The sequence below is a fragment of the Vigna angularis genome, chromosome 1 (genome assembly GCF_016808095.1).
Source record: "Vigna angularis cultivar LongXiaoDou No.4 chromosome 1, ASM1680809v1, whole genome shotgun sequence".
NCBI lineage: Eukaryota > Viridiplantae > Streptophyta > Magnoliopsida > Fabales > Fabaceae > Vigna > Vigna angularis.
In genome coordinates, this window is record NC_068970.1 from 28815192 (window position 1) to 28887280 (window position 72089).

At 32.6% G+C, this 72089-nt stretch overlaps 4 protein-coding genes across 8 annotated transcripts; 1 reads left to right on the forward strand and 3 right to left on the reverse strand.

Annotated features, from left to right (window-relative positions):
* The first annotated feature begins 787 nt into the window (after window positions 1-787).
* Window positions 788-22654, forward strand: LOC108342857 (uncharacterized). 4 transcript variants are annotated; one of them, XM_017580718.2, is made up of 26 exons: window positions 789-1264; window positions 1883-1995; window positions 2109-2235; window positions 2857-2955; window positions 3032-3100; window positions 3216-3350; window positions 3424-3492; window positions 5136-5191; window positions 5292-5451; window positions 6306-6470; window positions 6854-6938; window positions 7352-7585; window positions 7680-7774; window positions 7891-7933; window positions 8472-8623; window positions 16652-16762; window positions 17495-17563; window positions 17666-17809; window positions 18280-18354; window positions 18441-18617; window positions 18737-18822; window positions 19337-19391; window positions 21393-21518; window positions 21648-21761; window positions 21896-22012; window positions 22127-22654. In XM_017580718.2, the coding sequence occupies exons 1-26, from the start codon at window positions 1148-1150 to the stop codon at window positions 22190-22192; spliced, it is 2859 nt and encodes a 952-aa protein (XP_017436207.1). In that variant the 5' UTR covers window positions 789-1147; the 3' UTR covers window positions 22193-22654. The 4 variants fall into 4 exon arrangements, with proteins under 4 accessions (XP_052731565.1, XP_017436207.1, XP_017436208.1 ...); XM_052875605.1 differs by lacking the exon at window positions 18280-18354 and having other exon boundaries at window positions 788-1264; window positions 17666-17820; window positions 18491-18617; XM_017580719.2 differs by lacking the exon at window positions 3424-3492.
* Window positions 22655-25226: 2572 nt separating this feature from the next.
* Window positions 25227-32234, reverse strand: LOC108343397 (SEC12-like protein 2). Of its 2 annotated transcripts, none has more exons than XM_052880428.1 (11): window positions 31764-32234; window positions 31319-31419; window positions 30009-30162; window positions 29592-29683; window positions 29332-29431; window positions 27218-27293; window positions 27016-27136; window positions 26754-26870; window positions 26276-26343; window positions 25595-25676; window positions 25227-25371 (listed from the first exon to the last, which is right to left on the reverse strand). In XM_052880428.1, the coding sequence occupies exons 1-10, from the start codon at window positions 32082-32084 to the stop codon at window positions 25597-25599; spliced, it is 1230 nt and encodes a 409-aa protein (XP_052736388.1). In that variant the 5' UTR covers window positions 32085-32234; the 3' UTR covers window positions 25227-25371; window positions 25595-25596. The 2 variants fall into 2 exon arrangements, with proteins under 2 accessions (XP_052736388.1, XP_017437140.1); XM_017581651.2 differs by having other exon boundaries at window positions 25595-25679; window positions 31764-32233.
* A 3200-nt stretch (window positions 32235-35434) lies between these two features.
* Window positions 35435-40624, reverse strand: LOC108341373 (probable sulfate transporter 3.3). Its single transcript, XM_017579061.2, has 13 exons — window positions 40092-40624; window positions 39822-39870; window positions 39509-39716; window positions 39244-39415; window positions 39093-39158; window positions 37672-37785; window positions 37459-37575; window positions 37252-37378; window positions 36863-37149; window positions 36447-36637; window positions 36269-36348; window positions 36098-36174; window positions 35435-36008 (listed from the first exon to the last, which is right to left on the reverse strand). Exons 1-13 carry the CDS (start codon window positions 40410-40412, stop codon window positions 35826-35828), a joined length of 1992 nt encoding a protein of 663 aa, XP_017434550.1. The 5' UTR covers window positions 40413-40624; the 3' UTR covers window positions 35435-35825.
* A 17570-nt stretch (window positions 40625-58194) lies between these two features.
* Window positions 58195-66588, reverse strand: LOC108340961 (probable sulfate transporter 3.3). The gene is made up of 13 exons (XM_017578549.2): window positions 66178-66588; window positions 65908-65956; window positions 65609-65816; window positions 65354-65525; window positions 65150-65215; window positions 60211-60324; window positions 59999-60115; window positions 59745-59871; window positions 59364-59650; window positions 58962-59152; window positions 58787-58866; window positions 58629-58705; window positions 58195-58546 (listed from the first exon to the last, which is right to left on the reverse strand). The coding sequence occupies exons 1-13, from the start codon at window positions 66469-66471 to the stop codon at window positions 58367-58369; spliced, it is 1962 nt and encodes a 653-aa protein (XP_017434038.1). The 5' UTR covers window positions 66472-66588; the 3' UTR covers window positions 58195-58366.
* Window positions 66589-72089: the final 5501 nt, after the last annotated feature.

A 72089-nucleotide genomic window follows, 5' to 3' on the forward strand; every position in this document is an offset into this window, starting at 1 on the left:
GACCATTCCGAAACAAACTTCAACCTTATTATTACGGAATTATATTTGCGGCAGTGTTATGGATTTTTCATCAACACCTTCCAAAATGATTTTTCCAGAATGCTACATTACTCGTTCGGAAATACGAATATGGAAACATATTTCCCATCTTTTACACCTATTTTGGATCATATTTTCCAGAAGCATATGTCCGATTTTCGATGACCTCAACTTCACCATTTTACCCATCTATGCATTAGGAAAAAACTCATTCCATATCTCAATGTACCTACCGCAACCTGTCTGAGTTCCACAAATCACCAACAACCACACCAAACCACTGTCTCTAAGATGGAGACAATTTCCAAATAAAACAGCTGAGGGTCAATTTGAAATTCCAGTAAATGGATGGACTGCACATAGAAATTAGTGGGGTGCAGGAAGTAATTATTTTAATTTTATTATGCTACCATAAAAATCTTTCTTTGAATAAGAGAAATAAATAGAAAGAGCGTTTTAAGCATTTATCCAAGAGGTTAATCTTAAAATTTATAGCATCAATTAAATTAAGTATTCAAAAATTTGTAATTTTTTTTACAAATTAAATAACATTATAAAACTTACAAAGTTCAAGTAAAATAAAAAAAATTCTGTTATTTATTTTTCTTTACATCCTTTTCTTTAGCAAAGGGACCGTGAAAGAAAATATAATGCAGAGGACGACAAAGACAAGAATCAGAAAAAAAAAACAAAGGAAGCATGTTGTTGAGACGCGAGGGAAGCAAGAACATAAAACTGAATTTTTCAGCAAGTGCAGTGAAAAAAAAAAAGAATAAAAAAAAGCGTGCACGAAGGGAAAGACGTGTAGTAGAAGGTGAGTGAGAACTTGGTGGTGCAAGGCTCATACACCCCACTCTCACACGAAAACTGAAATTCCAAATTAGTTGTATATTTTTATTTTTCCGGCACCAACCGAAAAACAATAACTATAAAAATAAGAATTCGTATTCTCCTTTTGGGAGAGATTCCATCGCAATACACACTCCACCAAACCAAACATTGATTCCTCTCTCTCTCTCTCTCTGACACAAACGCACATACACAAGCAACAAAACAAGGTGTCGAAGGAAAGAGATAGTGTTGTTGATTGATCGAGAAGAGAACGAAAATGGATGATGAAGTTGTTCAGCGAGTGTTCCATGAAGGAGGACGCGATTACTTCCAACAACAGCCTTCGACTTCTTCGTCTTCGTCTTCCATCCTCCAATCTCTCCCTCTCCATGTGGTATATGTAGCATGCAGCAATCTTATCTTCTCCTTTTTCTTATCTTGCTTTCTCCATTTTCTCTCTCATATTATAGCTTTTGTTCGAAATTGTTTGCAATTTGGATTAACCGAGTTTGGTGTATGTATATTTGTCCCTTGAAATTTATATTTTCCCTCCCTGACACAATTTTAGGGTTCGAAACTTAATTTTTAGGCTGTGTTTTTTTTAATCACGTGATAGTTTTAGTATCAGCAAGCACTCATAACTACTGAAAATTAGAACTGGTATCATTTTTACATAATCACTCCACTTCACTGTCATCTTATTTTAGACGAGAGGGAAAGAGACAGAGTTTTTGCTTATTATTGTGACGAAATTTATATTTTGAATGGTATTGGTGTTAATGTATGTTGAACTTTTACATGTCGGTGAAGACTCCTCAACGTGGAGTGGTAAATTGATTTTCATGATGGTTATCAGTTTACTGTTATCATTTGTTTATTTATTTGTTTGTAGAATTTTGAAGTTTGTATGGTATTGCTATTCATGTATGTTGAAGCTTTTTTGCGTGCTCAATTTTTCATGATTCATGAGATTTGTGGTAAGTGTTGCTAATACGTGGATGAAATGGTGCAGTCTTTTGATCATGGATATTATTTGTTGGTAAAATCTATTCAAGAACTCCGAGAGAAAAAGGATGGCCTTGTTACTGTTGGCATTGGTGGTCCAAGTGGATCTGGTAAAACAAGGTAAGGTGTTGATAGTGTTGTCAATGCATTATTTTGAATACGTTTTGCTAGAGTATGTATGCTCTGCTGCCTTAGTTTTCCTCATTTGTTTTTTCAATTTCGTGGTTCTGAAGCTTAGCAGAAAAGGTGGCATCTGTTATTGGTTGTACCGTTATATCAATGGGGAATTACCGTCATGGGGATGATGAAGGGAATGATGTGGATTCTATAGATTTTGATACGCTGATCAAGAATCTTGAGGTTTGAATTTGCTTCTGTTACTTTACCATGACTTAAATGCTGATCTGGCTATCCCTTATATACTTGAGAAAAGTATAAAGAGAGAAAATATATTTCAGAGTGCTTTTTCAAGACTCTCTGAGGTTCTCACATTTATATGTATAATTTGTAGATTAATTTGAGATACAATGAGAGAGAAAACTGTAGAAAACAAGTAAAGACACCTCTAGGACCCTAGGTACAGATAGGTACAACGAAAAACAACATTTAAGTAAGCCTATTCTAACAGGTCCTGATGTGTTTACAAGGCCGATCTTATGTTGGCTTTAAATGCTTTACTTTTTGGCCTTTTGTAGCTTCAGATGTTGCTGAAATTCAGCAGTCCTATGATCTGATTCTGACTGAAACAAAGAACACCAAAAGATGAAAACAAAAAATAAAGATTGTTGGTTAAGTAATTATTTACATGTTTTTCTTTTTGGAATGAAACAAACTAGATCATGTGTCAGTATAACATGTACTGTCCAGGACTAGCATATGGTTTTAGTAAGCAATCCAAACGAGTCTTGTTTGTTGCTTTTGTCTATTTTTTTTTTCCTTTTTATTTCATGGTTTGTCAATGAGCTTCTCTGTTTTAATTAGGATTTGACTAAAGGCAAGGATACATTAATCCCAAAGTTTGACTATCAGAAAAAGAAGCGTGTGGGCTATAAAGCAATAAAGAGCGCTTCATCTGGGGTGGTAAGCTATGCTAATTGAAGTTTTGGAGGAGTTCCGTGTTTCACCATTTTATTCCTTTCTATACAATTGGTTTCAGGTAATAGTTGATGGCACATATGCATTGCATGCAAAACTGCGGTCTTTACTGGACATTCGAGTTGCTGTGGTAAATTGTTTTTTTTTTGTTTTCTTAATATTGCAATGACTTTGTTCCCATCATTATGTTATCAATTGCTCAGAAGTTTCAAAATAATACAGAGCATGCATTTCTTATAAATCAGGTTGGTGGTGTTCATTTTAGCTTGCTTTCTAAAGTTCGCTATGACATTGGAGATTCTTGTTCACTGGATTACCTCATAGATAGCATTTTTCCACTGTTTAGGAAACACATTGAGCCAGATCTTCATCATGCACAGGTTGGTCCTGTTTTTATTCTCTACTCTAAATTTCACCGCAAATCTTTTAATTTCCTCTGCCCTTCTTTGGCAGATCAGAATTAATAACAGCTTTGTCTCATCATTCAGAGAGGCAATATACAAGGTTAAATGCATAAGTGAGGTGTGTCTGTGACCTTTACATTAGTACTAATTATTGTATTCCTATAAGTGAATTTTATTTTCCATTAGTTGTCTATTACTAAAGGTACAAACAAGTCTGTCTAGCTAAGTTGAGCACTTGAAGCTCAAGTGTGGTTTGTTCATGCTTAATTCATTTAAATGAGCTAAATTAAAATTTGAGCATGACCTGTTTAAATAATATGAAATTTTAAGCTTTACTCTTTCATGGCTTGAATATTTTTTTCCCTTTGAAATTTCTTCTTGAATTAGTTTTAAAGTTTAAAGATGAATGAAGAGGATAGTTTTTTTTTTTTTTTTTTTTTTGAAATTTTAACACAATAACAAAAGTAACTTTATCTTACTTGGTGAGGTCAGCTAAATGAAATTCCTTTTAATTATTTTCTCCAATGTCCATACTCTCTTGTTTCCTATACTTTTCACAACATTAGAAACCATGCAGTCTACTCGTTTCACTTGTGCATCTGGTGATCTTCCTTGCACATGTCCAAAACATCTGAATTGATTTCCTGTCATCTTTTGTTTATAGATAACACATTAATATTCCCCTAACTACATTAATTACATATATCTTGTACTTTCTAGTGTGACGATGCATCTTTCTTAACATTCTCATTTATGCTACTGGTACTGTTCTCTCTTCCCTTTAAAGCCAAACATTCACAGTCTGAGTGTAATTGGTTATTTGGTAGTACAATAATATACCCTTTGAGCATGATGTTATTTTTTTATCAAAAGTAACTTTTTCTTCCTTCTTCATTTTAACTACGCAACACTATACATAAGTCAGAGTTCTTAAAACCAATTGGCGTTAATTGAAGTTTTTCAACACATGACATCCATGTGCACACGCACACCCACATGCACAAGTTGCACCCCAAGATTTATGTAGGCAATGTGGGACTTTCCAACACTCCCTCCATAGATGTTTTCTAGAATAGATGAGCCTACCAGAATAGGTGATTGACCAAAATGAACTATAGGCTTTGATATAATGTTAAATTTCATCTCAACCAATTAGCATTAAGTGAAGTTTTCCAACAAATACATATGCTACACCCTACCCCTCCATAGGTGTTTGCCCAATAGATGAGCCTACCAGAATAGGTTATTTACCATGATGAGGCATAGGCTCTGATATCAAGTCAGATTTCATTTCAAAACCAATTGACATCAACCAGAGTTGTCCAACAAATATACAAGCTACAGCCCAAGATTTGAGGCAGGGGGTGTGAGACTTCTCAACAGTATATCTTAGAACGGTCATCCTTTGGCTGCTAAATGTATGCTATGCATTCTTTGGCTCTCCATTTTCTGTTATTAGATTATCTGCTATGCTTTTCTTGTTTTTTCACTGGTTATTTTGTCACAAACTCATAATTTTGCATGTTAGATTATTAGAGATTGGTAGAAAAAGGGAATGTTTAACTTAGAGTTCCCTGATAATGGTTAATATAAAGCAAGCATGGATATGTCTGCATGTCCTTTTATTGTTAATATAATCTCTTGTCTCAATTTAGAATAACTTTTGCAAATATCTTTTCAGTCTTATTTTTCTAGTATTTGTGTGTCTACGTCTGTGTTTGACATAAAGACTATGTTTTTGACTTAAAAGTTTTGTGACAGTCTACAGATGGACATTCAGGTTCCGCTTTTCAAGGAAATGATGCCCAAACAGACAAGTTAGTATTTTGATTGTGGAAAGAATGAGTTTGATTGTAACTAGTTAATTTTGTATGTAGAATTTAAAATTTTTTCACTGGAAATTTGCCTTGTTTTCAGTTTTATTGAAATGTACCTTAGACCACCTTCATCTAGCGAAGAAGCAAGGATAAATGATTGGATCAAAGTGCGGCAGTCTGGAATTAGATATTATCTATCACTTGGTGACCAGAGGATTGTCGACAAGAATTTCATTATCAGGCCTAAAGCTGAATTTGAGGTATGGATATTTTCCGTTTCCTTTCTAAGGAAAACAAGCTATTAGCAAGATCAGTGGGATGATCTCATATTCCCATTAGGTAATATATTACCTAATTACTGTATATTTAAGCCTGCTTATTTGAATAGAAATGTGCATTAACTAGAAGGCCTATGCTTTTGTCCCTGTCCGTGCTTAAAAAAAATTTGAGGTATCTGCAATTTGTAAATGTGCCCTTCAAGCTCGATAGGCAACATTAAAACAGTTAGTAGTTGACATGTTGTTAGGATCCAATATTTGAATGGGAAAGAAAAGAAAGATTTTATTAAGAGGAACAGAACAAGAAATAGGGGAGAAGTCTCGTTCAAGGATTTCCTCTTTAGAAATGATTTCTCCTTTCAAAAGGAGCCAATGCTCAATCTACAAATGAACATATATCCAACACCCTTTCCCTTTACTTCCTCCTATATATTTAACTCATTAACTCCCCCTTTCCCATGACTTAGATGCTGCCCCTTTCAATAATGCTAGGAAGTTGGAACTTTAATCCTTCCTAGAGAGCACTATTTAGAATTTAAATTTTGGATAGCTTCTTCGTTTTGTGCCAACATATCAATGTTATGGTTGCAGTTTGAATGATGAGGAAAAGACAAAACATAGTGGTATACTGTTTCAGTATTACAAGATATATTTGTTTTCTCAGGTTGAAGTTACAAGATATACATGATACTAATTCATCCTGATTAGCAAAGATAATTGCTGACACTTCTTTTGACATTTTATTCCTTTAAACTTATTATCCATCACGAGAAAAATGAACCTACTCCTTTTTAGCTAATTTTTGTTTGCTTTTTATGATTTTAATGTTGAAACAGGTTGGTCGAATGACATTGGGTGGGCTGTTGGCTCTTGGGTATACTGTTGTGGTTAGTTATAAGCGTGCATCGGCAATTGTCAATAATGGCAAGGTTAACATCTCTTTTGAGACCATTGATGTTCTTGGTGAGACATTTATGGTGATGAGAGGAACTAATAGAAAGGTAGTTTTTTCTGATCCCACTAGACATGTTCTAATTAAAATGCAATCGTATTGAGGACTCACCAGTCACCATGTATTTTATGTAAAGCATCTTATTGTAGATTTCATTATACTTACTGTTGTTTCTTTGTTTGATCAAGGTCTAGCCATAGGAGTATAAATAAGGGTTAATCCTCTTTATCACATTTAAAATACCTTGTTTTCTCATTTTTAAGGATTTTTTGTTTTTACAATTTCTTATATGAAAGGCTTCCCATGGTTTCTTCCATTTTATATTAAATAGCATTTTTGTTTGTTTTAACTTTCTGCTCAGTCTGATTAAGCCTTGTCTGGTTGATAATATGGTGAGTTACTTATCTGAAAAATGGAAAAAAAAAATCTCAGACTGTCGGAACAGAAGCATCAAGGATGGGTATTGATGGACCTTGGATTACCAAATCATATCTGGAAATGATTCTGGAGAGAAAAGGTAGGGAGTGGGATGCTCTCTCTTTAATATAGTTTATGCACATTTAATTAATTCAGTTGTTTTTCTTACAAGTGATGATAAAAGCTGCAACATGAAAAATATTGTGGTTTGAAGAGTGTGAGGACAACATTGGGCCAATTATCTAGACTAGTGCAAAGACAGAAACATCTGTACACATATTTAATCTTTTTTAAAACAGTTCAATATAAATTAATTTGACAAGAGGCTATGATAGAAGCAAATATTGTGCAGTGAGTAAATAGGTCCAATAAAATGTGGAGACCAGAAAGGGAAATTCGCTTTGTTGTAGTTATAGATTTACATTATAGATATATTATAGTTATAGATTACAAATTAGAGAAAAGGTCTTATGTTGCATTTAGTTGTATTCAACTTCTGACTTTCATTTGCAGGTGTACCTCGTCTTAGTACTCCACCACTTGTGTCTAATACTACTGTGGCTGCTAGTCAAGAAACAGCAATCATTGCCCCAAAGCCAATCCGTGTTACTCCTAGTGTTGTTACTGGGTTTGAGGATTTACCCCAGCCATGGACTCGATCGCCAACAAAATCTAAAATGGAACCTGTTGTGGCTGCATGGCATTTCATATCTTCAGATTCCTCCCAGCCTGACAATTCAGTTCTAGGTATTTTTCCTTGAATTGGAGAATGCAAATAATTTTGTACATGTTTATGTAAAATTTCCTTTATATCAAGACTTCTCTCATGAAGCAACCACAGATCCTTCATCTTTCAGGGATAGTATTAGGCTTGCTCCAATGCCTGATTCATTTGACTTGGACAGGGGATTGCTTTTGGCTGTTCAAGCAATACAAGTAAGGAGCAAAAGGCTTGGAAATTTCTTCTGTGTGTTTTGAAGATTACAATTCCACAGGACATTCATATTTATGTGTTTGATGGAATCCTATTTGCTTATTTATCCTTTTTCCAGGCATTGTTGGAGAATAAAGGTGTCCCGGTCATAGTTGGAATTGGTAATATGGACATTTCTTGATACAGCGTCCTCCTTCCTTTGTCTGTAGTTTTTTCCTATCCCCATTAGCGCACAAATATTTAAGAGGAATAAGACTTCACCCTGATATAATTTATATTAGGAGGCATTTAAAGATAAATGACACTCACTTTGGCTATTATCGTTTTTGAAATACCAGGTTGGTTCTTCACATGCTTGCTGATAAAGCTGGAAACTAATTGAGCTGAATCAAAATATTGCTATCTCAAACTTTCTTAAAAGGAAATGGAGTCCATTAACTTGACTCAAGTGCAGATCACCTCAAGCCCATTACCCACCCCATTTTCATTAGCCAAAATTGATCCTTTTCTTAATTAAATATTTTAGTCCAATGATTTCAGCTTGAATGTGCATGTAAAAATCATATTGAGATTTTTCTTTTGGTTACTGCTGTACTGAATAATTCTGAATCAATTTTGCTTCATCTCAGTCTCAGCATGCATTTTTAACAACGGTAGTTCTAATAGAATCACTTATCCTTAAGAAGTTATGCATTTCAGGAGGTCCAAGTGGGTCTGGGAAGACTAGTTTGGCTCATAAAATGGCAAATATAATTGGTTGTGAAGTAGTTTCCCTGGAAAGCTATTATAAACAAGTAAAGGACTTTAAATATGACGACTTCAGCGCACTTGATTTATCTTTGCTATCGAAGGTAAGGTAATTAAACAGTTTAGATGCAATTGATTAGGTCACTCTGCATGATATTGATTGATGTCACACCTTCACACACATTACTTTTTCTGAATAAAAATGGTTTTATTTCTTCTGAGGAATCAATTTTTACCATGACATGTTAATTTAGTGTCACTATTTTTAGTTCCATCAATTACCCTATTTCATGGTTTGAAGTAATGAACAACTTAATATGAAGCATTTGCTTTAGAAGATGTAAACCTTTGCATGGTTGGGGACAAACTCTGGTTAGACTTGATCTAGTTAAGAGCTTTGTGTGTATAATTTGACAGAGTCTGCACGTCCTATTAATTGCTCCAAAACTTGTCCTGTCAATTGCCCAAAATTCTTATTCCTTAATCTGAATGATGTGACAATCCAACTCAGTAACACAATGCCGTTAATTAAAAATCAGTAGAAGTTAACGATTTGAAGCAAAGGAAAGACTTCTTTTAAAAAAGTTTATTTTTTGATTTTGTATAATTTTCCCACAGTTTATTTTATATTTGTAAGTTTGTAACCTTATATAAATATTTGACTGATACTTAGTGCTATTTGGAGTTATTAAGTTTCATAGAAGTTTCAGAGAATTGAAACTTGATTTTACTGCTGGGGAGAAATATTTATTATAACAACATTAATTGTTGTGATATAGTTAAGAAAGGAAACTAACTCCCAACAGACTTCAAACAACCACCACTAATAGCTTTCAGTTAGATAGATGAACAGCTAACTGACTTCAAAACTGAAAATACAGCGATTCTAAGAAAAACTACATGGAGTAAAACTCTATACTGTAGTAAGAGTACCGCATCACTTGAGATAAGCATTTTAGCTGTGACTTCCTTGATGGTTGCATTATACTGATAAAAATTGTGGCATTAGAAAGGATCAGCTAATTGTAGGATAGAAATTATGGTCCGTGTATGCTATCATTGTTGTTCTACTGTAGTTATAGCAGTGAAGCTTTATCCCACTAGAAGAGAGCAACTATATGGATGAAAATTTACACTGTTCTATTAAAAATAAAATTTCTAATAAATTTTATTACTGTGGAAATGTTATTGTGGTCCAAGGTCAAGAATGACAAGTGTTATATAAAAGCTCCATTTTTCACTACAAAGCACAAGAATGACACATACTTTATAATATATAGCACAAAATTGGATCGATATCAGTACACGGAAAAATAAAAAGACACAAGACATGGGAACACGACACACACTGTGCGAATGTGTGTATGTATATGACAACAAGATTATATGTTGATATGGTAATAACTAAGTCTCAATTACTAAGGTATCACATTTCATCATTTGGCATCTGTTTGTGGTATTGAAATCAAAATAAAACTCCTTTAAACTAATAAAAAAAGTCATAAAACAACGGAGAAGCAGTGGAAGGGAAATAAAATAGAATAATTCAATTGGAGTGCAGCGAGAGAGGATAAAAATGAAAGTTGATTACATGAGTGGAGAGAAAAGGCGTCACAATAAGCACTGCAATTGTCACCCCAAAGCACTGTTTGGCTGAGTGGAATTGCTCACTACTTGCCAGCATGGAATGGTGTGAATTATTCTGGGTTTTCTCTTGCGTGAAGGTTAAGAGGGAAGAGAGAATGTTTCTCTCTTTTCTTTCTTTTTGTAACATGATTTATTTTTTTTTAGTAAAAACTAAATGAGGGACTGTGCCATCACTGGTGTGTCCAGGTGACTGGGCAATGCTGAGTTTTGGGGGGCTGTGTTGGGCACTACCGACATGCCAGGTTTGCATCCTACTAGGTCCTCACACATGGAACCGCCCTTTCTGGGCACATTTGAGCTTCACAGTTTATACTTCATGGACACAAGGATATGACAAATGTGAAGCTTATATGATGCAACCCAGTTATTATGCATTGTATTAAATTAAAATAACATGGAAAAAAATCTTAAATTAAAAGAGAGAATTCATGTTTTAAAACTTAGCATGATTTGATGTAGACACAATAAAATGCCACATGTTATCTAATTATTATGATATTCCAATATTTGTTGGTATATAAGTTCAATCATTATAAGTTAAATTTTATCAACGAAGTTAGGAAACTCTAACATGAATGTGTAGCTAGGGGTTTCTAATAGGAACTTGTCTGACAATGGATATGATTATTATTTTACATTGTTTCTGTTAGACCTCTACTTGTGTATAGTAGGAGAAAGACAGTTACATAACTTAACTGTCTAGGTAGTTAGGGGGTTAGGGGAGTCGGTTGAGGAAACCTTGTATATAAGAGAGATTAGTTGTAAGTAGAGGGCAGTTAGTAAATTCTTTTGTTGTAATCAGGAACTTGTTAGTCCTGACAGGGGGAGGTTAGGCTCTCATCTTTCGGTAACCATTACCTGCATATTGAATAAAGGAGATTGTTTCCCGTTCCACTGTGGGTTGTTTGTGAGTTTAGAGACGTGTTTCTCATAGGTTCTTGATAGAGAACCTATCATTTGGTCCGACCTGCCGGATCAAGAAGGAGAGGAATCAGTGATGGGAAGTCAGACGGAAGGAAGATTGGACAATTTGGAGATTACGGTGGAGGGAATCAAGGATGAGACAGCGGCGATCAGGCGCGATATACAGCAACTGATGAGGGTCATGGGTGGAGGTCACAATAATCAAGGAGGTGGCTCTGAAGGCAGTGGCAGCTCTGTGAACGAGAATCAAGAAAGGCGCGACAGTGGGGGAATTCCCCAAAATTGGCGGAAAAGGGTCGAATTACCATCGTTTGAAGGAGTGGAACCCCATAGTTGGATCAACCGGGCTGAACGGTTCTTCGACATCCAGAAGGTGGCCGAAGAAGATAAGGTGGATCTAGCCTACATTAGCATGGAGGGGAGCGCCAGCTACTGGTTCAAGTATTGGAGGGAAAAAACCAAGAACTGTTCGTGGTTGGGACTAAAGGCGGGATTGATTAATCGTTTTGGAGGTGGGTTCAGGGGAACCGTGTATGAACAATTAGCAACGCTGAGACAGGAGGGCGTGGCAGAGGATTATATTAGGAGCTTTGAGATGTTGTTGGGTCAGACTCAGGGGTTATCGGACGAATTGATTTTGGGTTTCTTCCTTGCTGGGTTACGCGAAGACATAAAGGGTCAAGTACGAATTCAAGACCCGCAGGACTTGATGGCTGCGATCAGGGTCGCGAGGGATGTGGAAGACGCGATCCAACGAGCGCGCGGTGTAGTGTGGAACGGAGGAAAGGTGAACTCGATGCACGTACGAGCCGCTTCGACGATTGTGAGGGGAGACGGGGAACGTAACGGCGTAAACAGGATCAGCGGGGCAGAAGGAGGAGGCGCGACTCGACGGGAGGTGTCGTCGTTGGGCAGCCACACCAGGGCGGGTGGTAACGCTGTAACCGGAGGTGAAGGGAGAGGAAGAGTGGTAAGAAACTTACCTTACTCGGAGTTCTTGAAAAGGAGGGCAGAAGGCCGATGTTTTCAGTGCGGGGGTGCTTTCGCTCCCGGCCACCGGTGTGCCGAGAGGAGCTTGAGAGTTTTACTGTTGGCGGAGGACGAGGAGGAAGAGTCGACTGAGCACTCAGCGGAGGAGGCGCAAACCATGGAGCTGTCGGCGTGTTCGGCAGAGGGCCTGACACCTCCAAAAACCATGAAGCTGACAGGCGTGATCGGAGAAAGGAAGGTGGTGGTCCTCATTGATAGCGGGGCCAGCCACAATTTCGTCAGCCGGAGGGCGGTGGAGGAATTGAAGCTACCGGTGACCGAGACGTCTTCATACACCGTGAGCTTAGGTGATGGCCATCGCCGCACGACGAGTGGGCGTTGCGAGAGAGTGAGGATACGTTTGGGGAACACCACTGTCGAGGAGGATTTTTACGTGTTTGAGCTTGGAGGAGTAGATGTCATATTGGGTATCGCTTGGTTGGCCAAATTGGGAGAGGTCGTTTTGAACTGGAGGGAGATGTCCATGAGATATGTAGTGGGTGGTGATAAAGTGGAGATAAAAGGGGAACCAGCTTTATGCCGCCAACTGGTGGAACCTAAAGCCTTGATGAAGATGCTGGATGCTGACTCATGGATATTAATATGGGAGCTGGAGGTAGTGGAGCAGGGGATTAGCGGTGAGGTGACAGGTGATTTGACTGCGCAGCAGGAAAGGGAACTCAGAGCAGTGTTGCAGTTCCACTCACGTGTGTTCTTGGAGAGAGAAGGACTGCCTCCCAGACGTAATTTGGAGCACAGAATTCTGCTGAAAGAAGGAGAAAGCCCCATAAATGTTAGGCCATACCGATACCCCTATCTCTTGAAGGATGAAATAGAAAAACAAGTCGAGGACATGCTGAGAGCGGGCATTATCAGACCCAGTCAAAGTCCATATTCCAGCCCTGTTATTCTGGTGAAGAAGAAGGATGGAAGTTGGAGATTTTGTGTCGATTATCGAGCTTTGAACAAGGCTACGGTACCGGACAAATTTCCGATACCCGTCATTGAAGAACTGCTGGATGAACTTAAGGGGGCCAAGTACTTCTCAAAGCTGGACCTGAAAGCGGGCTATCATCAGATACGAATGGGGGCAGAGGATATCCAGAAAACGGCCTTCCGAACGCATCAAGGCCACTTCGAGTTCCTGGTCATGCCTTTTGGGCTGACAAACGCTCCGGCAACATTTCAAAGCGCCATGAACGAGTTGATGGTGCCTTATCTGAGGAAGTGGGTATTAGTTTTTTTTGACGATATACTCGTCTACAGTTCCACGTGGGCAGAACATGTTGAACATTTAAAGTTGGTGCTGCAACGATTGGAGGAGAACTGTTGGGTCGCGAATCAAAAAAAATGCGAGTTTGGAAGGGTGCAGATTCAATACTTGGGTCATCAAATTTCGGCGAAAGGTGTAGAGATGGACCAAGGGAAGATCAAAGCCGTGGTGGAATGGGATGAACCGAAAAATTTGAAGGCTCTAAGGGGATTTTTGGGCTTGACTGGATATTACCGAAGGTTCGTGCGGGGATACGGGGAAATGGCTAAACCGTTAACAGAACTATTGCAGAAGGGGAAGTTTGAATGGTCCGAGAAGGCTGGGAAAGCCATGGATGCACTGAAGGTGGCGATGACAACTGCGCCAGTTCTAATACTTCCTGACTTTACTCAGGAGTTTCACTTGGAGTGTGACGCGTCTGGCGGTGGGGTAGGAGCTGTGCTGATGCAGAACCGAAAGCCTATTGCGTTCTTTAGTAAGGCTTTGTCGGAACAGACTTTGAGCAAGTCCATCTACGAGAAAGAACTAATGGCGTTGGTGATGGCCATCCAGCATTGGAGGCCGTATTTGTTGGGTAGAAGATTTGTGGTACATACAGATCAGCGCAGTCTAAAATACCTGCTGGCACAGCGGATAACGACTTGCAGTCAGCAGAATTGGATAGCCAAGCTTCTGGGCTATGATTTTGAGATAGTGTACAAAACGGGAAGTTCCAATAAAGTCGCTGACGCACTCTCACGTAAGGGCGAAGGGGGTATGGGTGAGATGGAGCTACAAATTTTGTCAAAACCTTATTGGCATGACTTCCACGACATATTGAAGGAGGTGGAGGAGGATGCAGCACTTCAAAAGATCATTGAAGATGTCAGGAGGGACCCAGGATCACATGCATCTTATACCTTGGAATGGGACCGACTACACTACAAAGGGAGGTTAGTTTTGGCGGCAAACTCCACCTGGATTCCGAAGTTATTGGCCGAATTCCATGTGTCCAGTACTGGGGGGCATTCGGGAGTGTTTCGAACCTATAGAAGGGTAGCCCAGTCACTATACTGGTTGGGGATGAAGAAGATGGTAACGGAATTTGTTGCAGCATGCGTTATTTGCCAGCAACATAAGTATATGGCTGCATCGCCTCAAGGGTTACTCCAACCTCTGCCGGTTCCGCAGGCGATCTGGGAAGAGATTAGTCTTGATTTCATTGTTAAGTTGTCCAAATCTCAAGGTTTTGATGCCATCCTGGTAGTGGTGGATAGGCTAAGTAAGTATGGCCACTTCATAGCTTTAAAGCACCCATATTCTGCTCGCACGGTAGCGGAGGTCTTCACCCACGAGATAGTCCGTTTACACGGGATTCCGATGTCAATAGTAAGTGACAGAGATCCTCTCTTCCTTAGCATTTTTTGGAAGGAGCTCTTTAAAATGCATGGCACTCAGCTCAAAATGAGCACGGCTTATCATCCAGAAACGGATGGCCAAACAGAAGTGGTAAACAGGATTCTTGAAGGATATCTACGGTGTTTCTGTTCTAAACAACCGAAGGGTTGGAAGTCGATTCTGCCATGGGCAGAATACTGGTATAACACCAGTTATCAGGCTGCAGCAAAATGTTCCCCTTTTGAAGTGGTATATGGGCGCTCTCCGCCAACTTTGAACAGGTTTATTCCGGGAGAGACAGCTGTTGAGGCGGTGGCCCAGGATTTGATGACCAGGGATGAGGCATTGAGACAATTGAAGGATCATTTAAAAAGGGCTCAAGAGGTGATGGTTAATCAGGCCAATAAAAAAAAGGAGGGAAGTGGAGGTTAAGGTGGGAGACTGGGTCTACTTGAAGATCAGACCCCACAGGCAAGCTTCTGTGACAACACGATTACATTCCAAGCTCGCAGCACGTTATTTTGGGCCCTTTCAGGTGTTACAGCAGGTGGGGAAGGTTGCCTTCCGTTTGCAGCTACCAGAATCGGCCAGGATCCATCCTGTTTTTCACGTTTCACAGCTGAAGAAAGCTGTGGGGGAGAAGAGGATAGAGAGTGAATTACCCCCAGAATTACAGGCAGATGGGCCCATGTTTTGGCCGATAAAGGTGTTGGATAGGAGGCAGAGGCAGAATGGGGAAGAGGCCATACCACAGGTGTTGATCGAGTGGCAAGAAGGGGGTCGAGAAGGAGCTACTTGGGAAGATGTAGCAACTATTCAAGAGCAGTATCCTGACTTCAACCTTGGGGACAAGGTTGTTTCAGAGGAGGGTGATATTGTTAGACCTCTACTTGTGTATAGTAGGAGAAAGACAGTTACATAACTTAACTGTCTAGGTAGTTAGGGGGTTAGGGGAGTCGGTTGAGGAAACCTTGTATATAAGAGAGATTAGTTGTAAGTAGAGGGCAGTTAGTAAATTCTTTTGTTGTAATCAGGAACTTGTTAGTCCTGACAGGGGGAGGTTAGGCTCTCATCTTTCGGTAACCATTACCTGCATATTGAATAAAGGAGATTGTTTCCCGTTCCACTGTGGGTTGTTTGTGAGTTTAGAGACGTGTTTCTCATAGGTTCTTGTTAGAGAACCTATCAGTTTCTGTTGCTTTCTTGTTTGCCATACAGTAATAAATTTTCTTCAAAAGTAACTACAAAGAATCTTTATACAAGTATATTTAGATAAATTTCTTTACAAACACTTGAAATTAAGAATATTTGAAGTTAAAATGAAATATAAATCAAACTTCTACCCAAATATAATATCAACTTGCATAACTTTTGTTTTATCGTATAGAAATGGTCAATCAATTTACTTTCTTATTTTCTTCTCCTACAATCTATAGACAAATTTATTCATATGGAGCCTGAGTGAAGCTAGTTTTTGGATGAAAAGGAATTTTGGAGAACTATCAAAAACCAAAACTATAATAAATTCATTTAGTAATTAAAGTGTCATTCTCGTGCAGAGTCTCGACTTGTCACTGTCCAAAAACTTTATGGACGTCCCTTTTGTGATTCCTGCTGCAAAGTTTGTTGGTAGTAGTTATTTGTTTCCTAATTGTGTCTTGAAATGTAACTGTTTAGCATTGGTTTTTGGCATTATTGTAAAATTCTTTTGCTTTCTCCATTTGTTGTTCAAATAAGATTGTGGTAATATCTATATTCACCAGGAAAAAGGTTGATGGTAATATCTCTTTGCCTTAAATGCTTGGTTAGTCTAAGCTTGTGGATATTTTCAGACAAATTACTAATGGATTATTAAACTTTCTCGTTCTCGGTTCCCTTGCAGAACATTGATGACATAAGAAATGGCCAAAGAACAAAAGTACCTATATTTGATTTGGAAAGTGGTGCTCGGAATGGTTTCAAGGATCTTGAGGTTTCTGAAGATTGTGGAGTGGTCAGTTATTAAATAGCGCCCGAAGTGCCTAAGATTTTGTCTCTGTACTGACTTTTCTTGTGAGATTTAATAATATAGCCTAAAGTTGAAAAGTGATTTCTTAATTGCACTTTTGTTTTCATGAAAATATATCTTAGTAGATTTTGAATTTAGTGCTCCTTGAAAGCTTAAAGTTAGGACAAAATGAAAGCTTGCATAAACCTTTTGCTGATATATATTTGAAGTAGAACACTGGAAAGCAAAAATTTAACTCCACATCACTTGGTCAGAAAAGTTTATGCCAATAGCTGCTAAGGAGTTTCCACATGGTGTTAGCGTTTAACCCTTCATAGTTTGCCAGGCTTTTGGGCTTGTTCTAAAAGTGCCTCCGTAGAATGAAATCACTATTGATCTGGAAAATGAAGTCATTTACCATAATACTGACTACAGTACAGTGTGCTTTCTGCTTCTTTTACATCCCACATCGAACTGGGGTAGGGGATATAGCAATTGATTTGCCCACCATTTACACTTTATATACAATGTTGTCTCCCCCCACTACCCACTTTTACTTGTTTCTTATTTTTTTCAGAAATCAAGGACACCAGGAAAATGTATGCATGATAACTTGACATTATATATACTTTATCTGTATGCTGAAATCCTGATATAGTTTGCTAGTCCTGTTATGGTAGTTCTTTATGTAATTGTTTCAATGTGGTTCTTGAGAGTCCATTTGTTAATTTTGACCAGATTATATTTGAAGGCGTCTTTGCTTTGCATCCTGATATCCGAATATCACTTGACTTGTGGATTGCTGTTGTAAGAATGAGTCCTCAATGAAGGCCTTTTCTGTTTCATTTATTTTCTAGTTTATTGTGGGGTTAAGAAGGCCTCGTACTTTGATTTTCTTATTTGGAACAGGTTGGAGGTGTTCATTCACATTTGATTTCACGAGTTCAAAGGGATAAGAGTAGAGTGGGATGCTTTATTTCTCAAAATGAGATCATGATGACAGTGTTTCCCATGTTCCAGCAGCTTATTGAACCTCATCTTGTTCATGCACATGTTAGTGGATAGTATGCTTTCCCCCCTATATTGTAAAACTTCTTTGGAATTAATGGTTAAATCATTATCGTTTCAATGTCAACTAACAAGCTTTTATATTTTAAAAGCCTTGATGATTTTAGATTTTTCAGTTTAACCATCAATGATTCCATGTAAACAAGTACACTTCCTTGCCTTTTACAATGCTCTCTAACTATGCCTACTTTATAATTTGTACTTCTGCTAATTTTGTGAAAAACTTCGGCTTCATCCATGATGACTGACCTGTCTTCTTATGTGTATATGTGAATAACAATGTTGGTTGGTTATTTTAATTGATATTTGCAGTCCACTCTTTCTATTTGCTGCACTCACCAGTCACCCTTTTGTTGTAATAGCATCTCAGTTTTCCTTTTATTATGATTAGCAATTGTTTCTTTTTGGATAATAGATGAATCTATATCACATTATCATTTAATGTTGTCTTGCAGCTTAAAATTCGAAATGATTTTGACCCTGTGCTTTCTCCTGAGAGTTCATTATTTGTATTAAAGAGTAACAAAAAAGTAAGTTTTAACTCTAAACACACACACACATATTGTGACAAGGTTTTGTTCAACATGTTTACTGAAAGTATAGTAATAAATTACAGGTAGCATATCAAGATATTGTTGCAATTCTTGATTCAGCAAAATTTTGCAGTTCGGTGCAGAAATTTATTGACATCTATATTAGGCTTCCTGGGATCCCTTCTAATGGACAGTTGAGGGACAGTGATTGTATTCGAGTCAGAATATGTGAAGGCAGATTTGCGTTGCTGATACGAGAGGTTGGGAACATTATTTGCTTGTTGATGATAGCTTAACATAATTATACACATAGTGGATAGTGTGGCACTTTCATGATTTATTTTACTAAACAAATTTTGTTATCTTGTTCATGTGCCAGCCCATCAAAGAAGGGAACTTTATTATTCAGCCCAAAGTGGATTTTGATATTAGCATTAGTACGGTTGCTGGCCTTCTTAATCTTGGGTAAGCCAAAATTCAATAATGCAAAAGTATATTATATACAAATTTCCAATAAATGAATGACTCATGTTTGATGATTAAGTTTTTGTGTTAATAGAGTGAGAATTGTTTGCTAGTAGAATGTAGATTTTTATTGATGTTGTCCTGATTCTATGTTTCTATTTTAAAAGGAAGGGTACCTCATATTGACTACAATTAAGACCAAATTATAAATATAAGTAGGGTGTAAACCTCTCCTTATAAACTGATTTTGTAAGGTTGAGTTAGGTTTAAAGTCCACTTCTTTAGATTTCAAATTACTTGATATTGTAATATGTAACAAATAGAAAATAGTGCCTATGAATAGTTATGATACTGCCCTCCTGTACTAATCTTGTATATACATCCTTTTTGATGTGGTAGAACACAATTCTTCGATACTACTTTTCACTCCATCACTTGTTTCTGTTTAGGTATCCGACAGTTAGTATATTTATTTACCATCGATGATTTATTGATCAATAGCATTTTCTGTCAGGTATCAAGCAGTAGCTTATATTGAAGCGTCTGCATTCATCTATCAGGATGGAAAGGTCAGTTGATTTATCTTAAGAGTTACATTGATAGGTTTTCATACCTATAATGAGATGTTTTAGAAACTGCAGATCTTTATTCCAACAACATACCAGGTTTCCTCCAATGTGGAGAAACCAAACACATACAATTTCTTGTTATTCGAGAGAACCAGTGATAGGTTCTTAGGTCAAGAAGGACCAAGAACTATCAATACGCAACAGTAAATCACACACCCAACACCAAAAAGAAGAAAAGAATTGTATATTTCTTCTGTATAGAATTCCCAACTGTACAAGCCTCCAAAAGGGGGATAAATCCCACCTCCACAGGATATGATTGTCCTGTCTATGTCTATACAATGAAACAATCGCTAACAGAGTTATACAACCCTTAAGTTATACAAACCCTTATATAGGTTGCTCTCACCCCCCCAACCCCAACCCCCCCCCCCCCCCCCCCCCCCGTTTGTAGCTCCGCGGGTAGTTCCTTCTCCGCGGGTAGTTCCTTCTCTATTTGTTGTGTCCCCACCACCAACTTCAATTGTGACACATGAAAAACCGAATGTATCCTTGCTGTTTCCGGTAGCTTCAGCTTAAATGTCACATAACCCACTTGTTTCAACACCTCGAATGGCCCATAGAATCTAGCTGATAGCTTAGGATGTATTCTCGTTGGTATAGACGATTGCAGTCTGATCTTTAGATAGACCTTACTCAGAGTAGTTAACTAACAGTCTAACTAACTACCCCCCTGCATTACAACAAATGCATCCCCCCTTACTCAGAGTAGTTAACTAACACATTAACAGTCTATGTTCTCTTCCTTCTCTCATAGACTCTTAGTATCCTACCAACCAGACTCTCCACTCTTCCTATTCTTTTCAGAATGTACAAAAACAATGAAAAACTGCTAAAAACAACTGCCTACAGAGACTTTATAAAAGTCTGAGACAATAAAATCTACCCACAGACAGTCTGTTTGTCCCTTTAATTTTTCCTAATATAAACATTTCCCTTGAAACTATCATACATTTGACTTAAAATACTTGTTTCCATTAATTATTTGATAGAATTTACAGTGCTGAGATGAACCTATTCCTGATTTCCTTTTCTCCCAAACTTGACTGAATTTTGTTATTGTTTATGTTCACAAGAACTTGAGATCAGATTTATATTATAATTATTTATTCTTTAATTGTTATTGGTATTTAATAGCTCTGCAAGGAGTAAGCATTGTGAAGTCAATCAGGCAACTGAAGATTTTGTCAATTTATCCAAGTATATATGAACATCATTCTCTTACAATAGAACTGGGTTTTAATGTAAAATTTATCCTTGGAAAACAATAGAGATACAAGATTCAGAGGGACAGTCCTATTACTTCAGAATGGTTAATAGCAGTTAGACCTCTATTTTATAAATGCTATGACTGAACAATGGCCCTTATTTTCCCTTCACTTTTGGGGGTTTCCTAGTTGTTCAGCAAGTTAGCAGTACTATTATATTATATTTCTTAGCATAAATTATAAAAAATATTCACCAAGCTCTAACTACTTGATGGTGAGAACTTATTGATTTTAATTTAAAAATTGACAAATGTTCTTAGTTTATAACTAAGTGTTCCTGTTAAAAATGTTGGGAAGGAGAGAGTACAAACCAAGAAAGTGTATTATTTTCTAGATTGTTGATTGCATAAAATTCCCTTTACATATAGCTGGGTACAAGGAGGTAACAGACTAGCTAAAATTCTAACAAACTATACAGCTATCAGATAATGACCGGTGTAAACTAATTACAACAGTAGCCTATTGCACTCTGTACTGGACCTGTGTAATATATGCGTGCATACATCCATATAATAAATGAGCATGATGCAACTATAAAAGTAACTTTGTGGTTAGCTATGTTGCTGTATGGGTTCTTTTACTTCTGTTTTCCGTCCTAAAGTTTGCTGCTTATGCATATTGGAATAATTTATGGTTATTCTGTCTTACATTACTTTTTCTTATATCGGGGTAGATTTTAATTGAGGTTGATAACCTTCAAGATGTACCTGGCCCATACATTCAGATAAAGGGTGTTAATAAAGATGCAGTAGCCGCAGCTGGTTCAATGCTTAAATTGGATACTTCATATACGACTAAGGTATTAAATTTCTTGCTTTATTGTAATTAATCTTTTGTGTCAGGTGCATCTTGCTGGTCCTGGATAAATTATGTCATGGAGGTCTAAATAATGGTTTCTTTCTATTGTTCTAATTTTTTACTTTGGTAGAGTTATCTTGAAATAATTTTGGAAAGACTACCAGCGATTGAAAGAACTTCTGGTGGGATTCATTCTCAACAATCAGCAAGGCTGCTAGAGATTGTTGAATTTATTCAATCTCAGGTAGGCCTTTACTCAACAGGTTTTGGTCTTATTTATTTATGGCTTCAACTACTAACCATCTGATTTAAGTATTTTAAGCATGAAATATCACTTTTAGGCATTATAATATAGCGGTATTATGTTGACACAAACAGGGGAGTAGCTCTGCTTCAGAATCCTCATCAGGTAGAGTAGTCTCTCCTATTGAAGGAGTTATTGAGGAGATGCAATTAAGGATTAGAAGGCTTGAAAAGTGGCTAGCGATAAATACGGTACTCCCAGAAGCTCTATTTCAAACTGTTTTCTGAATTTGTTTTTTTCTTTGAATTCACTGTACTTATCATGTTTTATTTTAATTATTTTGTTTACTTTTATACTGTGGACAGGTTCTATGGACATTTCTGATGTCTGCCCTTGTTGGTTATTCACTGTATCAAAGGAGGCGTCAATAATGGCCTTGTGGAAATTTTCTGCATCATGCACTCACGTGTGTATATGGGGCCCAATTTTTTGAAGTGGCTAGTCTATAAACTAACTATTGCCATTAACCCATCGATTTTAGGTTACATTTTATCAAAGGTTAATTGTTGATTAATCCATACGTACATGATTTGGTGACCAAAATGAGGGATTTATGGAGCCCCCACCCACTTCCTGCTATTCAACCAAGAGAATTATGATGACCACAAGCAAGAGAATCGTCTGGCATTCAGCAAATGGCTTTACTGGTATTAGCAGACACGTGACAGATTGTGGACTGTTCGATGTCTGCTGGAAAAGTATCCAGGTATCTGGGCTGTAGAACTGCGAATGCTCATTAGATCAAATATAAGAATTTTTAAAACTTAAATTTACTTGTAAAAATATTTTATATGATTTCTTACCAAAGTTATGGGATTTTTCTTAAGAAGTTAGGTAGGTTTTTTTTTTAAGAAAAAAAAATCGGAGTTCTGATATATTTAATAATCAGACTTTGTTTTCATATTGAGAAGGCCTATTAAAAAAACAACTTTAAGAAGAGCTACTCCTCATTTTCGTCTTCTCTTTTATCTTGAATCTAATTGTTAAAATGCTATATATTATAATCATTAGATTAAGAGAAAAATTCAGTGTTACTTCTAGAGTAAATTGATCTTTATCATATTCATATATATATATATATATATATATATATATATATATATATATATATATATATATATATATATATATATATATGAAGGAATTTTATTTTTGTTTACAATATAGAGTTACTCAAAAAGTCACTATCTTTTATCTCATACTCTTCGACTGGTTAAATGAGAATTAATATTTGTTTACAATAATGAAAAATCATACCTAATATAGCACATGCAAGTAAGGATTCCCTCTAAAATATAATATGAAAATATCAATTAATACACTATCCTTTCATTCTTTTTAAATATTAGTTTATATTGTATTTCATCAAATAAAAGTAAATGATTTAGAATTATGAAGATCTCATGAGTGACTATATAACTGGTGGAGAGGACCTCAATCTGCCATGCACATGTTTTACCACTATCTTTTTATTCTTATATTTTTATATTAATGATAAGGCAAGTTGTCTTTACAGTAGGTGATGGATCCATCATAAACCCTAAATTATATTACACTCTGTTTCTCGATACACAGATGCCTCACTGCACACACGGTGCCACACACAACTTCTCATGGAAAATTGTAGAGGATATGCAAAAATTAAAACTTTTCATTCATATTCCAAAACATTTGAAAGCACCTCTTCTATACAACAGTCTCTTTTAAAGATATATTTAAAAAAAAAAAAAGCCAAGTTCTAAAAGCAGGTTATAACATAAATCCTATAGAAGACCGTCATTGTAAGCCTACATTTAAAGTAATAAAAATCACTTGTTAATCACAAAATATTTTATATGGTTAAAATCCTTTTACAATTTTCATATATTAAAATCTCAATTTGATCATTAGATTTTAAGTAATTTTAATTAGGTTTTTTTTTAAATGTGTAACAAATAAGTTATTTTCGTTAGGTTTTTTTTTTAAATGTGTAACAAATAAGTTATTTTTGTTAATTAGTTATTTAGTGAAAAGATGGGATGAGTTGTAATATTTAGTGAAAGATGTGTTATTTGGTTGAATAATTTTAATAGTTGACGTGTGCACTCCTCTTCTTTTAAGTGATTGGTTTATTGGATCCTTGAAAGGTCCTTGGATCATGAGAGTTTCTAGCTTGTGAAAAATCAAAACCTGAAATTATACAGGAGGGCACAACAGAATCATGAGTAGTGGTCTGAATAAGACAATAAGATCATCTAGGTTCCACAAACAACAACATAAGGAATGGTGTTTTGAGTTAGAAAGATTGTTACACTATGAACTAGATCAAATAATGTTATTAATGACTAAGACTAGAATAGTGTAACACAATCTTTAACTGGCGCAACATACAGTTATTGAACCTTACCAACTGGCAATTTAATAATCATCAAGTTAATTTTTAAATCACTTCATGTCTATCTAAGATGCAGAAATTTAGGAATCAGCAATGGACCAGTTGTCACAAGTAATATGAGATATTTCAAAAGTGGAAAACCTTGTCTTGTTAACTATGTCGGTGAATTATGTGAATTTTATTGTATTTATATAGATAATGTTTGTGAGTTCTACTAAGTTAGGAAGGGTTTCACAAAAAAAAATAGACTCCCATTTTTGTTTAGGAGGAGTGTCAAAATTCAACAAAATCAAAACCATTACCCATTTACGTGATTTAAATTTATTACAATTTTTTTAGAAAAGAAACTCAATTTAAACTACTTAAAATTTAAAAATCAAATAGAAATTTCAATAAAAATACGAAGACTATAAAATTTTTAACTTATTTTATATTAGTTAGAAAGATTTCATATTTATTAATATGTAAAAATAAATAAATAAAATGACACAAAAAGATAAACAAAAGATTTAATAACAGAATTTAATTAAAAATTATAAAAATTTTGAACACAAAAAAATAGTAAAAATTCGATGAAAAATAATCAAATTTGTGGAGACTTAATTAAGAAAAAAAAATTATAATGAAACTGTTAAATATTTATATTTGACAACGTTATTCATGAGTGATTACAAGAACGATTTTTTCATAAATAGTTTACATTATTAATAAATCAATAAAAATACATTTATTTACTGTGAATTAAGAATATAAAAATGACAATTACTCTTTATTCTTTCTTTGCGTTCTTCATACTACTTTTACTTTACGAAATTGTGAATATCGGATAAACGAACTTTGTTTAACGTACTCGCAAGGAAAATTGTACCACCGTCAGCATCATAATTTTAAACCACGTAAGAGACAAGTAAATAATTTACCAACAATAACATATAGATAAGAAAATATATGTTTTCATCAAAATTAGAAGTTTGCAGTAAAAACTCAGCCTTGAAGTCTTGTATAATGGTTGAACCATTTGACAGAACTGGTAATATGTAATCACACACCTTATGGCAAATATTTATTAGTTTATGGACTATTGACTACACCCGTGCCTTTGGGGTATTTCTCACTGAAAAGCTACATAACAAATAACATCAAAATAGCGAGCAAGTAATGAATAACTGCTCAATTCTACAAGGACGAATTGCACAACACATGTAAGGTAACGATACAACCCATGTTACAAGGCATTTTAGAGAGAGGGTAGTCCAAGAATAACGTTTCATGAAGATGCCAATACAAAAAAAAGAAAAAAGTATCAGAAAACCCCTCAAAATGAAAATGCATCAGAACTGAGCAGTGGCATTCACAAAGATGCTAAATGTTTCATATTGAAATAAGCAAAATCTTGAACCTTCATTTTTCAAGTCCTTGCTGGAGAAAGTAAGCAGCAATAGCAAGTAGGATGATAAATACTGCAATCCACAAGCTCAGCCCTCCTTGAAACAAGAGAAAAAGTGAGTTGAGTGCAAAATTAACCTTTTACTTGATAACATGATCAAATACAACATTCATTTAGTAAAATCAATTATATATTTTACTGAACGATGAGTCGTCTCTAATTTCATTTGTATCATTATTTTGTAAATTACTTTTTTTCAGGTGTGCGGTTGGTCAAATTTGGAAGTTGTTACCTTCGACTCTTTAGCCAAATCCTGAAAGTTTTGGATAAGCTATTTGAACAGAACTTTCAATACACAATTGAAACATGGAAAGGGGGACCTACGGAACGTGAATGATAAATATTCAACCAACCACGCTACAACATTATATTAGATTACTTATTTTTCCACTTTAAGCTAATATGACCCAATTTCACTTTGCAGGAATTGAAAATTTAGACTGGTCAGATGTTTAAACACGTGCTTTCGATACTTGAGAGTCTAATACCGAGTGTTATTGACAATACAGCATTATAGCCACGCACAAAAGGACTATACACTATGTACAAAGAGTTCTTCAAAAACAAGTATGTATGTGTACAGCAAGAACATGCAGAGTTAATCTGAGAACAAACTATGAAATATACACGTACCATTTGTCTTCTTCTCTTCAATTATTGTTACCCTTGCACTTGAATCCATGGATACCGAAGCCAAAGCCCTAAATACAGAAGCACAAATATGACTACCCTTAAACATGGCATAAGACAGCAAAGGGTAAATGACCATTTTGATATTTCAATGTGGGTGGTCACTGAAAAAACAAAAATTATGATTTAGCCTTGAATGTGTAAAATTTACAACAATTGTGTTTTGTCATTAAGTTGTAATGTTTAAGGATCAATTTGACCCTGAGTGATATTTTTTGAATGTCAATTTGGCATTAAGTTGTAAACTTCAAGAATCAATTTGTTAATATAACTGTCACACTTTTTTATACATTTTGAGATTAAATAAGAACAGTCCGCCTTTGAGGAACTAAATTGTTACCAGTTTACCTATTTAGGAACCAAAATCATCATTATCGAACATAAAATTTCTACGGAAAATTATATAATACATAGTTCAAACCTTGAATCAGGGGAGAATGCTAAAGCAGTTACAATGCCAAGGTGAGCCTTTTTTATCATTGTCTGAATTCGCATATTTGTTGAATTTACAATTACAATGTCTCCTGAAGGTGTTCCACTGCATGGAAATCCACCAAAACAGAAGAAATAAGTTTTTGTCAAAGTGCACCTCGAGGTCTGAAAACCACAAAAGTCAAGGCACATTTTCTTCAAGTAGCTTAAGAAAAGATGGGGGTGCCATCTTAAGTAGTAGAAAAATGTACCATGCAAGAATCTTTCCATCAGCTGAGACATTAAATGCAGAGATTGCATCACGAATAATATGCTTTGAGCCCATCCTTTCCCATGTTTGTGTATTCCAGGTAAGGATGCTTCCACCTTTATCTATAGACAACAATAAAAACTTCGTTAAGTTAAAAGATACAAAAGACAGATAAGATAACTTTTCTCTGAAAAATTATTTACCTGTCATGGCAGCAATATACAAGACTTGAGTCTTGTCATTTGTTTGAGAAAATCTGCAAGAGCTAAAAGTTTCACGCTACATAAATTCAACAAAATATGATTAGAATACATAGTTATTGACAAAGCAATCACCAAACCAAATATGAGAATAATAGGGGCACATGTTTAACCCTGGTGTTAGAAGCCTTAATTATGGTCACAAAAACTGCATTAGTTGCAGTCTATGTGGAGGTTTCCTTCATAGTAGTCTTAAGGAAAATATTTAGTTACATATCTACAAGAGATATAAGTTAAATAGAGTTCATACAATTTGAACAGTCTTCACGTTACCCATTGATTTTGTGGGTTTGAGTTAAATCCTAAATCCAAATGCAAAAATGATAGCAAAATCTATCTTAAAATTCATTGTTGGGCAACCTTCACTGCCATGCTTGCTGCCCTTCTACCTTGCCTTAGTTGCAACCTATTTAGACATTTTCTTAATTGTGGTATCAAGGGTAGTCTTTAGTCTAACAATCCTCAAAAACTAACTTTTAAAGTGAGAATTGTCCAAGCTTTAATTTAAGTCATATCTCTCATTAATGTGGGACTACACACCACCCTTGAGGCCAACAACTGAGGTGGGCTACGGGTAACTACCATTAAGGTGAAGCTAGGCAATATAGAATTTTCCCCACCAGATGTTAAATGCTAGATTTACTTGATACAACATGGTAGTTATGACTTTAAGATTATAACTAATTTCTACTTCAGATAAAGGTAACCTATTTGCCAATAATGACTAGAATGAGATCAAGACATATGGGAGTTATGATACATGGTGAACAAAGTTTCAAGAATAGCTATTATTTGGGATTTCTAGTTACTCCTAGAATATATGCTGTTGCCTTTAAAATATTGGATCCTAACCTCCTATTTTTTGTCTCCTTAATTTTTCCCATTAGTAGCTCTCTACAAGGAAATCAATTCATCTTGTTTTCTTTGAGGTTGCTTTAGGATCCACTGAGCCTATTATCACAAAACTAGTAAATTCAGACCAAAAGTAATCTGCTCATTACATCTGTCAAACTGAAAACCTCCCATAAACACAGGTCTCGTCACTGAGTAAGTCAGAATTATTAATGATCATTCATAATAGATCACATCAGCACAAAGCCGTTGGTTGACAGTGATGCTCTGAGTAAGTCAGAATTATTAATGATCATTCATAATAGATCACATCAGCACAAAGCCGTTGGTTGACAGTGATGCTCTCTGACCACTGGTTCAACATGAACCAACCTAAATCACATAAAAAGAACATTTTATTATAAAAAATATATTAAACTGGGCCAAGAGATATATTACTGAGAGGGAAGGGCACATGTAATCTTATGCTATGCTATGAAACAAATGTCTTTAGTTGTTCCCCCCCTACTCTAAGTAATAGATGAATAATCATGTAGGTCCTGGATAATAATTGATATAGGAAAATTGTAAGCAAATGAGTATTATACAATATATAACAGCTATAAAGGTTTTAACACGAATGTATGAAAAAAATATTATGTATCTGATAGGATATAGGGTGATAGGTTATAATGGGTTTAGGATAGAAGGAAGAGAAAATAAGAGGACAGTTAGGAGGGAAGAGTTATTTGACAGTTAGTTAGTTAGTGGGAAGGGGAAGAGAAACTTTATAAATAGGGAGTGGGTTCTGTACAGGGGAATTTATTGAGTGAATTTGTTGTAAAGACATGATTTTAGCCTATAGAGGGAGGTTATGCTCCCAACCATTCTTTGTAAAGAGAGTTCTTTTACTGTGAATAATAGAAAAACTCATTCTTTCATTATTGTTTTTACCTACTGTTAGTGTTCTTAGTTAGGTTTCAAACCCAGGAACCTAACAGTATCATCCAGAGTCTAGACAAATAAAAATTAAATATAACTTTTACTAGTTAATTGTGATTTATAAAATTTTCATATCTCTAAATATTATGTTAGTAATAGTATGGAGCAAATCCATGACATAACCAAATTTCATCAATTATCAAGAAGAGAAAAATTAAAAAAAGGCACATAAAGCTATCAAGCCCATGCAAAGTTTATCCAGTAAGATTTAATCAATTGCTCACATTTTCATTTGGTAGAGTAGATAAGACCATTGATGAAGAAACGTCCCAAACTCTGCAGGGGCCACCACTTCCCAAAGAGGCAAGTAATTTACCATCAGAACTGCCATACATGTAAAACCAAAACGTAAGGCACAATCCTTTTACAATAATGGGGATTAAAGAGATCATTGTCATCTGTCATTTTTCCTTTATGAATTATAAGTAAATGAGTGAAAGAGTAACACATCTGTGAAATGCTGATGATTATATGCACATCAAACCTGAAATGTAAATCCTTCACAGAAGAATGAGCATTAGACTCGTTGAGAATAACTTCCATGCTAGGCCACTTGAAAACCCTTATATTTCCATCCTGTACTGCACCAAATTACAATATCATACCGCATTTCATTCCTTGATCAAAAAAGAAATTATCTACTAGTTAATGCTTATTTTTCAGAAGAATGAAAGCATTGTAATTCTGCAATGAAGAAACTTTAAAGCATATATATGGCACGCAACCACTGTCCAATAAAACAAGTTTCTCATCATTTAATATCAATTAGGAAAAAGTGAAAAACAAAGACAACATATCACCTCATACAATGAATTGAAAAAATTGGAGAAGCATCAGGAAAGGTTACATTTTTAGATTTTGACAGCTTTTGAAATAAAGTAAATATAAAGGAAATCCATACCTCCCCACCAGCAGCTAGTGCAGTACCCTCCTTGTTGAATGCTAATGCTAATTGCTGTCCAACATCCTCCAACTGCGTGAGCACTTTATCTGACATCTTCAGACTCAACTTATGAATTTCAGAGCTCTTGTTTTGATAATCCCAGTCAAACCATCTATATAAATGAGGCATAATGCTGATCATAGTGTTCTATAGCTAGATGAAATTATAGAACAAAATGAAATCAAAGCTTCTTCTTGGTCTAAAATATCAGTTCAGCATGTAGATTATGGAGTGACAAAAATACCTTTACTTTCCTCTTTCTACTTTATTCTTGTGTAAACTTTATTAAATGAATCACTACTTTCATTTAGTTGGTGGAAACACTAGGGAAATATTTGGACAATTTACAATGGCATACACCAAACATCGAGCTACCAATCCCCTAAATTAAAAAAATGAAAAGAAAATGATAATTTTCTAGATATTTTTGTACATTGACGTAACAATGTGCTTTTGTTATTTGCCTTTATTTTGTTCTGAAGTAAACAAATGTCCACAAAAAAGAAAACGAACTATACAACAGAAACTCCCAAAACTACCAAAACTGGGCAGTTATTTCCATGAAAACTGTTGTCCGGAAAATATGGCATATTCACATGCTAATTTTGTCAATCAAACTTTGCACTGATACTAACAAGAGAAAAATTCAAGTTGTCAAAGATTCTCTTGCATCATTTCTATGGTCTTAGACAGAACTACTAATATACCATACTGTCTACTGGGTTTATCACCTTCCAGTTCAATATTCTGTAATATACAATAACAGATAATGTATATAAGTAAAAATTTCTTCAATCTATTCGAAACTAAGTCCTTACATAGTTTGATGAACATGAGTTACTTTCACACCTTAGTCAAGTCCGAATTCATTGAGACTATGAATAATCCTCATCCTAGTTGGTCAAGGTAAAAAAGGTTATATGATATACATAATTAAACTATATAGGGTGCACACAGTTCCTCGACATTCTAGACAAGTCTTAATACTTCAGCATGTAAAGCTCACAATTTTGAAATTGTGATTGTATTTCCTACCCAGTATTTCACACAACTTGGTTGGGAGGACGAAAATGAAAATTTATTTGCACATGGTAAAGTATAGATGAAACATGCTTTCATTTTCCAATTGATCAACCAAGCATTACTTCTACATCATGTATGCTCGAACTAGTCCAGGTTCGCTCATCCAAAACATTTGACACACAGATTTACACCTAGAAATGAATTCTATAAAGATATTAAGAAAAGAGGTGATGAGAAGCAAAGACCTGCAAACCTTTGGCGTTTCCATTGCACAAATAAGGCCATCACCCTGGGATTGAAGTGCCATCCTATAAGGCAATTCGGAATCAGTTCCTAACTTAAACACCTGAAATATTGATAAGGTTACTCAAACAAGAGAGTTTAGTATTATAAACACATGAACATCATCATTCTACTATCTTAGACAAACAAAAAAAATTTAATGCATCATTTGCTCTCAATTCTAACAAATCTACTTCTTCAAAACAATGCACAGAATATCAAAATCAAGCAACTAGAAAAGATTCCTCACATTCTAACAAAAATACATAGCAGTAATCCACATTGCATCACACGAAGAAGATCCTAATCCAAACCAGATCCAATTCCTCTAGTTTCGAAATTTTCGCCACAAAAATCAAATTCATAAGAATTGGGTAATCGAGCGAGAAGCAAAAGGAAAATTCGTACCGGTTGGCTGGAGAGAGAATTGGATGCAATATCGAAGTGCGCAATCACCAAAGCATTAGGAATACCACTGCGACCTGCTCCACCGCCACCGGTGAACAGCAGGTAGTTACCGGTGACCGACGCAGGCTCCGACTCCGCCTTAGTCGCGGGCTCTGACTCCGGTTCGGTGGAGAGCGCAGAGTTATGATCGGAGTCGGAGGAATCATCGGCAGTTTGAATTTGGCGCGATTTGATAAGATGTTGAGGAATCCAAGCAACGGAGTAGAATGGAACGCCGTATTTCTTCAAGTTGGGAGGGTCTGGGATTTGTCTTTTCCCCATTCTCTCTCTCTCTCTCTCTCAACTTTTTTGTTTTGGCGTGAATTTGATTCAGCTGCGTCGCGGTGCTTGTTTTGTCAAAGCGTTTTCTGCTATCCTCGATAACACGGTAGACCTTTTTCAATCTTTCAAACGCCCATCAATAATCAAAGCAAACAATAATCAACTCCCTTTTGCTAAAAAAAAATACGAGAGGAAAGTGATTTAGAAAATAAAAGAGAAATAGGTGAAAGAAAAGATAGTGAAAATAGATTTTTTTTATGGAAAAGATATGAAAAAATAGCATAAATAAAGATAATTTAATTGAAAGGATTAAAAATATTTAATTTGTCTTATCTCCTCTATGTAGATGTTAGGTAATGAACCTGTTTACTTGTCGATGATTCATGATTTATTGTTTACTTGTCGATGATTCATGATTTATTGTTTACATGTCGATGATTAATATTAAACATGATTTATTGGTTAACTTTCAAAATGATTAGTCAATCCAAAAGCAATTTTTAACACAAATCAACCAAATAATTATGTTAAGACATAATTGGATTCTAATTAAGTTCATGTAAAAGTCCATTACAAATAATATAAATAGGAGGTCTATGTAAGATAGTTGGATTACATTTATTACTACATTCAATACCCTTGCACTCGTCACCTACGGACTTAGCGTTAGAGTGTCTTCTACAAGTACCACCCGAGCAGTTTAAGACGAATAGAATATACTTAAGAACAAATAAGTTGAAGACAAAAGTGACTAGAGGACTAAGCCTTCAAGTAGTTAAGAGTGTCCAACTGGTCCTATAGAAACATTTTAGCATCCATCGTGGGACGAGTGTGAATTTCTTTAATTCCCATGGTGACCACGAGACACATGACGAGCAACATAGTAGTAGAAGAGGCATCAAAGGAGCAACAAATGGACCCTATAGTAATGATGAAAGAAATGAGGAGAGGAATGGATGAAATGAAAAGGAAGTATGAGGAGGAATTGAAAACCTTGTGTCAAGAATGTACTTATAAGGAATACAGAGTGAGAGAGCTTATACTTTCTATCCTAACTCAACCCGAGCTAAACAAACAACCACAATGAACCAGACCAAACAATTCAAGAAAGCAACATCGGTGGAAGTAACTATCATGACCTATTTGTCACGGTCATGATGAACATATTGAGAATGTACTCATTCAATACTAATATCATGGGAGACTATCTTACCTAACAATTGAAGAATGTTAGTGTTTAAGAAGTATGATGGATCTACCAACTTGGATCATGTTTGTCACCCAAATGGCACTGTACACAACAAATGATGTCATATGATGTAAAGTTTTTTTCACTTCTCTAAAAGGTGTAGTGTTAGGATGGTTTATGCGCCTCTCAAAAATGTCTTCAAAATTGAAAATAAAAACTATAAAGACAAAACGCAAGAATGTAGTAAAAGAAAAAAAAAAGTAAAGTAACTTATTGGAAATGAAATTATTGAAACAATAAATAAAAAAAAATATAAGGTGACAAAGTATAAAGATAATTAGATCAGCAAATCATATTTAAATTGACTGTGTGATTTTATTTCATGGGTTGCGTCTAATGAATTATGTCTAAAATTTATAAAATCAATTGAACGAACATATATAGTCATGAATGCTTAAAACCTTTGGTGAGTATATACATATTTCTCACCTTGTTTGTTTAAATTAAGTATGAAAACGAAAATGAGACGTAGGTGAGTATATACATATTTCTCACCTCCATACATTTTCTTATAATTGTTGATGTCCACATTCTAGTTTTAAATTAATAAAATACTCAATTTATTAGATAATCTAAAAACTTGTTTTCATTATTCTTTTTTATACTTAGTTTTCTTTCATTGAAGAAACTCTTATTTCTTTCTTTTTTTTTTCACATAATTATTCATTCTCTTTCTCAACTAACTATTGTTCAACTTATTAAATATTCACAAATTCTTTCACACTCCTAAGGTTCTTCTTCTCCTATCACATCATTGACTATACTTTTTTTTTTATTTCATTTAAATTATTAAAACCCTTAATTTTATAAATAAAATAATTACTAAAATGTAAACTTAATTATTTTTATTCTTTTTTTAATATTTGTATTCATTGTTTATTCTTTTTATAAGAATACATTCACTCATTTTGAAAGATTTAAAAATAAAACCTAAGAACACAACCATAATCCATAGTAAATTTAATCTGTAGGCTTCCAAGTGGAGCACAAACTGAGATCAGACTACCTATTTTTTCAATGAAACCATGGTGGCATTTCTACTACTTATTTGTGAAGGTTCAAATTATGATATATATTAGTTCTTTCCACAACTCCACTATGAACTTTCTATTCACTGTTCAACATAGTTGCATATATACATCAATGCAAACCTTGGAAAGCTGCTACAATTTGCGACTTAAGTAACATATGTAGCAAATTCTTGACAAACGTGGTTATCAAAGATACATAACAAACATAACCTTAATACTATCAAAAGACAAAAACAACAATGCTTCCTTTTCAAGCAAAAACTATATTTTTAATCTTTTGGCATGTCATGCACATGTAGCTTTCTGTATCTGTATGTTCTCACAATTCTTGTTCACGTGCACCAGAAAAGGATACACATAATGTAACTCAAGTTAAAACTAATCATTGGTAAAAAATCAAAATTTCCAAATATCTTTTTATTCATTGAAAATTCTCAAATAATTACACACATTGAGTAATTTAATTTCTTAATAAAAATTATTACTGTCCTGGTCTAAGTATCTCAGAGGATAAAAAAAAGAAAGTATATTTAAATTGTACGACTATTGGATGTATTCAGACTTCAAAACAAATAATACCTTGATGTAGAAATTGATACTAAATATGTTATCTCAGGTTACTTGAGATCGAAATAATTACAAATATATTTTATTTTTCAACATATTAAATGAGTTTATTATTTATTTAATATTTATTTAAGAAAGAAGAAATATTTACAGCTACATCAGTGTAAGATATTCCAATCTTTGACTTCAGGTATATTTCATTAATTGTATTTATTAAATTATAATAGAATGTTGCAATTTCACAGAAGTAGAACAACTGACAGAGAAGGTTTCAGTTGAGTTCATGTACATGATTGCATTCAATTTTAGTTTTTATAAGTCGCTCCTTTATTCTCATCCAGAACACACTCTTATTTATGTATGCAAATGATTATATACCTTTCTATTGCTTTTTTTGGAACCAGCTGTTAGAACATATATCTTAAACTCAATTAAAGCTTGTGTGCAGTTCAATTTAGCTTTCCTAAACAATTTTATTTCAGAAGCGAATGTTATTTACATTGATTGAGTAGCATTGTGGATTACGTAGTACACTCTTTTGGGGTTTTATCTTTATATAAATCAGATATTCTTAAGAGATTTTGTTGAGTCAGAACATGGAAATCAACTTGAATGTCTAAATCAGCTTGTGTGTTGCTACATTTCTTATGTCTAAGTTCACAGCCAATAACTTGTTACCACTTCAATTCACTGTCAAGGGCTGCTTGAGTTTGAAGAGAATCTAGGAAACAACAGGGTTTCAATTTCATGAGATCATAAATAGTTGAACCAACTTTTCTAAATAGTTGCATCAGTTAGTCCATACCAACTCTATTCACTGTGCCACAACCCTGCTGCTGCTTCTTTTTTTAAACTTTTTTTCTGCTATCTTAAGTTCAAATCAGTAGTACTCAGTCACAATGGTATATTCCACCTTGCGTCTTGCACGGTTGGTGTTTGTCTCGTCATTGTTGATGAAAGTGAAGCTACAGCCTCTCCAACTGTTAAGAAAAGGTATTCTGCTCGAATGAAGTCATTAGCATCATCTGATTTTTGCAGCTTATCTATCACCTCAGCCAGAGGATTCACCAACACAATCTGTCACAATTCATTACTCACAGTTGAGGTTAAATTCCTATCTATGAACTTGTGTAATGATTAAGTTTGCCAGAGTTTAGCGTACTTACCGAAACACCCTTCATTGTCAATGCGTTTTTCAAGTCCTTGAAAAGTGAGACTCCACTTGTGTCTATGGTACTCACAGCTGAAAATCCCAAAGATCATATCATTGATGCATATAATTTATTAGTTATGTATATCCCATTTTGCATACAAAGAATTGTAATTAACTCAGTTACCTGACATGTCAAGAATGAGAAATTGAAGGCAGACGTTTTCTTTGATCGTATCTTGTTCTTCTTCTACCCACCGATATATTCTAAGAATAAGTGCAAATGGTTAAATAACAGTGAGAACAATGACCAATGCAGCTGAGAAGTTTCACAAAGTCTATAAATCTGTAGATATGAAATCAACCTCTCGTTGAGATATGTGATGTTTGCAAAGTTGATCGGAGCCTTTATTCTTAAAATAAGAAAACCAGGTACTCTTATGGCTTCCTTATAATGATGAAGATTTCTATATATGTTTGTCGCAGGTATGTTCCCCAACATTACTATTTTAGGCCTTGTAATTTGCAGGAGTATCCTTAAAACTGATAATGCGACCTGATCAACAAGATCGTATTTCTGTTGTCAATCACATGATTAATCTAAGAGCTGCTAGAATGTTAAATCAAGAAATAAGAGCTCGTAATATTTATTCCCAACTTGCAAAGAAGGGTACCGAAAGTTTCCACAGATCACATACTGATTGATCTGGATTTTATCATTGAACAGTCTAAATTCTAAAAATGCAGAACTGTAGAGAAATTGCAGAAACAATGAGCTTACTGAAACAGCTAGGCCGATTTGGACAGAGATAAAAATGACACCAAAGAAGGCTGCCAACATCACAACGAAATCGAATTTGTCTACCTTCCAAATGAGATAAGCAGAAGGAATATCAATGAGGCCAATTACAGCTGATATTATGATTGCACCCAATATAACATTTGGCGTGTATTGGAACAAAGGCATCAGAAACAACAGTGTCACTAAGACTGTCACAGACATTACTACGTTGGACATTGCTGTTCTAGCACCTGCGTTGTGATTGATAGCTGAGCGAGAGAAAGATCCTGAAGTTCATAGTTTAAAGGGGTTAATATAATTGATTTTGACACCTTCATACATGGGCTTCACTAATTTACAAGGCTTTTTTTTAGGCTACGAACTCCAACCTGTTGTAACATAGCAGGATGTTGTGGAGCCAACCACATTCATGAATCCTATTGCCATCATTTCCTTATTTCCATCCACTTTGTAGTTTCTCATGGTAGCAAATGTTCTTCCCACTGCAATTCCTTCCTGTTTCAAAATAAATCCAATCCATATTACTGATGTGGGATATCGAAGAAAACGGTATTTGTTAGAAGAATGAAACTTACTGTGAGGGATAAAATGCCAGTAATAAGGCCAGTTTTGATGGCCAGAGGCAGATGATCTCCTCGAAAGAGTAGCTTATCTGCTGAAGGAGGATTTACTCCTCTTGGCAATTTTCCAATCTAGCAATCACAGCAGCATGTAACAGAACATTGGTTTAGAATGATGGTAAGATGTAGCTCTTAAAATTCATTGATAGTGATTACAGAAGCAATTACCACACTGATGCCATGACGTTGAGCCTTTATTGCAAAAGACAGGGCAGTAGAAATTATGACAGACACAAGAGGAGCACCAGCTGAGACCCAGAATAACTCTGGTTTCTTTATGCTCTGCACATGTTTATTTTGGTACGAGTCAGTAGCATATACTACCCTTACCCTATTTTACGCGCACTATATACAAATTCTTATATTTCATAAAAATAAAGTAAAAGTTTCAAATTTTATAAAAATAAAACGCAAAGAATTTTCTTAGAACTGAAGTAAAAAAGAATTAACTTTAAAGAAAATAAAATATATTTAAGAGAGAATAACACTTTTTTCTCACATCGTTTTTCTAAAATACAAAATGTCATACAAAAAATACAATACAGCTAAATCGACCGCTCATGATAACTGGTCTATTGGCAAAATATATAATATAATATAAAAACATACTTAACATTTTAATATTTTCAAATCCATAAATATGTGATGAATCGATAAATTTTCTATTTTTAAATATTAAATTATTTAACTATAATCAATATTTGAATTAGAATTATATAACATGTTTATATCACCCAATATAACCATTCAAATTATAGTTTTTTTTATTTAATTTTAATATTTACTCTCTCTCACAAACACACACACACATACATATATATATATATATATATATATATATATATATATATATATATATATATATATATATATATATATATGGTATTAAATTAATTTCCTCTTAAATTTTTTTAGTTTATGATGATTCCATTGAGAAAATAAAGGAATAATAGAAATGAAAATAAGAAATTGTTAAATTTTAAGGTGTTGTTCGTGTAATTGCAGATAGAAAATGAGAGAAGAATAAAATAGTTTAGTGGTACTAATTACGCGAATTGTCCTATACTAACATTTATTCAAATTTTTTTTTAGGACCGTATTACTTTTCCATCAAACAAATATTTATACACATTTTGTATATACTATTTTATCCTTCGATTTCTTTTTTTTTTTCTTTACAAATATAGAAATAAAAATTAACTTTTTTTTTAATGATATCAATACATCTAAAAGTAAGTTGAAAGTCGTACATATAAAAAAAACATTTTTCTTAAACTTATATTTTTTAATTTGTAATAACTTCGTCCAGAAAATAAAGACATACCGAAAAAGAGAATACAAAAGAATGCTTAACTTTAATGTGTTTTTCATGTGAATCTTGCACACTAATAAATAGTTTTAGTATTGGTGCACATCTTATTTAATAATTTAATTATGTCATATATTAAAGCTATTATAAAATCAAACAAAACAATATTATTGAATAGCTTTTGTATACTGATAAATTAAAGTGGTATGATTTTTTATTAAATAGTTACAAACAGTGTAAGATAAAAACATATAGTAAAAGATGAGAAATAAAAACATACCACGTGTCTTGCACCCAGCAGAAACACCAAGAAGCAAATCGCCATCACTATTGTTTGCCACGACCACTGCAAAAATAGCACATAACATTTTCCTTTAGAATAATAGTAGATAGAGCAGTGAGACGAAGAGAGCAAAAAATTTAGGATGAACCTCGTCGATGTTATTAAAGACGGAACTCATAACAGGAACCAGGGCCATCTTGCTGGTGAAATGTTTGATTCCGAGAAGACCTTTCAGCTGTTGCAGAGCTACAATTACAGCTGATCCACCCATGAACCCAATAAGGATTGCCTTCGATAGAAAATCAATGATAAATCCAAGCCTACAATCATTTTTGGTCTCAGTGTTTAATACAAAGCTTTGAATTTCAATGGAGATAAAGGTGAAATGAAAGAGTGAAGAAGGAAATGATGACCTTAGAATTCCAAGGGCTGATTGAAAGATCCCGGCAAAGAATGTTGAAGTCAAGGCTAATTGAAGAAAGAGGTCAGATTCTGCAGTGGGAGAAACTTCCTCATTCAGCATGGATCCTAGCACTAGGGAAGCAATTGAAACGGGTCCTACTGCAAGATCCATTGAGCTTCCAAGAACAACATACACAAGGGGAGGAACAAAACTAGAATCTGAAATATTCACCAAAAGTAGTTCAAAGAACAGCACTAGTCAACAAAGCTGCTGATTTGTGAACTAAAATAAACATAGACTGCGGCCAAAATCAACACACTCACAGAGTCCAAAAATTGGAGGAAGATTTGCAAGCTTAGCGTAGCTGATTCCCTGGATGACAACACATAATTTAAGAACAAAACCAAGACAAAACAAACATCAAAAATATTTGTGTAACATATGTTAAGTAAACTTAAAAGTCTACCTCCATGTAGCGAAAATTTACACTCATTTATATCTTTTAAATCATTAAACAAACAAACTGAAGTTGATGAAGGTCCAATGTGGTCACAATTTGAAAAGAAATTCTAAAATTTGAAACTTTTGCTAACCTGAGGGATGGCCAGACTTGCAATTGTGAGGCCAGAAATAAGGTCAGATTTGAAGAGTTTGAGGTTGTAAGTAGGAACCCATTGAAGCAAAGGGAATAAATATTGAGCACCAAGGATTAGTTTTCTCTGAAGAGGTTCTCCCTTAAATTGGCGAAGAGGATCATCAGGGAACAGGATTTCCTTGACCTTGGCGAAGAACTTCTGAAAGCTGCTCTTGTAGGGTGGTGGAACAACTTTGTGTACTTTGATGAAACCCGAGGTTCCTTCCTCTAATGTTACTTCAACGAAATCCGTCTGCATGGTGCTATTGCTACGTTCCATGGATCCAAACTAAACTGCTGAAAATTATGTGATGCTGCGCATACCTTTCCTTTTCATGTCATGTCAGCAATGCTTCTGATTCTCCTCAGTTTCTTCCATTAATTTGCACCCTCAACAAATCCTACACAGAACAAGAGGTTATCTGCTATAAATAAATGTCCCGGACTTGTAACATTAGATACACACATCCACTTATATTGTAACGCGGAATATTGCTCTTGTAGAACTTCTAAGTAGATATAAACTCAATGATATTTTCTATTAGTATGGACTTATAGCTGATCAATAGGGTACGGTAGGTAACAAACTGGATAAACATTTCATGACAGCTCCGACAACCATTGAGCATAGTTAAAATGTAATTAATATTACAATGACTATGATTTAATGGTTAAAGTTTGCATTAATAATCATTAAGAGGTAAATTAATTAGTCAGATTCCTATCAATTCTATAAACAGGGGTTTAATTTCGAGGTAAATTCACTTTTTAATCATTACTGAACTATTAAAGGCCTACACAGAAAATTTCTAATTTGAGGGAGTGTATTCTGTAGGTCACCCCCTTATACCGATTAGTTACCAAAGCAAGAGGAGAGACGTTCTACACCCAAAACTTTCAAAGAGACGATTATCCTCGTCCCATTTCAGCCGGAACATTTTGACGTTTACATGTTGTTATTGCATGTTTTGTTTTTGGTATAAACTTCATTTGGGGTGCTTAATTTTTTCAGGGGTAGTTAGATCACAGAGTAAGCCTTTTTGGCTGATTTCTTTCACAATAAAACTGAGTTGCTTAATTTCTAATAATTTTCGCAGCTATTCAAATTTTTTATGTTTACGTATAATTTTTTTATGACTATTTGATATTTGAACTTCCTAACCGATCTTTGCTTTATTTTATGATAAAAAAAAAATTATATGAAAACAAATAATTTTTTCAACAACTTATTTACCAGAAAAATTTTAATCAAATATTTATTTTTCAAGAACTTATTCACACAAAAATTTCAACCAAGTATTTACTTTTGAAGCACCAATTTAATATTTTATGATACTTTGATAATTTGTTAAGATTTTAAATTTGGCTTATTTTGAATTTGAAAAATGAGAGACTTTTTCACTCTTCCAGGCGCACCTTTAATGTACCATGCAATTTCTTTTTTCATGACTATGTAGATTGTTTCAATTTTAAGTTCCTTAAGATTTAGATTTTAGAACTTAAAGTTTTATCATAATTTTGTACCTAAAAAAGCATGAAAGGTTATTAGAGAAAAGAGTATTTAATTTTTTTTCACTTTGTCTTCCAATTTATGTGAGACTATTGAAGATTTCATAATAAATCCACCAATCAAGGTCTAAGAGGAACAAGAGTTGTTTTTTGGAACAACATTTCCATTTCTCTCAATTAAGGGTTAAAAGAACAAGAACACATATTTAGAACACCTATTATGATCTTGGTTTTTTTTGCCTATTTTTTTTCAACTATTTTGGTGTGTTCGTTTTAGTGAATAAAAATCAATTCTTCCTTGCTTTTAGCTTGTTTAATTCTCAAGTTTAGTATATTTTTGCATTGTTTTGGGTTTTAGTTGTTTTGTGTTTGTTTTACTTGTAATCTCCTTTTGAGTGTTTGAAATAAGTGAATACGAAGCAATTATGGTGGAGGATAACAACCTAGACCTCAAGGAACATGATTAGATAACAAAGATGAATTTTGAAGAAAATACCTATGTTAAACTTCATCAGAATTGCACCTAATGCTACAAAGTTAGAGAATAAACCCAATTTATGGCTATTTGGAATTGGGCGCCACCAACGCCTAGAGAGCCATCCCTGGCGGTAGAAACTGATGTTGGGCGGTGGCTTGAAAGTGATGAAATGGCACCGGGCAAAAAAGACACTGAGCTATCAAAAATGTGTATTTAATCATGTTCTCCACGAAGGTTTGTGGGGTGTCTACTTTTTGCACAAAGAGAAACATATTGGGTGCTTAAGATAGGCTCTTGGAGGTTGCTATGGGTGTTGGGAAGCTCTTCCTCTCCTTCTTGAATATCCTCCTTCATCCATGGAGGTTCTTTTTTCTTTTGGGTTGAAGAGGAATAGGGGTTATGAAATTGGAGGTGGAGATGCGAAAGGGAGGCACCATTAGAGTATGAAAGAATTGCTAAGAACTATGGGAGAGTGATATCTTATTCTCTATGGTTTTAATTTCTTCCCTATCTCTTTTATTTTGTAAACCTTAAGTTCTCTACCATGGAGAACTAAACCTATTGTTAAGATTATATGTAATAAATTGAATTCTTATTAGTGCCGTCAAAATGGGTTGAAACCCGTGAGCCAACCCGGCTCACCACGGGTTTGAGCCGAGTTGGGTTGGAAAAAAATGCAAATTTTTTTATGCGAGCCAATTTTGACCCAGCTCACACGGGTTGAACCCGTGATGGGTCGGGTTGGCTCACCAACCCACCTATTTTTTTTAATTAAATTAAATTAATTATTCAAATCCTATTTTTTTATTAAAATAAAATTAATTATTCAAAATGGATAACCTTTACTTAGCAATAAAGCCTTTCACACTACTGTCTTTGCAAAAGTTTCCCTTTGCAAATAAAACCCTAAGATTATAGATTGGATAATATTATAGATGAAGATAAAGAAGAAGATGCTTCAAGAGAGCATAATACTGTGGATTTATCCATTCAAGACTCCAAGTTAATGGATGAATAATATTATAGATTGGATAAATCAGGAATATATCATTTGTTTTATCTTGTTTTTAGACCTATCATGATAGTTTTATCTTGTGCTATATATTTTTGTTAACGGTTATATGTAGTTTCTTGGTCAAACTATGTCTCATTAAACTAAATTGGCAAAATTTTGTACTTAGCTTAGAATATATATAACAATATATTTCTTTTGTATCATTTTCTTTTACATCAATTGGACCAATTATTACTGTTTCAATTTGATCGATGAAAGTAACATGTTATAAGAATTTGAGAAGAAAAGGGTGAAAAAAAAGTTAATTAAGTGAGCCAATGAGCCAACCCATTTAACCCACCAACCCGTGGTGGGTCGGGTCGGATCGGGCCGGGCTGGGTTACCCGTTTTGACAGCTCTAATTCTTATTTATTTGTGTTGTTAATGTATATGCTTTTCCATTTCTATATTATTATTTTATTTTTATTCTTAATGCTTGTTGTGGCTTGATTTCTCATAACTTGATTTCTCATAACTTGATTGTTAGCTTTTAAGGTGTTAAAAATGTCTTTTGGAAACCTAGAATTGAAATAAATACCTAATGAAGATTGTATCTAGGGATAGAACATGATTCATTAATAATCTCAAGACTCTTGAGCTTAATACATGGTTGCTTGTTAAGGATTCAAGATATTGAAACTTGATGAGTTTTCATAAACTCAAAGTCAATAGGAAATTGAGTGACTTATAAGTTGATATTGACATGAAATTGAAATTGAGATGATTGTGAATGCATGATAATGAAATGAATGAAATCTAGACTTGACAATTATAAATATTCTATGTTAAAATTTTGTTACACACTAATTGTTTGATAAATAAAAAACCCAATAAGAGTTTTGTGTTTTATGGCTTTGTTGTCTAAACAAGTTATGAATGGAAGAGTTGTTATGTCTTGTACAAGTCTCTTGGGAGAACACAATGTTTATTAATTGCTATGGTGCGACTGATGCACTTGTCGTTTCATGCTAACATATTTTATCACGGTATGTTCTTAAAAGGTATCTTGAAGGGTTAAGAGAAGAATAAGTATTTAAGTTTCTCTTAATATTGACTCCTAAGAAACATGGCACTATTAAAGGTACAAAAACAAGTCTCACATCAAGATCTAAGAAGAATGAGGGTTCATCTTTGGAAAAACTTTTTTCATTCACCCCATTAAGGGAAAAGGAAAAATGATTCACTTTTGGTTTTGTCTCCAAAAATGATGCTAATGTTCCAACTTCAAGTTTGTTGACATAATTATCATTAAGGTTAATCACCACATTCAAGATATTGTTTTCTTTGTAACTTGAAATTATATCACGATTTTGTCCTTAAAAGATACCTCAGAGGGTGATATGATCCTGAGGATGTTAATGTCATTTTTATCATACAATGGGTGTTAAAGTCAACATCAATATGAATTACTAGTGAATATTTAATATTACTTATTGGGAATTAATGTGGAATTAAGAGTGTATTAAGTATGCTGACTTTGATTTTGCACGATGTCAAGATAATATGAAATTTATACTAGGCTATATATTTATAGAGATGTTATCTCGTGGAGAAGCATTAATAGTCTCTTATAGCCTCTTCTATTATGGCAATTGATTTTATAGCATGTTATGAGGCATCTAATCTTAAAATTTAACAAAAAAAAAAATTCTATATAGTGGATGATATAGAAAGATCACCTAAATTATTATTTTTTATAATAAATTATCAGTTCTAATTTCCAACAACATATAGTCAACAAGTTCTTTGTTTAAAAATTTCAGAGTAAACAAACATGTTTATAAAACATATAAACACATATTTCATGGTTGTGGATTTCCTAAAGGATTAATCTTAAAATGTTTCATGAGAGGGTTATCTCTTTAAGTGATATTCAATTTTGGGAATTTTTAATTTTGGATGTTTTCATGATATAAACTTATATAGTTCAAGTATAATTTATACAAAAATAATGTTTTAGTATATTTAAAATTTGATTTTTTTTTATGTTTTGAACCCACTATGGTTAACGAATGCTTAATTGGAATTACGCATGCTTAACATGAAAATTCCACACTAGACATTTGGTATTCATTTATGTTAATATATGGACCATTAATAGATTTAATTATGATAAATGAAGCAAAGACTCGTTGATTCTATGTTGATATGAAGATCAGACCGAATTGACTAAAGATACAACTTTATGAAAAGGTGATACTACCTCGGCTTCCCACATAACCGAGGCATAAAGCTTCTGCCACCTCTGCACCGTATGACTTTTTGAAGACTTTTTTAAGCTTCTATTCATTTTGTCCAAGACCTACGACCTCGGTTTCTTTAGGCCCGATGTCAAAAGTGTATTCGGCTTCAGTTGCTTTTCTGACCGAGGCATATATTGTGATATTGCTTCGGGTATTTTTGACAACCGAGGTAGTATTGTTTATTAAGTTCAAAAATTTCAGCTCATTTAATTTCTTCTCGCGTTACTGCTTGTGCTTCTTCTTCTTTCTCTTTGGTTGCTTTTCTTACTGCTTCTTTCTTCTTCGTTGCTTCTTCATTGGTTCTTCGCGCTGCTGGTTCATCTTTGTCGCCACCACTGTTGTTCTCCCAAAGGTCTTCCTCCACCATCGTCGCCGCCGCGAGTCCTTCGTTTTATTTGTGCCGCCTTCGTCGTCGCTGCTTTGCTGATTTATTCAGTTTTTGGTGCTTCCATTGCTGCCGTCGCCGTTCTCACCTTCATCCCTGTCGTTCTCACCTTCGTAGTCGTTGCTGCCGTCGCCTCCACTGTCATCATTGTTGGTGCTGCCCATCACGGTAAGTTTTTTAAACCCTCTTTATCTTGTCTCTGCGTTTTGCTTCATATTTTATTTTGTGTGTGATTGTAAAGTCTTGAAGATGGGTTCCTGTTTCTTCATATACCAGAGAACACTACTGTCTGGTTTTGTTCATTGCACAAATCTCCTCCCAGCTCTCTTAGACATGTAGTAGATTGGTAAGAACCTCAATGTTTCAACTTTCTTTGTTATATAAATGTATGCTAAAGCAATTTTTTTTAATAGTTCCCTTGCAACACATACGATGTTATCTGAGAGATCTAGTGCTACAACTAAAAAGCTTGCATGGGTTGCCCTTAAGGTTTGGTATTTTAGTCCATACTTTGTTACATTTGGTTCCATTCAAATGATGTTACTTAACATTTTATAATTATGATGATATATTGTAGTGTAATAGACAAACGAGGTCATATGAATGTGGTTACTATGTCATGTTTTGGATGATGACCATTATTTGTGCACATTACACTAGTGGATGGCAAACGGTAATATTTAGGTTTGAATTTTATTTTCTCTATAGTTTAGATTTCATATACACTAATTGAAATCATTGTGTTTTATGCAGAGATTCAATAGGACTGCTCCAATTCCAGAGAAGTCACTTCAACTCGTGAGGAAAACACTGGCTAAATATGTAATTCAATTATATAATAGTATGTAGTAGATATTAGGATATAGTAAGTTCTAAATTTATGTTTCTAAGTTGTTTTATGCTTTTCTACTTTATTATTAGTTTAACTTTGTACATTGCATTGATTTTTGATTACATTGGATTGATTTATGCTTCTAAGAAGTTGATTTATGATTTCATTGAATGTAATTATGTTTTAATATAATTTTCATTCAAAATATACGTTTCTGGATTATTCTGGACTGTTCTGGCTGTAAATATATATGCAGGTTTGTTTCTGTAGTTGGGAATGTAGCAGAAACATGCCTCATTTAAAAAAAAACAGGGAAATATACCTCGGTTGAGGTCATAACCGAGGTAGAAAAGCTCCCTATGGCCTCGGTTAAGGTCACACCCGATGCAGAAAAGCTGGCGGATGAAAAAAAAAAAAAATGGACTCTATTGCCTCGGTTAAGGTTACAACCGAGACAGTAGAGGGAGAGATACTGCCTCGGTTCAAAAGGAACCGAGGCATAAAGTCCCACGAAAAAAAAATAAAAAAAAATCAAAACATCTATTGCTTCGGTTAAGGGTGAACCGAGGCAGTATCTTACCCTTTTATGCCTCGGTTCACACCCGAGGAAAAAAATAATAGACTTTTTGCCTCGCCTGGATATGCTTCGGTTCGGAAACCGTTGTTTATAGACAAAACTAACCGCTGTCGTTTCTCCTGACTGCATTAGTATAAATTATATAATTATAAAGTTATATATATAATTGATGTGGAATATTGATGAATCCTAATCCAACATTAGTATTATATATGAATAATTATATATTAAAAATATTGTTACTGTTGTGTCATAAGTATTTTGATAATTATGTATCTAAAAGTTGTAAGACCTTTAATGTGTGGTAAATAAAAATACCATATGACACTATCACTTGTCAATAAATAGGTTAGATCCCTAAATCACACAACATTCTTTTCTACTATGACATCACATTATCAATAAGGAACAAAAAGATAGTTAAAGATCCTCAGAGAGTATGTTTGATCTTGAAGGCCAAACTACTTCGCTCTCTATTATCATTTTAAATTCATATATGCTTATATATAAGTTTATGTGATAGTTTTTAATTAAAGGTTTTGGTTTAAGTTTAGTTCTAACACTAACTTCTACAATTTTAATTTTTTAATGGTTTGATGAAAATGGTAAGAAATGAGGAATCTTTCTAATTTTTAATTAGATGGTTATGAATATCTTGCCTTCAACCTTGAAAACAAGGATGATTCTAAAAGGAAGGATAATTCTTTGAAATAAAATGAAATAAGGGCAAAAGTGACCAATAATAACCATTTTTTTTTTGTTATTACTAAAAAGTGAGCAATGATACTCATACACCTTGATTTCATGTACACCTATTATGTTGGATTCTAAATAATCTTATATATGAATAATTATATATTAAAGATACGAGGAACACGTAATTCTATTTTGTAATGGGTAAATAGATATACCAAAGGACATTTCATCTTTCGATAAATAGGTTAGGTCCCACATTAATATAAATGATAAGTTATATTTAGGGTTTATATAAATGATAATTTTTCATCAAAGACTTAACTTTAATTTTGGTTCTAACAATTGGTATTAGATTCAAGCCAATAGGTTTTTATTTTCGTCTTATATTTTCATTATAATCTTTTATATATTTGTAATGTGTCTCCCGTTAAAATAAAATCATATACCATCTTTTCATTATTATAGAGAAAATAAAAGATGTTGATGATTAGATGATTAATTTTATTTATTTTTTAAATATTTTAATATGACATAATAATATTTAAATATCTTGACAATTAAATTGAGTACATGTATATGTTTCAATTGAAATATAAAGAATATGATACAAGTTTTTTTTTTTATATTCGTGAAATCAACCACTCAATCTAGGTCATATGTTCTTATCTTGTGTTAGTTTTTATTTATATATTTTGAGATTAATTAATTAAAACAACATATCACCAAAATATCTCTGTAAATATTATTTAGTTTTTTACAAAAATATCAAATCATCCTAAAAGAAGATTTTTATTTGATGCATTCTTAACATTCTATCACTATAGAAAAATATCACTAAATAACTAAAATTTTATTCAAAGATAAAGTATTAATGTATTAATGATTTCGTGAAATGAAATTTATTTTTATTTTATTTTGGAACTTATGTGAGTGTATTTTGTTTTTGTTATTTTCAATTAAATTAAGAACAATGTTAGTATTAATATAAACTTTATTTATATTTTAAATGGCTAAAACTTCAAGTCTAAATTTAATTGATTACCTTCACCATTTTCTATAGAGTATTTCCTCATAAGTCTGAATTATATATTTTTTATTTAAAAAAAATAAATTTAAAATATTTTTCAAAACATCTAAGTTATTTTCACTTGAATAAAAAATTGTTGATATTAAAAATAAGGTGTTTTCTATAAATTATCTTCTATAATATATTATCGTATTCGTTCTATTTTTGGCATACTTCTAACTTAAATTTTCTAAATAAAACTACTCTTTTTGTTGTACACTTTTCTACCCAAAGAGTTTGAATAATGTCCCGCAAAACCTAACTTCATTAATTAACCCTATGGCACTGACATTACCTATGTGATATATATTTTGATTGATCTTTAAGGTTCTCCCACAGGTGTATTTAACACCACTAGTTATTTAGAATTTTCTTTCGTAAGTAAAATATTACTAAAAAAAGTAAAAGAGATTCTTAAGGTGATTTAATAAAATGTTGATTTAATTGCCATACTATTTTAAAAAAAAAAATTAAGTTCTTAATGTGTTGTTAACTTGTCAAAAAAATTATGTGACATATTACCATCACATTTGTCGCATCATTATCCTTTTAACTAAATATTCGTCAACTTTATTTATTTATTTTTTTTAAAAAAGCAAATTCTTACGTTTTCAAATAAAATGAACCTCGCTGAGAATTTTTAAACTAGTTTATTAAACTTAACACAAATTAGCTTAAATAGTTTCTAGTTGGTTTTGTGAAAACTCATCCTCATATTTTAATTTCATCTTCCTATTTTTTTTTTTTTTTGCTTTTTTCTGTTTATACATCTTCTATCTTTAATCAGACTGTAAATACAATACGTGTGTATTGAACCACATAAGCAAAATTGCATTGCTTCACATATTCATGTTCTTGTTATGCTTGTGGTCATCTTCATATTTACTTGTTGGTTATATATGGCACCAAAAGATCTTATTTAGAGCTTTTGTAAAGGCGATTCATAATGAAAATCCTTTTAGAAAGAGTGAAGATTGGATGTAATATTGATTTTATGAAACAATATTAATCGGATTAATTTTCCTATTATGTATATAATTTTAATTTATCATAAGATTAAATGATAATTTTGTTAAAGTAAAAACATTCCATAAGATTAAATAATTGTTTGTTTATAAAAATGTGAATGAGGTTATTAACCTAGATTAATGAAATAAAAGCAAGTCACCAACATTACTATTAAGAAGCAAAAGCACTTCTCTTCTATCTTCATTCACAAGAATAACATAAAGCACTTTCCCACCTTTTAATTTAATAGCCTCCTTAAATTTGTTATCAAATTTGGATATGTTAGGATGCTAATTAGTCACTCTTTTGGAGCAAGTAACTCATATATATCAAGGTTTCCATAAATGATGTGCCAAGTTACTGAATGTCAGTTACATGTTTACTTTATTGAACAAAACTAGGTTTGGCACTATTAAGAAACATAATATTCCATCCTTGCTACAAACTTCAACAACTCAACTTCTTACTTATTTTATTGCACCAAACAAGTCCTTATCTGACAACAATAGTTTACTACACATTATGAATAATAAAGTTGCTACCTCCTCTCCCTTAATGCATGGATTGACAAATTGTTCACTAAAGAACTTTTTGCCTAATCTCATTTTTCACTTCCTTTTCAAGTCAAGCATGAATGACATATGCCAACCCTAGTATTTAGACCAGTAACTCAAAATTAACCAATGAGAGTCACATTCTTCTAATTCTTGTATAGGGACTAATAATAATGAAAGCAAAGTTGGCTTTGTAGCCAACTCACCCACGTTTTGACCTAATGCTACAAATTTTGCAAATTAAAAGTATAGTTTTTGTTAAATGATAAACTTTAACCTAATTACGTTACCAACATTTTGAAGTACTTACTGTAATTTATATATACACATTGTCAAAATGACAAAGTATAATATATAAAAAAGGAACACAAAATTCCTTAGACATGATAAATCCTAAGTTTGATTTCATGTTGAGAAAACTCTCTGTCTTTAGTGTTAAACTATACCAATAAAATAGTATTTTAGGTGAATACATTTGACATGAAAAAGTGAAAACAAAATTGAACTAGTATTTAAAGATATGTGTGGTATCACATTGACTATAAAATTATGTACATGCATTCTCTTCGAATGATGTTATATTGTATGAAGATATAAAACAATTGAAGTAAACAAAACTAAAGTTTATAATAATTATGGACATTGTCATACAAGCATGCTTGAGTTTGGAACTAACCTGTTTTATTTTGTTTCAACAATGTTGTCTTCTTCTAAGATCATGAGAGAGAACCATTGTTTCATCACCCAATTAGCTATACCACCAGAAAGACCATTGGTGGTCACAAGTTTCAAATTGTTCTCCTTGTTATTAGGTTTTGAATGTTTGGCTAAGGTGATTGGCAGAGAAAGGCTTAGAAGGATGAAGGTGGAGATGGTGTTATTTTGAGAGTTGGAGAGAAGGAGATTTTGTGTAACATTTTTCCCTGTGAGTAATTACTTGTCGTACATGTTTGCTTCAAGCTTTAACCACACAAATATTTTCTACACTTCACAATTTTATTGACTGGCATGAAGTCCTCTTTTGACCAAATTTTTACCACACGTTGTCTTTTCTTTTTTTGCATCCAGTACTTTAAAATTTTAAGTTGAAGGGAGGAGATAGGGAGGGGAATCTAAGGGAGGGAGAATTTTGAGGGAGTTGAATGCACTTTTCCTTTGCTATCCAGACGATGGTTAAGATTAAATTCAATTACACATTATAAATAACTAGTTTTTTTATTAAGTAAAAATTGGTATGGTAGGTGATTTTACGGTTTTTTATTTTTATTATAAAAACTGAGGAGGATTGATAATCATGTATAATTAATTTCAAAAATATTATTATTATGTGAAATTTAATTTAAGTTAACTTTATAAAATTGATTATATTATGTCAAACTAGATGTTAATGAATGGTAGAATAGTGTTTTAATAATGGATGGTACAATAAATCTAGTTTACTAGAATATACTTCAAATAACTTTGATATTATTTTAAAAAGTAAATTTTATTCTTAACTCAATCTCATAAAATTAACTCATAAGTTAATGTTTGTATTTTATTAGATATTAATGATGGTCTAATAGCAATCGAAAAGATACATATCTAGAAAACAATAAATATCGCTAGAATAGACTTTATATGATTATGATACCAATTTTAAGTTTAACTCAACTCTATAAGACTCACTTATAAATTGATATTTGCATCTTTTCACACCGAAACATACATATTGAATGTGAGACTATATATTAAATATGATCAAATAACACATGAGATAATAAGACTAACAAACAATAAATATCCTTATAATAGATTTTTGAATGATTTTAATACCATCTTAGAAGAAAATTTCTAACATAATTCAACCTTTCAAAATAGATTTATAAAGTGATACATGCACTTATTTATACTATAAAATTATTTTATCTTTAGTCAAGATTTCCAAAAAATTATAAAACCCAATATGAAGACCAAATGTTAAAAGTTCAAATAAGAAGAATGAGATGTGAATAAAAAGAAATTAAGTTGAAAAGGAAGGTTTCCTTTCTATTGTTTAAAGGATGCTATTTGTTCATGAAAAATTTGGTTCGAAAGGGGACCATTGTAGATGTCTAATGTTGGAGGAATGAAGTTTTGGTAAAATAAACTAAAACATTTAATTTTAACAAATTAAATCTAGAAAGGTGATTACTACCATTTTAATTTTAAAGTTGAAATTGTAATGATATTTGTCCTTACAAAAATTAAATGTGTCAAACTCATAATAAGTACAGTACAGTTCATGCATTAACTTGTTACAACGTAGTTTTACGCCCTTCAACTCTAATGAGCGAGTACTCACAAAAAGTTAGTTGCAGTGATTTCAATAAAAAACAAATGTAGAACTTGAAGTTTTCTAATATATTTTAATTATGAAATTGGGATTGTATGCCTTAGCACACTCCTCTTTTGTGTTAAAATAATATAAAATTTGGTTTCTTATTTTGGGTTATTAAATGGAACATTGCTTACGATATAGAAGGCATTATATATGAGTTATGTACAGGGATTCAAAGTATACCCATATTATATTATACACAATACGGATTTAGTATTAACTTAATATGGACTAATTAATTTATATAGGAAATTATGACACCATTTTAAATCTAAATTTAAACAGAATGAGTACACATTTAAAATATGTATTTTGAGTAAGCTAAAATAATCACTCAATAAAAGTATATTAAGAGTGGATAGTTTATCCACCAAATTTAATGCTTGAGTATATGTACGTAGTACTGTACATACACACAAGATATACTTATCAGTGTTAGGAATTAAATAAATATTATATTTGAAAATGATTATATTAAATTTTCATAAATATTAATATTGTATAATTCTCTCTCTCTCTCTCTCTCTCTATATATATATATATATATATATATATATATATATATATATATATATATATATATATATATATATATATATATATATATATCATTCTCAATTTTTTAAGGGAGATAAAGTGATACATTTAAAGTGTTGAGTCGATAACTCAGTAATATGCGATTGAGTTTTGACTAAATCTTAAGAGAGATTTATCTGTAAATAATTATCTAATACTTAATTTAATAAGAAATATAAAAGTATGGTATATGATAGTATTTTAAGTAATGAAAAGAATTGAGTGAATACTCTTAGCTATTGTATCTTATATTTTTAAGTTTCATGAGCTTATATGGATAAAGATAAGGAAATGAATTTAGTTACATGAAATAGAGTCCAATTATATGGAACATTTTAGAAGATAATAAGTTATTGTATTTGGAATTTAAGTTGTTTAATAATAGAAAATATAAAACATTGTTAGTAAAGTAATTAGTTTTAAATATTTCGAGGTCAGTTCCTAATATATTAGGATTAACTAGTATCTTAGGATCAATGTATCTCAGGTTGAGTAGGTACGAGTTTTATCATTTTTTGAACTTTAACATAATTTTAAAATTGGATTTTCACAATAACTTGAAGTTTTTACTTTTAAGGACAAGGTCGAGATTTTACGATGTTAAAGGTGTTAGTATCTTGTGCATTAATTAAGGGTTTTCACTTTTTCGAGACATTCTTCCCTATGATGTGACATTTGAGTGCCACGTATTGTTGTTGGATATGATGCTCGAGTGCCACCATTTTGCACCCTAAAACCTTTTTCAAAAGTTTCAGCATTTCAAAGTTACAAATTCTTCAATTTTTATGTAAACCCTTCATTTTGAATTTTTTCTCTACAACCTTACCAAACTTTCTTTGAGTTTTTTCTCCAGTTTTGCTTCATCCCTTATTCATTTGTGTGTTCTTCACCTAGGTACGTTTCAATATCCTCTTTTTTCTTTTCCAATTCTTCCTCTAGGAATACGATTTTAGTGAGTAGGAAGGTTATATCCATTAGAAGAATCATCCTTGAGTCATATTGACTCAGTTTTCTTAAAGGTAGAAGATATGTTTTATTGTCCTTCGGTTGTTAGCATAGTTGTTTTCACTATGCCACTGATGAGTAAAGGACTAGCTGGTTCCTCATAAAAATAAAAAACCCATTCTAACGAGACATAGAGCCTGTTGGGGGCTAAAAAGAAGAGGAAATATGGGTTACGACATATCTACGACCCCAACTACTTCTAAGTGTTAAGGAAGTCACTGCTTACCCTTTTTGTTTCTTATAGGAAAATGATTGGAGAGTTTATATCTACTTTTGACACATGCTCTCATAACATGGTCGATTTTATTGTGGCTCATACTTATAACGTTAATTATGGGGTGTAAATGAAACTCGGTATTAATTGGGAAGATTTTATCTTGGTTTACAAGTTGTTCTTTAAAAAGCGTAATATTATTTTTCCTCTTTTTCTATTCGTATGTATTATATTAATTAGAGTTATCAAAATGGATTAAAATTTATTAGTCAATCTGGTTTATCATGAGTTCAAATTAAGTTAGGTTAAAAAAATTTACAAATTTTAGTATGGGCCAAAAATGGACATGACCTACTAAGAATTCGGTTAATGTAAGTTTAACTCGTGGTGAACTACATTAGCACACTAACTCGGACATAAAAAAGAACCCAAATCACTCTTAACTTAACAATCCAGTCAAAAACACAAGCAAACTTAAACAAAACTTCGGGGAGAGAGAGACTCATGCCTATTACACTTCATTCACTTTCTACATTTGGTTCTCATTAGTTATTATTGCCCATCATGCAAGTTTATTATTGCCCATCATTGTGGGACTCTTGTTAGTGCATTTGGTGGTGCATCTTATTTATCATATGCATTTAGCAAGATTTTCATTTTATATGAGTTTTTGGATTCTAAGATATTCTTCGAACCATATCTTTTAGATTCTACTATTTTTCAGCTATACTTAGAATTAATTTGATTATCGTTTAGTGAAGCTTGCTTGGTTTTCCTAGAGAGGTCGTTTAAATATACTTCTTACAAAACCCTTTCTTCCTAGTTGTTTTCTTAAAGCCTTGTTTACCTATTTATGTTGAAGCTTTTCTTGTTGAAAAACACTCTTTGGATTCCTAGTGTTTTGTTATTTGTATTTGTGAATTAAATTCTTTTAGCTCTTATGTTGTTTTACTTTATTTCTTTCATTTGTTGTCATATATTGAGTCTTAGTTTCTCCAATAGACTTGTTGTGTGATACCTTTTATTCTATACTTAGTGTTCTTGTGGTTTAGTGTTTTGACTATTGTGAACTTGTTCTTTGTTTGTATTTCTCTATTTTTGACTGCTTTACAATCTAAGACTATACTCAAGACTACTTCATTTAATGTTGTTTGTTAAACTTTAAAATTAAAGATGTTGTAGACAAGCTTGTCTTAACATGTTTTTCTTTAGTGGTAGACAAAACAATAGTAGGTTGAAGTGTTGCTTTCTAGTTAACAACACAACTGTAAAGAGTGAAGATTTAACATGTCAAAGATATTCTCTTCACGAGATCTCCACCATAGTTAGAATTTGCATAACCAATAAAACCACACCTAATGTCATTGAAACCATAAACCAAGCGAATATTACTAGTACATTTGAAATATCACATAATCCATGTCATAACCTCCTAGGGAGCCTTCCTAGGATTACCCATAAATCTACTACCGACACTCACAACATGAGCAAATCTGGTCTTGTACAAACCATGACATACATCAAGCTCCCAACAACACTATAGTATGAAACCTAGTTCATATACTCATTCTCTTCACCAATACTAGGAAGAGTACTAGCATCAAGTTTAATATATGTCGTCAAAGGAGTACTAATAGGCTTAGAAATCTCCACTTGAAAAGACAACAACAACTTTTCAATGTATTTCTTATGAGATACATAAAATAGACCAACATTCCTATCTCTCCAAATCTTCTTTCCTAAAATCTTCTTGGTTGCACCCAAATCCTTCATCTCAAACTCACTGCTCAACGTAGCTTTAAAAGCATAAATATCAATCTTGCTTTTAATTATAATTAACATGTCATGCACATGTAGGAATAAATATATATAGGAACCATCCAATAACTTCCTACTATAAACATAATTATCAAACTCATTTCAAACAAAATTATAGGAAACTATTAGAAAGTGAGTTTATGCCTAACTCATCCCCACAAAACCGGCTTGTAAGGTGAGGTTTGCACCTCACTTATATATTATCATTTGGCCTTATCTCTAGTCGATGTGGGACTTCCAACACACCCCCTTCACGCCGAGGTATAGACATCTCGTGCGTGATAGTAGAAATTGGGTGGTCCGATAGCGGCCCGATTGCGGGTGGAAGAGAAGAATAGAATGCCCACTTAGAACTCGCTAGGATAGGCTCTAACCATGGCTCTGATACCATGTTAGTAGTGGGTTTTAACCTAACTCATCCCCACAAAACCGACTTGTAAGGTGAGGTTTGCACCTCATTTATATATTATCATTTGGCCTTATCTCTAGTCGATGTGAGACTTCCAACACACCCCCTTCACGCCGAGGTATAGACATCTCGTGCGTGATAGTAGAAATTGGGTGGTCCGATAGCGGCCCGATTGCGGGTGGAAGAGAAGAATAGAATGTCCACTTAGAACTCGCTAGGATAGGCTCTAACCATGGCTCTGATACCATATTAGTAGTGGGTTTTAAGCCTAACTCAACCCCATAAAACCGGCTTGTAAGGTGAGGTTTGCACCTCACTTATATATTAGCCTAACCTCTAATTTATCATCATTCACATGAGCATAAGCAGAACAACCAAATATACGTAAACTAGAATAATTAGAAGGTTTAGCAGACCATACATCTTGAGGAGTCTTTAAATCAATAGCGATAGATGAAGTCCTGTTCACTAAATAGACATCAATATTAACTACTTCAACCCAAAACACTTTTGAGAGACCTACATTTAAACTCATGCACCGAGCATGTTGAAGTATTTTATTCATTTCAGCAACACCATTCTATTTCTGTGTATGTCACACAGTAAGGTAACTGGCTATACCTGCTTCTTTGTAATAATCATTAAACAATGCATTGCAGAACTCTAATCCATTCTATGTTCTTAGAGTCTTGATTATTAGTTTCCCAGTATGTTTAGATCTGTCCAAACACTTCATCTTTGGTCTTCGAAAAATACACCCAAACCTTTCTAGAGTAGTAATCAATAAACATCACAAAATACCGCATCTTCCTTGGAACAAAACAGTAGAAGTACCTCATAAATCATAATGAACATATTGCAATATTTCATTTGTTTTTTAACCTTATAAAAAGATTAAAAAAATAACCGCTTCTTTAAACTCTGTTACTACCAAAAAAAATATATGAAACAGACAAAATAAAAGGACAGCATAAAAGATTTAAGGCATTTCAATAATCTTGTTGCAGTTCTTCACATCAAAATAATTCATTTTACAATAAAATATTACTTTGACATTTTGTGAATATTTTTTGTTATATTGAAATACTTTTACATTTTCTACTGAATAACAATTGCGTATAAAACCAACAAAATTCAATAATTATAGTGAGATGAGTTCCTAAATACGATGAGCTGTTTACAAATTTACGATATTTTCGAAAGCATTTTTGTTGAGTCAAATGTATTAGATGCTTGATAATCAACTTCAACTATTGAATTAACAAGCAACAAGTAGTAAGGGAAGCCAAAAATGACAAGGATTCATCTTAATTTTCTTGTTTAAACTATACGATTTAACAATGACTCGTTTTACGCAAATTCTATGCAAATCTTCTTGTGGCTACATCTTCCATATTTTTCTTTTTTCTCTTAACTTTGGCTTATACATTGGCCTCTTCCAAATTTACCAATTACACAATTGTGTGTGCCCCTCCAAGAATAGCTGGTGATTGACTCTTCATTGTTGATGAAAGTGAAGCTACAGCCTCTCCAACCGTCAAGAAAAGGCTATCTGCATGCCTGAAATCACTAGCTTCATCAACTTTTTTCAGCTTCTCAATGACCTCAGCGAGGGGATTCACCAACACAAGCTGTCACAACTCACATGAATTAGCTACCATTGATCAAACATGCACAAAGGTTTGTAAACTATGCATATGTCAAAGATAATACCTCAACACCCTTCTTTTCTAAGGTTGATTTCAACTCTTTGAAAAGTGAGATTCCGCTTGTATCAATGGCACTCACAGCTGCAAATTTCAAAGTGATTAGTTCAGCATGGCTTGTGGGATAAATAGGTAGACGAAGTATGATCAATATAACGACATTACCAGACATTTCCAATATCAAGAATCGAAGGCTTGATTGTTCTTTTATGTTGTCTTCCTCTTCTTCTACCCATCGTAATGTTCTAACATAACATGCCAATATTTTAGTCATAGGAGAAACAATATTAGTGTAACAAAAGAAAACTTGTATCATAGAATTTACCAAGCTCAAACTAACCTCTCGTTAAGATATGTTATGTTAGCAAAATTGATGGGAGCCTCAATGCTTAAAATAAGAAAACCAGGTACTCTCACAGCTTCCTTGTACTGATGAAGATTTCTGTATATGTTTGTTCCTGGAATCTTCCCCAACATTACTGTTTTTGGCCTTGTAATTTGCATCAGTATCTTGAAAGTTGATAATCCAACCTAATCAATAGCATAGCAAATAAATAAAAACTACATTTTAGTGTACATGCATGGAGGAAGGAACATGAAAAATGTTTGGTCTCAAGGGGCAACATGAGTAGCTACAAGTGTTTAAGGAACTAAAAAGTTTTGTACTTGAAAGAAAAACCATGGTGTTGATATTGATGATGTTGGCATCATTGAAGAAAACCAAAGAAATAAATGAACTTACAGCAAGAGCAAGGCCTCCTTGGACAGAGATGAAAAGAACACCCATGAAAGCAGCCAACATGACAAGGAAATCGAATTTGTCTATCTTCCAAATGTTATAAGCAGCAGGGAGATCAATGAGGCCAATCACTGCAGTGACTATGATTGCACCCAACACAACATTGGGTGTGTATTGGAACAATGGCATCAGAAAAAGGAGTGTCACCATGACTGTGACAGACATAACAACATTTGACACAGCTGTTTTTGCTCCTGAGTTGTTGTTAACAGCTGTCCGAGAGAAAGCACCTGCATTTCAATAAAGGGCAAGTTTTATCCTTAGATTTTGAGTTTCTAAGACAACATTTTTCAACTGGGTTTTAGGTGACAAACAAACACAAACCTGTTGTAACATAACAGGAAGTGGAGGAGCCAACCACATTCATAAACCCAATTGCCATCATTTCCTTGTTTCCATCAACTTTGTAGTTTTTCAAAGCTGCAAATGTTCTTCCTACTGCAATACCTTCCTATTAAACATAAATAAATAAAATTTACTAATTCAGTGAGTCAAATAAAAGACGAATTTCACATACCATGTTGCCAGAAGATTGAAATAATTTTGAAAAGAAAAAGGAAAGAAAATATTAAGCTTACAGTGAGAGACAAAATGCCAGTGATAAGCCCTGTTTTCATAACTAGGCCTAAGTGACTTCCATGAAAGCGCAACATATTCCATGAAGGAGGATTTATCCCTTGTTGCAATTTGCCGATCTAGTAACAACATCAATATGAAGTTCATAAAATGCCAATGTTAAAGTAATGATTTTCAAAATCAAATAATAAGTTGGAATTCAATAAATACTTACCACACTAATGCCATGGTTTTGAGCCTTAATTGCAAAAACTAGAAGTGTGGAAATGATAACACACACAAGAGGAGCTCCAGCTGAGACCCAAAATAACTTTGGTTTTTTTATGCTCTGCATGAATTTATTTATTTTCATATAAGTTAGTCAATAATAATAATAATAATAATAATAATAATAATAATAATAATAATAATAATAATAATAATAATAATAATAATAATAATAATAATAAATCTATTATATTGAATCATTTTTCAATACAGAGAGATTTGAAATTTTTTGAATTTCATTTTCATGTTAAAGATTATTATGAACTTTAACATATATGTTAATACTTTCAAAATCATGGATCTTATAGTCATTAAGTTATTAATGGGTTCATAAAGGTCATACCTTATCATGCAAATTTAAATACACCTTTAAAATCAGAGCTTATTTTTGTTGAAGAAATAAAGTAATGCTAATTATATATGTTATTAAGACAAAAATTGATAATAAACCCTTTGATATAATTTTTATAATGCATTTGGTACCGTTTGAATAAATCTTATGTCACTCGTACTACTAAAAATAACTCGTGTATTAAGGAAATAAATTCTAAAAGGTTGGGTGATTATCATCTTCACCAATTCGATAGTTCATAAATAAATGTCTTTAACATGAATAAAATATAATTCTAGTTACATGGATTTGTAGAATTTGTGAAAAATAAGCTCGTCCAACTTGCTCTAAATTTTTTATCGGGTTAAATGAGATATGATTATCATGCAATCTTTTTTCTTTTTTTTTTTTATTTGTTGCCATGGATAAATTGGTAATCTTGCACTGTTATAAACAGTTATGGATGATAATTCTTAAAAAAATGTTCTCGTTGAAAAATTGAATATGATATCAGATGGATATTCATTTGTACACTTTTATTTACAATGTGGTTTGGTTAAACATAAAGAGAAAAAGTCTTTGAAAAAGATATAGAAATAATAATCTATTTGGTTCAGTTAGATGCAGCATCATACTCAAACCAAATCAATAATTTTGCATATTTGTTTGGTTTAGTTTTATAATTTCTTATTTATTTGTTTTTTTGCATTCTAATTAAAATACTTTAGTTGAAAATATTTATTTTCACTGATGTTTAATTAAAAATATTGATTTGATATATTGTTTATGACATAAAAGTAACTTTTGGATATTAATTTCAAAATATAGAGAAAAGATATCAATACTTATTACTAATAAAGGAGCAAAAATCTCCTTTTAAACCCCCCTTCGAAGAGTGCATTGAAAGTCACTTACTATGAATTTGATAATATTAAGCATTCATCAAGTATAAATTCAATATAGAGTGGTTTAGGTTGGTTGAATTTTTGTAACAAGAGTTAAAAATTGAACCTAAAATATATTGTTAAAATAATTGAAGTATAAGTCTAAGTTTTTTATTGAATAAAAATAACAAAGTTAAATATAGAAAAAAACCAATAAACCTAATGTCAATAAGTTTTGATTAAAAAGTGTTGTCCATCCTTTGTATGAATTCAATTAAAATCATACTTATATAATCTTTTTTAATAAATTCTTTCATGAAAAACATCTCATGATATCAGAATTTATAATAAAATTAACAAAGTTAAATATCATATAAGAAAAAAAACCTTATATCTCAAAATTTAAGTTAAAAATAATATAATCTCTTTCTGAATTAAAGTCACATATATAATATTTTTATAATGAACTACTCAACAAATAATTTGCATGAAAAATACACTCTTTTTTTTTCTGTATGATCAATTTATAATATTGTTGTTTCAATTTCAATCAGTTTGACAATTTAAAATAAAAATTCTTTTAGTTTTGAACATTTCAGAAAAATTGATAAAAATATAATTATTACTTTTTTAACTAAGTTGCTATTTGTTAATATGCAGTTAATATGTTAACTTTAGATAAAAATTAATATTACACTAATTGAATTTCTAAAAAATTTCATTACAGCCTAAAACTTTATTTTAACGAATTAATCTTGTCATTCTAAAATTAATGATAAAAAATCTTATCATTATAAAATTGAAAAATCTTATATTATTGTCTCACCAACTATCTAGTGTTATTATCAAGATATTCTTCAAGTTTGCAAATAGAAAACCATGGTTAGTAAGTCATCTATTTTTTTTTAATTTAAAAAAATATATTATACAAAAAGATTTCATTAAAAGAAGATATAATAAATTGTGTTTTGAGGAGTAATAGTGATAAATTAAGTCATTTGGTCTATTTTAGTGTATTCTCCACCAACTAATTAAACATTGCTAGACTAGACTTCCCTCCTACTAATAAATTAAAAATCATGACTTGTCCTACAAATTGACGTATTAACCCAATGAAAAAAAAAAGAAAAAATAAATAAATAAATTTCTTATTTTATAAACTAACAAAAATTAATTAAAAAATTAAAATATATAAATAGTTAATTAGGAGATATATAATTAGTTTCGCATTATTAAAAGGAAAATTTTGACTTTTAAAAAAAAAATTCAAAAAGACATAAAAAAAATTTATATTCTTAATTTTTTATTATTTGGATTCAATCATAATATAAAGACATAAAGTAAAGTATATTAACAAACGTAATCATGATTATAATACTAAACTATTCTGTACTTTTGTTTAATAAAATGAGAGTAATTTAAAGAAAGATTTATCTATATAAAATGCAAGCATAAGAATGTGTAACATTCTTAGATTTAGTGAACATCTAACTTCAAAAAGTAAGGATTTCAGATTTATCTTAATAATAAAATGATTTTATAATTATTGATTTACACAATTAATGGCATACATATATCTATACTTTAAAGTAAAAATCACAACACTTAATGTTTGATGTCACAACAATTAAGATTATAATTAATGTTTGATGTCATAGGATGCCTAACATCAGTTTATGTAAAAAAAATTATGTTTTATCTTTTATAATAATTCTGTTTATTTTGTGTAATAAATAAAATGATAAAACTCTTTAATTATTAATTCTGTTATTACGTCATAAGTTATAACTATATCTTATAGGTCAAAGCATAATTTAGCTATTTTATAAAAAAATCTTATAATTTTTTTCTGGAAACAAATCCAATCATATAAACAAGTTAAGGCATAAAGTGATTATTAAGTCATTAAAACTTCCAATTAATAGCTTTGAAAGTGTAGGATATATTTTATTTTAAAGCATAATTTTATTTATTTACAGTCTACATCTATTTATTTAATTTTCTTTATGTTAAATAGATTTAACATAATTCAATATAAATTTAAAATTAATTTAAGTTTTTCTGCATTAAAATAATATGATTTCTCATACATAAATGTTTTCTTTTAGAACATATATCCCAAAAACTTGTATATATGAATTAAATTAATATTTCTTCTTAACGTAATTATTTAATCAAAGAATAAATTTAATTAATAATTTAATTAATAATTTATTAAATGAATATCTATCTTTTAAAAAAAACATTAAATATAATATATAACACATTAGAAAACATCTACAGTTATATCCTCTCAAATGCATGTAAGTTAATATTTCTTCTTAACGTAATTATTTAATCAAATGGGACATTTAATTAATACAATATTAAATGAATATTTAGCTTTAAGAAAACCATTAAATATAATGAATATTTGAAAATCATCTTTAAAATATACTCTATTAATTAATTATTAAATTATATATAACATATTAAGAAAATTACAATTATATAGTATAAAATGCATTTAATTTCATTTAAGTTTTTAATAATACATTAAATAATTAAAAAAACTATTTTGGGTTAGTTAATCTCTTCAATATATTATTAAATGTTTCCAAGATAACTAACAACTTTTTATTATATTCATTAATTGTCATGTGAAAATATCTTTAAGAAATAAAGTATTATCAAACAAATTTATTTTATATAATAATTCGTAATCTACTCTATATATAATATGTTTTATCTGTTAAAGAACATTTTAAATATATTTTAATATAATACTATTGACTACATTATTACTAGAACCCATTAAATATTTAAAAAAAATTAATATTGTTGAATGCATTTACTATTTATTTAATATTTTGTAACAGGATTTGATGATAAAATTTGTGTGGGAGGATATATATATATATATATATATATATATATATATATATATATATATATATATATATATATATATATATATATATATATATATATATATATATAATTAGAAATATAAATTTTAAAAACTTGAGAATATTTTTTCAATCTTGCAAAATCTTCTGAAATTCATAATACTGCAACACTCATATCCCTTATATTTACTAGGGAATTGTTTCCGGTAACTAAATTAAGCAATATATGCAAATAGTTTTAGGGATGAAAATATATAGCATAGATATTTTAAGTATTAAAATGCACTAAACATATGTATATATATTAGGTAGTAATGGAAACAGTTTCCTAAGAGAATAAAGATGTAAGGATAAGGTAAGTATAAGCACATTATGAAATTCATGTTATGGTGAGATATAATTTGGTACATCATATTAAATAGTTTTGTTTGAATTTTAAAACAATTGAATGCATTAATTTTTTAAAAAAGGAATTAATGAAAAAAGTGATGGTGGGGTGAACTTTAAGAAAAGATCACATCTATGTATGACTGTGAATGAAGTGTGTCAGTGGTTCCTGAGATGCAATGTAAACCTGAGCCCAGACCATGTGTTTGACAATTGGTTCATGTGAAACAATATTACATATATAATATAGAGTCTGTGTTAATGGTCTTTGTCTTATTTCTCGGAAGTTAATGGCCTCTTTAGACTTAAGTGATTGTGATAAATGTAGTAAGACAAAAAAAAGTGCAAGTTAAAAAACAGAGAAAGAGAAAGAAATGATTGAAGAGAATAACATACAACGTGTCTTGCTAATAGTAGTAGCACTAGAAAGCAAATCCCCATCAGTATCGTTTGCCATGACCACTGCAGAAAAACCACGGAAACAAAACCTGAGATAATAATACAGTGGTAAAATCGATTCTGGCCTAAAGACAAGAACAGTTATCAGAATTGAAATTCTGTGTGCGCGTGTTTATGAGCAAAAGTTAAAGGGGAACCAACCTCATGAATATTATTGAAAACAGAAGTCATCACAGGAATCAGTCCCATCTGATTAGTGAAATGTGAGATTCCAAGCAGACTCTTAAGCTGTTGCAGGGAGACAATAATAGCAGCTCCAGCCATGAACCCAATCAGAATGGCCTTCGATAGAAAATCAATTATGAAACCGAGCCTGCAATCATTAATGACACATCTCAATGATTCCAATACTTTCACATATTGCAACAAATTTGCAGCATGATTTCATATCACCACCTTAGGATTCCAAGCGAAGCTTGAAAGAGACCGGCAAAAAAAGTTGAAGTAAAAGCCAGTTGAAGAAACAGAACTGGGTCTCCTGTGGGAGACACTTCCTGTCTCAGCATCGATCCCAGCACAAGAGAAGCAATAGACACTGGTCCTACAGCTAGGTCCCTCGAGCTTCCAAGAACAGCATAAACAAGCGGTGGGACAAAACTGGAATCTGAGTTATGCAACACCGGTTACTACCATTCGTTAACATATAATAGCATCACAGATCATCACAAACTATAGAGTTTAATCAATACACTCACATAGTCCCACAATCGGAGGAAGATTTGCAAGCTTAGCATAACTGATTCCCTGTATATGATTGATTAAAAAATATGAGAAAAGTTAAGAATATGAGTGAATATCTTTTCCATGATCATGCACAACATATATAACATAACCATAGGGATAAACAAATTCAAATAGACCGGTTCTGGATGATTTTTAAGAATTATAAAAATTGTATGGTAATAGATAGTTGTTGAGTAGATGATTAAGAGTGAAAGAGGAAGAGAGAGAAGAAGATGAGAAACCTGTGGGATAGCCAAGCTAGCAATAGTGAGGCCAGAAACAAGGTCAGACTTGAAGAGTTTGAAGGTGTACTTAGGACCCCATTGAAGAATAGGGAAGAGATATTGAGCAGCAAGAATTAGCTTTGTCTTTAGTGGTTGGCCTTTGAATTGGCGAAGAGGGTCATCAGGGAAAAAGGTTTCCTTGAGCCTGTTGTTGAGTTTGTGGAGAGTGGTCTTGTGGGGTGGTGGAAGAACTTGGTGCACTTCCATGGTCATCTCTAGGCAATGAGAATGCTGCACTTCATTAGGGTCCATTTTTGAAGAGAAGAATGTACTGAATGTTATGTGGTATGGTATGAGCAATGATGGGTTTTATGAGAGTCTCCAAGACCTACCCCAGTAATGAACACGTCTGCAAAACCGCTATAAAACAAGATGGCACCTATGTGCGGTAAAGTACAAGAGGATAACAACAAATATGAATGAGATGTAATTTCAGAAACCAAAACACGAGAAGCTGTGCCTCAGTGGCCTTACTATACGGTTCACCTAATATTATACTACACACTCTTCTTACAAATTTGGACACTTCTTTTCAACAGGTCCCACACCATCGTATTTGTTCACCTCATGTTACCATTTCATAAGACTTCTAAGAGACTCTATGCTTAAGTTGAACACTGAAAATCATCAATCACAACACAACCTTCGACGTTATACTCATGACACATTACCAACATCACTACCAAAATCATTTTCGCTCACAAATTCGTACCTCCATGACGTACTGCTTCTTCCTTCATCACTTTACGTCGAATCATTCTTTAGATTGAAATTCGGTTTCAACAATTGCCGTATTTAACAAGGAATTTTCATTACCTCTTTATCACCCTCTTACCACAACACAAACTGAGCTATCACTTTGGTTCAATTTTTTCGTTACTTGCATCGATTCTGTTTTCCTTTTTCCAAAGTATGTATGTCTTAAGACCAATTCCATATCCTTTGTTTCGGGACTTTTCTTTAATCATATAAATGTCTTTTATTCACATAAAAGCATCATATAAATTAATCATAAACACATAAATTATTGTTTCCTTTCTCTTCTGTATATAGATGGCTATCTCTACCTGATAGAATCCAAGCACAGGACCACTATGCATGTATTACAGAAAAATATTCTTTTTTGTTATTTTAGTGACCAAAATTTTTTGTACACGAATCCTTTTGGTTTGCACGTGTAAGTTTTCAAAATTATAGTAACCCGAAATAGAGATATAGTAATTTAATTTGAATCCATTTTCAATTGTCTATTTGAATACAGACATAAATACAGCACAAAATGTATATTTATATTTGTGGAATTGAATTAACTTTGGATATTTGTGTATTGAATATTCTTCAATACAGCTTTGGATTTTGATTAAGCAAATTGAGAATAGGTGGTTATTTTCGTTATGTTATGTGCATGTAAAATAAAAATATATTAGAAATATGGAATGCATATAATTGATTTTTGGATGATTGGCAACATTAATTTTTTCGCTTCTATATAAATATGGTTTTATGCGTTTATTTATGGTTTTAGAATGAAACAACATATAATTTGTTTAAGTAGTGACATTTATTGCATATACGAAACATTATTACTGTTTAGTGTGTAATGGATCTCTCAAGTGATAAAATTTGTTATTCAAGTCAATGTTTGAAGTTTGAATGAAATAAATGTTGAGTAATTACCTTTTCTTTAAGAGTAGTAATACATTGACACGCCTAGGTGTCAATTACACTCATTTGACATGCTGCCACGTCATATTTCATTTAAAACATGCACAGTGATGTCAGGGTAAAATAGGAAATTGTACGTTTTTTTGAGAATTTCTTTTTCCCTCGCGTGCTCTTCGACTTCATTTTTGTCCAGTCTTAAACTTTCCTTTCTTCTATTTGGTGTTCTCTCTCGACCTTTCTTCAATCATGTTCTCTCTCGGCTTTTCTTCAATCGTGGTGGTTGTGCATATTTGCTGTTGTGAAGGCTATCGATTAATTTCTTCTTCGTCTTTGGTTATTCATTCTTATCCTTCAAAGAAGCACAAATCCTAAGTCGAGAAAAAAGGAACTTTTTGGTACGACAAGGGTCGTAACGAAGAAAACAAAAATTGTGAAAAGCAACAATTGAATTTGAAGGGAGAAGGAGTGGGTCGTGAGAGGCTAAGCAGATAAAAGGGACGCATTCCCTCCCCAAGGGGTTTACCTGTGTGAGGAAGGACCAATTCCAGGTAGGAGGAAGCTAACTTGAACTGATTTGTTTAAGGTGTGTTAATATTTGTTGAATGTATGAACCTATGTTTGTTTTAGGCTTGTGAATATACTGTTGTTCGCCATTTTATTGATAAAATGTAGCGCCATGATGTTATTCTAATATTAGTGTTGTAACTTTCTTAAAGAAAATTTGCATTTGGTTAGTATTGTAATCTAAAATGCATGAAGGGTGCGGTTGTGCTATTTCATTAACCTGGAATGAAACATAGATAAGCATGTGCATGGTTATGAAAAACATAATTGGGTAATGCAACTAATGTTCAACACTTACAAAATACAAGGAGCTACACAGTTTAAAATAATGGACCCTGTACTTGTTTTTAGAAAATAACCAAAGCAATAACAAGCATCCAGCTGTGAGAAGACCATTAATGTTATAAAAAATTAACAAGCATCACTAACAAAGTACTTAAAAAGAGTAGAATAAATCTTGCCATTATTACAATTTAATAAAAATTACCAATTACAAAAAATACCAGCACAAAGCAGTTGACCTCAAATCCTCTTGATGGTAGCAGGATGACCAATATGTTAAAATAACTTAACATATATGATTACATCACATAATTATAAATTATAAATATTCAACAATTCAAAAACAGGAAGCATTCAAAGTTATAAATTAAAAGAGAAAAAGTAAAGGGAGTAGAACACCCAGACCAAGAACTAAAAGGGAATAAATTCACAACATTCCCTCAACTAGTCAAGATAAATTAACAACTTGCACAACAAATTAAATTCAGTGAAACTCAATCATATTATTCTCTCACTGATTATTTATTCTTCTTAGGGTGGTGAAACATGTGAATTATTCTATTTTACTGCAGTACTTTTAGGCTACTGTAAGGGTATTTTCAGATGTTGGTTTTATAATTGTAGAGAGTAGATAATGTTGGGAATGGTTTCTAATGTTAAATTTAGGTTTGTTATCATAGTTATGATAATGTTTTGGTAGTTTTAGCATTAGGATATAGGTTTAGGATAATTTTAAAACAACCTTTTTCTTATTTTTCTACATGCTGCATTTTGTTCATTCATTCACAACTATAAGTGCTTGTGTTATAAGAGAAGAGATATGGTACAGAGCTCATCTCATATTTGTAGTTTAGAGTGGAACACCAAGGCCATGTTTGTCGTGTTGGCCTTATTTCCCTCTCAACCTAATGCTTCAAACCACCTTATCTTCTTACTTTTCAACTTATATATATCTATATATCTATGTATCCTAGTATTACTTGATACTTATACACAACGATTTATATTATTTACATATATGTTTATTTAAATATGATTTATGATAAGTGATTTTTATGTGTAATATTTGACAACAATAATATTATTACAGGAAGAATTACAAGTTCTTCGACAACAAATGGTTTGTGAGTGGGTCTTACATGAAAATATTCATTGAAATACGATAATGAAGAATTGTGGGATGCTATAGACAATGATGAAGTGATGAAGTGATGAAGTAGGAGATGAGGAAGAAATTGAAGATCCTGAAGAAGGGGAATAATTTCTAATAGAAGCTCAAGATGACTTGAGTGATGTAGATATTGAAGACAAAGTGGATGAAATATGATTGATTAGGATAGAATTTTTGTTTTTGTTTTTTAGGTTGTTTAGTATGTGTAAGCAACGACCATAGAATGCAATAATTATGTAGTAGTAGCAACAACAACACTTAACTTTTTTGGATGGCTATAATGCAAAATTTGTTTATTAGGATATAGCCATGGTAATAGTAATCGTATGCCGCAACAACATTGTTCTTTTGGAGGTTGTGTTGCTGAAATTGCATAGTATATACACACAAATACAACCAATTTTATGACTATGTGGCTGTTTTGTTATTAATTGTATCTTTGCTTGTTTAATGTCTTATATATTTAAGAATATGTTGTACTTTTGAATGTTTATGAATCTTATCATTCAATACAAAATGGTTCATGCTTTAAAATATATGTTCTTTAAATGAATGAACTTCTTGTAGTGGCAATCATAGAAAACCACATATTCTTGATTGGATAACCGCTTACTACACTAAATAATATGACCCTTTAATTCAACTTAAGCATTTATTTTAGTTGTACATAACCAGCTTAATAAACAACCACATTAGACTTACTATATAACCAGTTACTGCATCAATAATTGCTTGAAAATTTATCCTCAAAAACCACTTTAAATGTTGTATATAACAATTTTTACAACTAACCACATAACCTTGATTGCATAAGTACTTACTGCACTAAGATCCTTCATATTCATCTTAACCATTATGCTAGTTGTATATAACCAGCTTAAGAAATAACCACATAAGAATAAGTATATAATCACTTATTGCACCAATAAATTTGATGAAACCTATCCTAAAAAACCACAACATTTATTGTTCGTAAGAAATTGAGTAAAAAATCACGTAAGACTTACTATATAACCACTTACTGTACGAAAGAAATGTGATCATTGATATTGAATTTAACCACTTCTAGTGTTGTATGGAACCCCTTTCAGAAATAACCACATAAGAGTGAGTAGATAACCACTTATTGCACCAATGGATTTGATGAAACCTATCCTAAAAAACTATAACATTTGTTGTTCGTAAGCAATTGAGTAAAAAAACCACGTAAGACTTACTATATAACCACTTACTGCACCAAAGAAATGTGATCATTGATATTGAATTTAACCACTTCTAGTGTTGTACATAACCCCTTTCAGAAATAACCACATAGGAGTGAGTAGATAACCACTTATTGCACCAATGAATTTGATGAAACATATCCTCAAAAACCACAACATTTGTTGTTCAAAAGCAATTGAGTAAAAAAACACATAAGACTTACTCTATAACCACTCATTGCACTAAAGAAATGTGATCATTGAAATTGAATTTAACTACTTATAGTGTTGTACAAAACCCCTTTCAGAAATAATCACATAGGACTGAGTAGATAACCACTTATTGCACCAATAAATTTGATGAAACTTATCCACAAAAACCATAACATTTGTTGTTCGTAAGCAATTGAGCAATTAATATGATCCTTCATTGGGTAACCACTTACTGGACTAATTAATATGATCATTCGTATTGAACTTATGCAATTTTTTAGATGTACATAACCAGATTAAGAAATAACCACATAGGACTCAACACATAACCAGTTACTGCAACAATAAATGTGATCAAATCTATCCTTAACAACCACTACATTTCTTCTATATCACGAATTTCATACTACACAACATCTCCTTCATTGTATAAGCACTTAGTACGACATAGTAATATGATCCTTCATATTGAACTGAAGCATTTTTGTTATTTGTACATAACTACCTTAACAAATAACCACGTAACAGTTAAGACATAACCACTTACTGAAGTAATACTTGTGAAATCAGTTTTTGACTCACTTGTGCCATCTATCTTTGATTTTTGCACGGTGCTCATAATTATTTGCTTTAATCATTGTACTTCGCGGTGCTATGAGTTAAGAGTTATTCAACTGCAACATTGGATGATAATTTATTTCGCTATTAATCATTATGCCAGTTGTACAAAACCACTTTAATATATAACCACATAATGAAGAAGGTATAACCAA

Excerpts from the sequence above, each read along its gene's own strand:
- LOC108342857 (XM_017580718.2), top strand. The coding sequence starts at position 1,148 with ATGGATGATGAAGTTGTTCAGCGAGTGTTCCATGAAGGAGGACGCGAT. Across the intron at positions 2,956-3,031 it reads AGAGCGCTTCATCTGGGGTG|GTAATAGTTGATGGCACATA; the intron begins GTAAGCTATGCT and ends AATTGGTTTCAG. Across the intron at positions 21,762-21,895 it reads TTGAATTTATTCAATCTCAG|GGGAGTAGCTCTGCTTCAGA; the intron begins GTAGGCCTTTAC and ends TGACACAAACAG.
- LOC108343397 (XM_017581651.2), bottom strand. The coding sequence starts at position 32,084 with ATGGGGAAAAGACAAATCCCAGACCCTCCCAACTTGAAGAAATACGGC. Across the intron at positions 31,420-31,763 it reads ATTCTCTCTCCAGCCAACCG|GTGTTTAAGTTAGGAACTGA; the intron begins GTACGAATTTTC and ends TCAATATTTCAG. Across the intron at positions 27,137-27,217 it reads GTATATTGCTGCCATGACAG|ATAAAGGTGGAAGCATCCTT; the intron begins GTAAATAATTTT and ends TGTTGTCTATAG.
- LOC108341373 (XM_017579061.2), bottom strand. The coding sequence starts at position 40,412 with ATGGAACGTAGCAATAGCACCATGCAGACGGATTTCGTTGAAGTAACA. Across the intron at positions 39,159-39,243 it reads TCTTTAATAACATCGACGAG|TGGTCGTGGCAAACAATAGT; the intron begins GTTCATCCTAAA and ends CTATTTTTGCAG. Across the intron at positions 36,009-36,097 it reads TGACAATGAAGGGTGTTTCG|ATTGTGTTGGTGAATCCTCT; the intron begins GTAAGTACGCTA and ends GAATTGTGACAG.
- LOC108340961 (XM_017578549.2), bottom strand. The coding sequence starts at position 66,471 with ATGGACCCTAATGAAGTGCAGCATTCTCATTGCCTAGAGATGACCATG. Across the intron at positions 59,872-59,998 it reads CTGGCATTTTGTCTCTCACT|GAAGGTATTGCAGTAGGAAG; the intron begins GTAAGCTTAATA and ends TATGTTTAATAG. Across the intron at positions 59,153-59,363 it reads AAGGAGGCCTTGCTCTTGCT|GTTGGATTATCAACTTTCAA; the intron begins GTAAGTTCATTT and ends GCTATTGATTAG.